At 31.7% G+C, this 72,089-nt stretch overlaps 1 protein-coding gene across 2 annotated transcripts; it reads right to left on the reverse strand.

Moving 5' to 3' along the window:
- Window positions 1-3,175: 3,175 nt before the first annotated feature.
- LOC118189307 (bestrophin-4-like) lies at window positions 3,176-44,024 on the reverse strand. Of its 2 annotated transcripts, none has more exons than XM_085825523.1 (10): window positions 43,867-44,024; window positions 30,399-30,945; window positions 28,904-29,038; window positions 24,696-24,862; window positions 19,186-19,340; window positions 18,497-18,574; window positions 16,390-16,542; window positions 11,038-11,118; window positions 7,081-7,232; window positions 3,176-6,848 (listed from the first exon to the last, which is right to left on the reverse strand). In XM_085825523.1, the coding sequence occupies exons 2-10, from the start codon at window positions 30,575-30,577 to the stop codon at window positions 6,098-6,100; spliced, it is 1,851 nt and encodes a 616-aa protein (XP_085681649.1). In that variant the 5' UTR covers window positions 30,578-30,945; window positions 43,867-44,024; the 3' UTR covers window positions 3,176-6,097. The 2 variants fall into 2 exon arrangements, with proteins under 2 accessions (XP_085681649.1, XP_085681650.1); XM_085825524.1 differs by lacking the exon at window positions 43,867-44,024 and adding an exon at window positions 33,049-33,180.
- Between the last annotated feature and the right edge of the window lie 28,065 nt (window positions 44,025-72,089).

Here is a 72,089-nt window from a genome sequence, read left to right on the forward strand (position 1 = left end):
GCACACACTGTTGCTGTAGTGTCAGAAATGCAAATAAATAAGTAAAAAAAACATAAAATACCATAAATATATAAAAATCCTTAAAATTCCTTGTTAACCTTTGACTTCATTTTATTTTCCCTTAAATTTCTTAACATCTGATGAAATTTTTTAATTTTTTTATGAGGAGATGGGGAAGGAGTGTCCACATTTGAGTCGAGTGTCCCTCCCAGTCACGCAATCAAGCCATCTCTCAATATACCCATTATTCAAATAAGAAGAGAAACATGCTACTATAAAATTTATAACAATCCTCCTCTATTATGTGAAGATTTAGCTTCAATGGCTATCAAATGCTGTTTAAAATTATAGTTACTTTAAATGCTCAAACATTTGCTGCCATCTATCAGTGCAATCAGTAACTTCTGAAATTAATAGTATCATAATGTGGCGCCACCTAGACATAGAATATAGACGTTCTTTGACCTAGAGGCTTATATATTTATATGAAGCTCATTGTATGTTTAAAACTAGACAAAAGAAAAAAAAAGCTTAATAGCAAAATTTTAATAAACTTCATTGATTTCCTCTCCAATGGCCGAGTAGTTAATACCACTGAACGTTAAGAGTTTGATCCCAAGCGAAAGGGTAGGCTCCATGGTTAGTTTTCCCATGTGCAACATGAATACAAGCCTGTTCCCCTTAGAAAGTTTCCACAAAGTATTGCTCCACCTGTGTGCTTGCTCTATTCAAATAACACAGCCTAACGTAGACGACGTGATTATACACAAGTCCCTTTTCTTCATTAGCAAAAATACAAGTTTTACTCTATAAACCAATCTCTAGTTTTGCTGTCCTTAAATGAGTAAAATTTTGCCTTCGAAATCAACAATTTTATTCAATAGCTATGCCTTAACGATGCAAAATTTTCAAAAACTGTAATTCTTGTTAGAAGTTTCTAAACAGTTGTTTCTCATTTCTTAAATTATTTGTGTAAGTTTTATAATATCTACAAAGATGTGTCTAAATTCGTATTACAAGTATGAAAGTTCATCAAGGCAAAGCAACAGGTCATCATTTCAAGGAATGCTATCGTACTTTGAAAAGTACAATAGCATTCCTTGAAAAAAAAAAAAAAAGAGTGAAGACCAATACATGTATTGCATATATACCTCTTTTTAACATATTCCTGCAAATTCTCTTGACATTTCACCTATGGACTATTGTGCTTTTTGTCTCTTGAAAAGAGTTCTTTCTAAACAATGAACTAAAAATTACTTTAAAAAAAATTGGATCAAATATTTAAAAAATACTTTTTACATTTTAAACATTTATTAGACAGCCACAAAATGATTCTGAAATTACATAACTGCCTTCTGTATAATTAATAAATAACTATTATTTAAATTTTAATAATTTTATATTAAATATTCTTAACATTCACATCAAAATTATTAATAGACCAGGGCACTGTACTTTATTCCTATTCATAGTGGATGACCAGAATGAGAAACAGACTCATCTCTGACAAAGATGAGTGTGTCATTCAGTAGCTGCAGAATACTATTTTAACAGCACAGTTTCATCAATGCTGTACAACTAGGTTTCACACTTAGCTTATTTAATATGATTTAATCGAAATTTAAATACTCTTTATTTTCCATATTGTTTAATATTTTAATAAGATATTTTGCAGTGACTGTTATGAAAATTGAAAATGAGGTTAAAATAATTAGATAACTTTAAATTACAGTGCGATAAGCAGAATTCTAGAAGCAGAAAATAAAATTGTTTAGAAATCTGCAGAGCTATTTCTCTTATATATACATATTTTTAGAGTAATTCAAGATCATTTACTACCACATATCAGTTTCAAATCCTTTCTTCTTCCCCTCTTTAGAACTGACGAGTATGTTATTAATATAATCTATATTACATGCTCTTCTGTATGTTTACTTTAATTACTTACTTACATTGTTTTAATCTGTTTAGTATTAGAAATACATATAATTTGTAAAGATTTTGTGCATATCAAAGCAGACAGACTTTCCTAAGTGTTCTACAAAGAGGTTAAATTTACAGTAAAAGCTTTAAACTGTTTTACTCAAGAACCACTGAACAAAAAATTTTCAATATGGATCAATTACAGACATGTTATAGAATGTAAAACAATGAATAAAAATATTTAGTGCCCCCATTCTATCAACACCCAAGACAAGATTTGTCCTCCTGTGTCATACAAGGGAGGAAATTAATCATACATTTTGATAATTGGCAGTCTATCTATTGTAATGTGCCTGTGTTCTAAAATGCAATGAAAAATCTTTAGTATTTTTCAAATACATTCATTTGTAGGTCACTTTCAAATATTTTCAGTCACAGGTAATAAAAAACTACTTTTTCAGCTCATTTTTGGATTTTCCATACATATGCACAAATCATGCTGTAATCTTTTGCATAAATATGTTCTTTTAAATAAATGAAGTCAAAAAATACTGCTTTATAAATAAAGCAAATTTGGGATATTATATTATTATTAAACATAGCACCACTTTTCTAACCTGGAATTCCTCATGTACTTGGAAAACACTAAAGATTGTAATTCATCTAAAACAAACTGCTTTCTACCTTGCAGACTGCTGAAAAGAATGTTACTTTTGCTTAATCTCTCTATTGAAATATTAGGTTACAATTTGGCAGTAAAGCATAACAAGCTATTTGTGTCATATTGTGCATACTTCCTTAAAATATATTTATAATTGAATTTTAACATATATCATCTATATATTAGAATTAAATTATAGAAAGTAATTTCCTCTTTTAAATGTTAAACTGTTAAAACAATTTTAAACCATGTTAAACTTTTATATTTTATTTTCCTATAAAGTTTTTTCTATAAAAAAATCATATGTAAAACCTCTATCATTTGATTCAATTCTCTGTTATTAAAGAAACATTAAATAAATATTTCATGTTTCATGACATAAGCCTAATACTTAATTAAGGAACACTTCTGTGAACATTGCATGAATAGGATCATAGAATACTCGATGGGCTAAATGCAGCACAAAATTCTTAGAGAACATGATCTATTAAAAGTTATAGTGCTTTGTCATGAAATATGAATGAATCATCATGGTAACATACTTTGAATTCATAATTATATGTATATAATTGAGAGCAATGTAAAAAAGAATTAGAATCACAAAACATTTATTATTACAGAAAGCAAGAATTTGCACATATTTCAAAGCACAGGAAAATGCACTAATATACATACATTTAAAAATAGCATAAGAATGTGCTTTGACTAATAGATACTCAACAATAAAAATGACAGGAAAAATTTCTACACCACCGAAAATGCATATAATCCATTCAGTAAATTCATCACAGTATCATTTAACCAATTATTATAACAGGGTGTGGAGAAATATGTAAAATGAATGCATGAGACCCAATAATTCAATACTAACAGCAGCTAAATTTTGTACCGTTTTACACAATGCTCCCAAAGACTCTGCATTATAAAACTATACTTATAGAAGAATAAATACTGAGTACTGATAGCAGTTCAACTAAAATTTAGTTAGCTTTTAGAATTATATACAAAATCTCTTTATATATATTCAGTTATTTTTCCTAAAGATAGCATTTTGATTAAAAAGGTATTAATAAAAGAATACTAAAGACTTTTCAATAAAAAATGAAAAGAAATACCATATAAAATATCTAAAATATAAATAATCTCATGAATGTTATATATCACATAAGTGCTTTTGAAACATTAAGAAACAATGATGCATAATTATGTATATAAGTTTAATATATTATCCAAGTACTTTAAGGAGTACTTGACATAAGAACACATATATGAAACAGCATAAGTTTGGAAAAAGTACACAATCCAACAAAAACCTTTGTCCGGTTTTTGATAAGTACGTTTGAAGCTTAAAAATGCATAATAATACTTAAGTAAATAAAAAATATATGCCACACCCTGCATAGAATAAGCATGAAATACTAAACTTTTCATCACAAAATACTCACTAGAATTACATTAATACCTATGGATTATCACAGACCAATACACTCATATGTATTATCATAAAATGTATGGAAAGTTAAAAAAAAAGCTTACTATCATAACATATAATACTGTCATATAACTGAATAATGCTTTTATATCTCAAAATTGTTCCACCTCTGGATTCCCAACAATACTGCTCAGTAATTACTGAGTGAATGGACGCAATATAAGTAGGAAATCTCAGTACTAATTCAAAAATGTTCAAGATGGGGGGAAAAATTATCCTGCCATAAGAAGAAATATTTACAACATTAAATAGCTACATAAATGAAAAATTCATAATATGTACATAAAATATATTACTTCAGCTGCAAAGATTTTTTTATAGGAACAGCTAGGAATCAAGAGGCCCCCCCCCCAAATGATAATAAATCACAAAATTTATTTTAAAATTCAATTTAATATGTGGTCTTAGTTCTAATCCTTTTATGTCCCACACATAAAAAAAAAAAAAAAAAAAAAAAAAAAAAAAAAAAAAAGTTCTTCTTCATACATTAACCCTGGTCCCTCTAATCACATTTTCATTATTTCTCAAATAAAAGAAAGCTTAATTTAAAGACTACAGAGATTGTATTTTTGTTGCTCAGATAAATCTATTTAAAGCACATTCGATGGAATAGAAAATTTCTGGAGCAAAATATAAAAATAGCAGATAAATCTTTCAATTATCTTTTCAAAAAGTTTTAAAATCTTCCTAAAAATTTCCCACCTCATACGGTCTTGGACAAGTCACTGAATTCCTCTATTTTCAGGGTATAGAAATATATATTTAAAAATGCAGATAAAAGTACTAGTTACAGCATATTACACTGAGAATAACATTGATGAATACTACTGGACTGTACAAAACTAAGATGTTTTACACAGGAATCAGAACTCTAATAAGAGTTAGTAAATTGGGGAGAAAATACCAGTGCTAGGCAAATCATACCTTGGTACAAGGTAGTAAATTAAAATGGCCAATAAATGGTACAATAAAAGGGAACTGTACCTAAATAATACAAAAACACAGAATCAAAATTTCTTTCTCTTTCATTTTTTAAATAAAGACTACTTTTGTACTAATGTTTTAGACTAATAAAGAAAAAAAAATAAAGGCAGTAAATTTTTTAATTTAATTTTTATAATTATTAATAAGGTCACTATATACTAACTGGATGACAAATAAGTGGCAGATTTGCTTTGTAAAAAAGCAGAGAAATTTTAAAAAATATATAAGTCAGTAAAAATTGTAGAGCATATCTAAAGCACGTATGTTTTAACATTAACAATGCTTAATGCTGGTATGCAAAGGTATAGCACTCAACAGTAAAGATATTAATGCACAATAGTAAGTGAGAAAGGGGGTATATCTGAAAAATTGGCAAATTGCATTCTACATTTATAGCTAAAACTTCAAATCAATGTATTACTTTATTTTTCTCCCACGAATATATATATATATATATAATCTATATTAGTTTATAAAATTTTTAATAATAAATTATTACTTTTTCATATTCCTTTTTTTAACTAGTACAGTGCAAAGCGGATTTCCATAACAGAAAAAAAAAAGCCATTATTATATATATATAATCAATTTGCCAATATCAGAAGAGAAACAGGATATACATGTAATCTATTCACTAACCTGAAACTTAACTAGTCTATTATAAGAAGTATGAATATAAGTATTTCAAATAAAAATCTATTAATCTAAAAAACATTAATATCCAATACCTACTGAAAGTTTGATATAACTACATAAACATTGTTTATGTAACAATGGTTTTACTTCTAAGAAAAATAAAAAAAAGTGCATTGAATTTTTAACACATAACATAAATGCATATATAAGTTACATAATTCCTAATAACAGAAAAACTGAACTGTTAAAAAAAAGAGAGCAATTCAAATTTTAATGCAGAAAATCAGAAGTAAAGAATATGCATAATGTTTGAACTCAGATAAAAAGGGGGAAAAAAAGAAATTAAATTTACACCAGCAATAAAGCATGTGAGCACCGATAGTAACTATGCCACTCTGAATTTACTTTGGATGTTTTAACAGCTCAGCATAACTGCTAACTGTGCTTTGATTGCTATCAATGTATGGTGCCAGACTTTCTTGAGATGAATTTGGTTCAAAAGGAGAACGTTCTGTTTCATTTGGGGAAACAGATACCGGTGGGTCTGCAGCTGGCTCTGATAAATCAACAGTGACCTCTTTCAAAGCACTGTTAGCATTATTAACAATATCATGACGGCGATTATATTCTATGATTGTTGCTGGCGTGGCATGACCTGAATCAATTGGGCTGGAATCTGGAGGGATGTCCAATATTATATGTCGCAAATCATCACGTTGCTCCATGTGGATGGGTGTTCCAGCACGAGTTGGGATAAGAGGCTCTCCAATTTCTCGATGGTTATCCAAGGTTTGATCATGCAAGCTGTCGGCAATAGAGCTAGTGATTGATCTGCGATTAGGTGTTTTGAGAGTAAAACCAGAAAAAATGCTGCCTTCTTTCTTTGGTGTACCTGCCACATTTTCTGTGCTGGATCCGATTATCATATTAAGAAGTTTGGTGCCAGGAAAATTCTCTAGAAATCTTAAACCCGACTGAGAAGTGCTATCACTATTATCACCATTCAAATTCACTTTGCTGCCAGCAACTGATCGAAATGCCGGTGACAACTCATTGGTGGGACTTTGTGGTGGGCTGTTGTAATTATTATCATCATTATCTTCTTCCATTATAGTTTCCATAGGCAAAAACTCTGATTCCTCAGGATCAATACTGAAATATTCACAAATATGATGTAGATATGTAATCACATAATATTTTTTTAAGTTATAAATATAATATAACTCATTAGAATTAATATATAACCTTAAATAATTATTAAAAATTTTACTGTTACCAAAAGCTTAAAAAAAGGATCCCTAAATTATTAAAAATTCATCTCAAGGCTTAAATTTTAACTTGCTGGATTATAACATAAATAAATCATAAATAGCCACAAACTTACTCTAAATTGACAGCAGATCCAAGATGTGGCTGAGTCCGTAACATAAACGATGATTTTGTATAGGGAAGTTGAGGTTCAATTTCATCCCAATACATATCTTTAACCAAACGAGGATGCTTTTGATGCATTTCATCAACAATCATAAAAGAAACCTACACAAAAGAACAAAGAAAATGTTTATATTTCCAGGAAAATTCTACAAAAATACTGTAAATTAAAAATAAGCAACAATAAAAGATTAAAAAAAAAACCTACTAATATTCAATGAAAAGCTCAGAGATCTCTTAAACAGAGAAGTAAATTGAATTTTGGATTTCATTTTTTACAAAGTAAAACTCATAATGAAGAAAACATACAATAATGGAAAATACTATTAAATAAAAAATAATTAATGAGAAAGATTACAGGATCATAAATTTGGTCTGGAGAAAATTATGGCCAGATTTTGTCACAGGCAGATATTTTGAGGGATTATATTATGCCTCTAAATAAAATTTTGGAAATCAAAAATAAATCATGGAGGAGTCACTAGAGGATCATAAAAATGAATACAATAGAAAAAAAAATGTAATACCTTCAGAATTAAAAAAAAAAAAAAAAAAAAAGAGGGGGGGAAAGAAAAGAAAAGAAAAAAGGGGAGATGTAGTGAATAAAGTGGTTTCAGAGGAAGAGGCATAAAGAAATGATGAGCCTAGTTCTTTAATCTGTGATAGTTTGTGTAAAATGGGGTATACTGAAAACTTTTAACAAAATGATATCATCCTGATAAAATAGCAGCAAATTACTGCAAAGCATTTTCAATGACAATGCCATGTCTTACTTCCAGATTGTTTTAAACCCAGACAACAAATCACATGGTACAAATTTTGAATAAAACAGAGGCTCAGTGTGCATACCTCAAGCAGAGTTGAATGAAACTAAAAGATAAACCACAGATGTATAAAAAAATTGTTGAAGGGAGCTTCTCATTCAAGCATTGCTTCTCTACCATTTTCCATTTATACTGTCCGCTATTCCTCAGACAGATATGGTAAAATTTAACTTTCCTCTTTTTTTTTTTTTTTTTAATCTCTTAAATGCCATGCTTATATTTGTTTTTGTTTTAATGATTTCCGTTAAGGGTTATAAATTTCTGCAAAAAGTACCATTATACATTTTAAGTAAATGTTCATTAGTGATCCAGAAATGGATTAATTAATCTGGCATCAATTATTGTGAGAAAATAGATCTGGTGTATGAACATTTCAGATAACTTTAGGGACAGGACAAAATATTGGGACATTTGTCACTGGGCATTAGGATTTGAAAAAAGGATTACTTGCTACCAGATTGGAACAAACTTCTGTAATCTCTTAGCCAGCATGCAGAAATATTTTACTGAAAGTTTAATTATGTTACATTTTTCACAGAAAATGGACGAAAAGGAAGAGAGAGTGTGTGTATACGTATGCATGCATTTTCCTTGCATTATGGGGAAACAGTGGCATGCAGAGCCACCAAATTTTGAACACACATAATCCTCCTCAACATGCACACCTCAAAAACCTGAATTTTAAATATCTTTACTTATTTCATATTTGGGGCGAATTCAGTGAACTTCTGAATAAAAACTCAGCAATTTCATTGTGTTATGTTGTCACTAGATAAAGTGTAAGATACCGGGTTTTAACAAAAGTTTCCCACCACCGTAAATATTGTCTGCGCAAACAGTTCCCATTGGCGTGTATAATCCTATTTTGTCAAATGATGTTTGGCATTTGAAAGAAAGAGACTTGCTTTAGAACACTGTGTTTTGAAATTAGTAAAAAAATATAGTTATATCATTAAGTACAACGTGTCTGAAATGGAACTATCATGCTACCAGATTAGAACCATTATTTACTTCTGGTTCTGTTGCTAAAGTAAGTCAGCTAAAGAATGTCACCAAATCATGTGTACAATTTTAGGTCTAATTTTGTATCATGTGATGCTATGAAGGTATGGTACCATTAAGTACAAGGTGTCTGAAATGGAACTATCATACTACTAGATTAGAACCATCCTTTATTTCCAGTTCTTTTCCAAAGTCAGCTAAAGAACGACATCAAATCATGTGTATAGCTTTAGGTACTAATTTTGTATCATATGACACTGTGAAGGTTTAGTACCGAAAGTTCAGAAACAAGGATTATGACATTGAAGAAGCAAAGTGCTCTGGCATGCCTGCAAGAACCTGTGGAATAAGATCAGTATGCAAAGGAGTTCTACATTAGTGCCATGCTCATTTGTTGGACAATGAATCACATAAACTTAACATACAAGTTCAATCACTGGGTGCTGCATGAACTGACTCAAGCAGAAAAGGATAGATGTGTTTGGGTCTGCACTAATCTGCTTGAATATCAACACAAGAACAAAATTCTGGACCGGATGATTCCCTTGGGCTGGAAAGTGGATTTACTTCAACAACAAAAGTCAAAATAGGGTTCGTTTGTGCCAGGTGAGCCCGTCGGCAGCATCGCAAAGCGCAATTTGACTAGCTAAAAGATCATGCTTTGTATCTGGTGGAAGTGCAGTGGTATCATCCACAAAAAGTATCTGGAAAAAGGTAAAACCCTCGACAGTAGGGTGTACAGTGAGATGAAAGTAAGTGTTGACGCTGCTATCAAAGAAAAATGAACTGCGTTCCCATGCGAATAGGTAATGTTCCATCAAGATAATGCATGTGTCTGCATTCACCAGCTGGACTTTGTACAGACTTGAATGGGATCTTTTGTCAGACACCCACCATACAGCCCTGACATCGCTCCTTCAAACTTCTACCTTTTTTCACCTCTGCAGCTACATCTTGCTGGTGCTTTCTTCCATTCTGCATGAGACGTACGAAATGAGGTTAATTTGTTTTGACTCACCACCACAAGTTTCTGGGCTGAAGGTTTTGAAAAACTACCAAAACATTGACAGAGAATCATTTGGATGATGGTTACTACTTGCAATAAAGGTACTACTTTCATGTATTTTTTTTCTAAATTTATTAAAAACAGTTTTTAGTGGGAAACTTTCGTTACAACCAGATATTTACATTTCAAATTTAATCAGAAAATTCAGCAATATGAAAGATGTGTGCTTAGAAAACTTGGCAAAGCACAATATATTTCTCTTTTGAACTTAATCACACTGTAGGAAGATGGTTGCACTTTCAGCCACCAAAATTTGAACCAGCTCACGTGCACCTTAAAGGCTGAATTTTGAAATTTTCATTTCATATTTTGCGTAAATTTGAGGAACTTTTGATTATAAACTCAGCGGAAAATCTTTATATTGCCACTTGGCAAAAGAATAAGATATTGATTTTTCAAATTGAATCAGAAAACTCAGTGATTTAAAAGAAATGTTCTGCCACTCAGCAAAATGCAATATATTTAGTTTTTTAATTTAATAAAAAACTCAGATATTTAAAATAGCTAGATAATATTTAGTTCCCCCCCCCAAATAAAATTATTGTTACTAATTAAGAAACTAGGATTTAAAAGCAATAGATGAAGATTCATTTAAATTATTAATAATTACTGGCTGAACCTGAGAAATTACATTAGCTGAATTTATTCAAATCATTCACTATAGTTTTCTTTTTTATAATAACTATTTTAGGCAGCTGGCCATGTAAGAGACTAGAAAATATTAAATATATCTTTCTGGAATCAAAATAAATATTAATTTTCAAATAGAATAATGATATAGTCCTGCTTATATAAGGCATGTAGTATTTTGGGAAAAAAGTATTCTCTGCATTTAAAAAGTTAAATACAGAAGTCAGCATACACTTTTTTTATATTTCTTTAATAAACATAATACTAAAGCTAAAAAATCATGCATTGTTAAAAATATATATTATGAAATCTTTTAAAATGCAATAGAGTTTAAATGGTTCATTAGAGGAACAACAAGTACATTATTTCATACCCTTTGATTACTTACTTGCAAATTTCTATCAAGACACCAATTTAATTCGAAATCATCATCATCTTCCCCAAATGGATTAATCAATTGCTCAGCCACCTGTAGGGTAATCAAACAAATTACTTTTATATACAGAAGAAGATTAAATTTTAATTTAAGCAAACAAAAATTATCATTAAAAGAAAAAAAAAAAAGAAAAAAAAAGGAACACAGACTAATACTAATTTTAATATGTATTAATGAATTTCTTAATGAATTAGACTATTTTAAAAATTCTACCTGACTTGCCTTTTTACTAATAATTAGCTCTTAAAAATTGGAGTAAAAATGTTAACTTGATAAAAAAGATGAAAGATTATGGATATTCTAAATCATTAAAAAAGAAACATAACAATGAAAACATAATATCACTAAATTCAAATTCTCTGCAATCAAACTGTGTAATTTAACACAAAAAATGTTTAAGTATAAAAATGTCACAGAACCGAAATTTGAAGACAACATTATTTGACAAAATATAAAACATTTTTCTAAGATATAGTGTTCACATCTCGTCAAAATAGTCAAACCTCATACATTATATTTACTTCTATGATTTAGTCATAAATACCTGAAAAACAATTTATAAATATATGTTTTAACCTGAAAATTTCCTTTGGCTCATGAAATTTTTGCATAAATTCTATTAATTATTTACATTTAGATATATATATCTGTTCTAATTATGTATTTTAAGAATTTCTAGGCTAATAAAAGTTTTTAAATGAAAAAAAAAAAAAAAAAACCCTCTAGTCTAGCAATTTAAAAATGTTTTTGATTTCTTTTCTGAATCAATAATACTTCAATTATGAAAGATACACATTACCAACATTATATAAAATACTCTCTGGACCACTCCTGAGACTGATCAATATTTCAAGCAAACAGCATGTTTTATATTTAGCATTGAATATAAAATTTTTGCATTTCATGGATACCACAGTCAATATAATGTATGCATTAAATACAAAATTTAAAAAACAGTTCAGTGCAAGGAAATAATAAAGAAGAAAATGTATCAACACTCAAATATTTTATTCTTGTCATATATAAAGCAGTAAAATTTCATGACCACTTTAAATAAAAATTAAATAATCAATGACACTGACAGCAATGAAGTTTTATTCACAAAATACAAATAACATAATCACCCAATTAAAAATTTAATACGATCAATATATTGAATTCCTGTATCTAACACAACCCAAAGTAGTAACATACATTTATTATTCAAATCTTTAACCTCAAATTTCTTATCATCCTTTTTTAAAATCACAGTAAAGAAGAATATAAATCTAGCATCACTGTTGATCAATAATTTTTGGTTGCTTCTCTTATTATTCGAAGCAAAGGCTCAAATACTGAGAAAGTCCTATGATTAAATAGTAAGTATCATTCTGTATGACACCTTGTACTAAATAGTTGTTTATAATATTATGTATAAATATGTACTTGCTGTATATAATATTAAAATTTTAAATGCTGAGCATTGAAATTTAATGAAAAATGCAACTGCAACTAACAAATGCCAATAAAAAGCTTCTTGTAACTTTAAAACTGAAATTATCTTAATACAGTACAAAGTCCAAAATCCAGACATCCATTATCCAGAATGATCTAAAATCCAGACCTCAAAGGCACAAATATTTTTTTTTTATATATGCTTTACACATGCGCATTTTATTTTCCCTTCCATAATAAAACATGTGGAAATTTTCACTTAAAAATTCCGATTCTTAATTTCACTTAGGCACTAAATAAAATACATCGTTATGGAAAAACAATCATGTAAGCATAAATTTGTGAGATTAATAATTTGGCTCCATAGCTGAGTATCTGCTTGGCATACATCTCAAACCGAAATATTCACTTATTTTATATCCCTGACGCCGACCTGGCGAGTCATTATTTATTACATTTTGCTTTCATCATCACATATTTATCAATACATGACAGCTTCAGTAATAACTCATACAGTGATGTCTAAACTTTTTTTTATATTAGTAATTGAATAACAAGAGTATGGTCACTTTTTATGCTAATATTATGCTTGGCAATGATTATAGATTTTTAAATGCTCTAAGAAATGTTGACGAGGAAAAATTCAATGAAAATTTCTTTTCATATGCTAAAAATAGATTTTTGTTAATGAAACTCATAGGCCAAAAGGTTACATTTAGTGCTATTTTAATTAAGAATAACTGATATATTATTCATCATAAACCCAGAAGCGGCGGCAGAATATGTCAGTATCAGACGGCAGGATTTAGGGAAGACGAAATTTTTGGAATTTGCAGAAAATTAGCGGCAAAATTAAGGGATGAGAAGTTTTTTATGATATAGGGAAAGCACTGGGATCCAAAGTTTAGGTGCGGTGAAAATTTAGAACTTAGGAAGGTGCTTTGTAGCAGAATTTAGGACCCACAGAGACTGCGCCAGGCGGTATCTAACGTCGGCCCTAGATAAAGCCTTAAATATATGTGGGAGTTTATTTATTCAGGACTCAGACTAGTTTTAAGCATGTGCAAGAAATAAACGTAGGTATAGTAAATAACTATATACGTATAGTAAATAACAATTCAGGCTTAATTCAATACGCAATAGGAGCAAGACAAGACTTAGCGAAACAACTTGGCTTTCATCACCAATCTTGTGATACACAGCCAATAATGTATAACGGACGCTATTAAGCTAGGCTAAAATCACCTTTACTGTTTCTAAGGCAGTTAATGTAGCAGACTACACTGCTCCCTAATCTTCTAATTTGATCCAGCTTATTATTTTTGCAGACTGTTTTTCCAAGTCTGGAGCTGCAAAAGATCTACAAAGCAAAACCATGTATCGATGTACATTAACCCATAACAGGGAAGGTCAAATATTGAGACGTAACCGGGCACGTGTGGTCACAGAGAACGCGTCTCGTTATGATTTAAATAAGAAGATTTATTCCAAATATTAAAATTTTATTTTACCCATATGTTCTATAAACATTTATCTTCAAACAGAAATATATATATATATATATATATATATATTACAAAGAAATCAATCAACACAAGGAACGTCTTTTATGCAACATGAACTTTTTTTTACGAAAAACCACTTGCAAGTGTAAATTATGCAAAACAAACCAGAATATCTATTATTTTTATGACTAATAATTATTTTCCATTAATTTACCATATGATAGATATATTCAGATGAGAAATATAAATATTGTACGTAACATAAAAAAAAATTGACAATGCCTTAACTATCTATTTGTAATATCATTGTGTTCTTGCAAAAAATATCAATTTACTCAGCATATTTTTGTGCACATTCGTGACATAATTTTTGTGTACATACCAAACAAACTGGCGTTTTACAACTTACGAAAAATATGAAGGTTTCAGTTCTTTCTTTTTTTCTAATATTTCATTTGTGAAAAGGAGTTCCCAAACACTTTTAGGATCCGTATTTTCACCCAATTTTCAATATGCTTTTAATCCTGGAAGATGAACTATATTATACACAGGAGTTCTCACATTTTGTTGAGGTTAAATAGATGGCCACTTGAAACGGTTTCTCCCATAATAATATTTTGTAGATGAAATGGCTTCAGTCTCTGGTTTAGTGATTCATTGTTAGATTCAGAAAGTTCTGATATCATGGAATGTGACTTTTCATTTGCAAAATCTTCTTGGCATTCATCTCCGTCGCTAAATTCACTTCCTACTTCATCAAGAATTCTTTGCAGCTCCTTCTGCATAATGCGAATCAGAAGAATATATGCTATTTCTCGGACCGAGTCTCAGAGCCGTGTTTCCACCTGGGACAGAAATCGTAACACTGAGAGGGAGGTGCCTCTCTCAGACAAAGGACTAGAATTTCACAATGAAGCAGGTGCAAAAAATGTTATACCGCACCTCTCCAGTTATGGATTACACAAAAAATGGGTAAAGTGCAGAATCGCCCTTTTATTTGTTTGGTGCTTTTTACAAGAGTAAGAAGAATTGGATTTTGTCAATTTTGTTTGTCTTAAATAAAACTAGGTCAATGTGTACATGGATAAAGTCAAGGGAGTGCGCTGATGTGTACGTGGATACCGAGTATGCGCAATTCTTAAAAACGTGCTAAGCAGTGGGTGATTCAGCACATTCCCCCCAAAATTGGAATTGCTGCAAAAAATGAATAAAGGCATATTCGTCTCAAAATTATGCGAGGAGTATGGCATTGGAAAGTCAACTGTATACGACATAAGAAAAAGGAACTTTTTGAGTTTCTTGTGGAAGCAACTTAAACAACTTACATTGAAAGAAATTTTAATAAAGTAAACAAATAAATATTAAGCTATTTTTTGTAAATTTGATACCCTTTAGATCATAATTGTTCTTTATTTCATAAATTACGATTTCATATTTTTAATTGTATAATTTCTACATGCCATCTTACCAGATTTAAATTTATGATCTAATACCCGGAAAAATCCCAAATCCGTAATCACCGAAGACCCGATGAGTCCAGATTTCGGACTTTCTACTGTATTCCCATAATAAATTAATGATATATTAGTAGAAACTATTATCAAAACATTTGTCAGAATTTGTAAATATTTGAAATTTTTAAAAAATTCTCTTCCTAATTTCTCCTATTTGAAAAACATTACTCAATTAATGGTTTAATGATGAAATAATAAAAAAACATTAATCATTATCAAAATTAATTTAACACGTTGACTGCCACGCGCATTTGGCGTGGTTTGCCCATGAAACCAACTTAAAATTTTTATTATGCTATGTATATATGTTTTTTATTATGCTATGTATATATGTTTTTATTATGCGATGTATTATGTTGAAATAGTATCTACAGAAGATAATATGCGTTATATAATCGTGCTTATGGCATTTTTCGTGGTGGTAGTTACCGGTGACCCCCAAGGCGCTTTGTGATTTATAATTTAAATTTTTACGATTTATTATTTTTCAAACCATTATAGTAACAATGGTGCCATTTAATAATTTATCAGTATCAATATTTACTCTAATTATGTATTTTACTATTGGTCATGTCGCCGGTCACCCACGGCACTGTAGCCAAGTTGAGTGCCGTTCACCTGTGACCCCCATGGCAGTCAACATGTTAAAACAAAACCAAATAAATTACAGAATTTGGAATATTTAAAGCTACATTTTATATGTAGTAAATCACGTCAGAATAGTTTATCATGAAGTATAACACGAGGGAAAGAAATATGTCCATTCATCCTTTAAAAATCTAAAATCTTAAGAAACAATATATTTCAACAAACAAACAAAAAATATTATATATAAAGAGAAGTAACATTACCTTCAGCCAACCCATGTAGAAAAAGAACTGCAAGATAGTAAAGATTGGAATATATAAATCCACCTCATGCCCAGGATATCCTTTTAGTGGATCTAAGTACTGCCTCCCCATAACTGTTGCTAAGAAATACGTGTAAATTGCCAGAGTTACAACCTACAAAAATTTCAATTAGCATTTTAATCCACTGGTTTTATACATAAAATTTATACCTATATTAACTATATACTCATGCAAGGTTCTTTTAAAGAATATTATACTTTTACCCCCCCCCCCCCCCGAAAATAAAGAGAGAAAGAAAGAAAGAAATCAAACTGCAATTTTCTCTTTCAAATGATTTATTCAAAGCGGTAAATAATTTCATCTTCCAACACTTGTTAATTAACAGCTGTTTTAAATTTTTTTTAAAAAAATCCTTACATAAGAAGTAGCACAGAATCACAAATAAGGTAATCTTTTGATTCACAAGAATATGTAACAGAAATTTCTTCATTCAAATTTAATTCAAAATTTTGATGATAATACAAGTTTTGAGAAATAATTTTTGTTTTAATTCTCACTAAAATTAAAATTTTCCTTTCTTTCTCAACAAGCAGACTAATTCTGAAATTTTATAAAGAAACTTAAATAGTTTGCACTTTCTGAAACTTCCACATAAAATTATGGGGTAGCTACAGACACTTAAAAATGATGCCTCACTTTAAATTATTCTTAAAATTTCAATATTGTTTTCCATTTTTATTCTTTTTTATACTTAAAAGCTCTAGAACAAGGTTTCTTAAACTGTGGGTTGCCAAAAATTTTAGCAGTTTCGATATTTCTTTAACTTATTTTAATAATTTTACAATTACCAAATATTTTTACACAATGTATCTGAAAATAGATAAGACAATACAGACAAAGAAAAAACGAAAACGTTTCGACGTATTTCTTTTATAATATAAACATACATTTTCCTTGCTTTGCATGTTACACTGTCATTTCCTCTGTTACTTATTTAAAATTGTAACACTGCTCTATGTCTTAAAATTTTTAAATTAGAAATTAAAGTGAATGACTTAAAACTGCAATAGTATATTACCGTACAGGTGAAAAAATTGACAGTTTCACTCACCCGTGAATCGGATTTGCATATTATTTATAGGGTCCCACAAAATTTTTGTAAATATTATGGGGTTCTGGGGGTTCCAAAAAAATCTCAGTGATAAAAAGGGGTCACAAATGAAAAAGGTTTAAGAAACCCAGCTCTAGAACATTAAACTGCACCTCTCTTTCTTTAAGAATGCCAGTCCGAAAAGGTCAGAAGATAAGTTATATTTTGTACAGCAGTGTAGTGTTGTTGTTATACATAAGGATACAAAAGAACATTTAAAACTAAGGCAGCTTCTGTAACTTTCTATTGCTTAAAATTACTATATATTCCTATTCCCTTTTCTTAAATCATGAGTGAAACAAACTCAAAAAAGTTCTTTGCATAAACTGGCCAGCTTTAACAAAAAATTAGCAGAGTTTGTGCTGCATTAAAAGTTACATTACACATTCTTCTAAATAAATTGCACTTAAGTTGTATGGGTACTGTCATTTATTTCAATAAAAATTGTTTACATACTGGAGATACAATATATGAAATAATTACATCAGCTACAAAAGAAAAATCCCTTATTAAATTTTTCAATTATAAAATTAAAAGAAAATGAATTGTTCTTTTTTTAACTTAAACTGCAAGATGAAATATGGGATACGTAATAAAAAATAAGATGCTATATAACAGATATTTCACACGGTTTTTAATTTACAGAGAGCAAGCTGTACTTTAGCCCATAATTCAGAACATATTTATTTGACATGCATTTCTCATTTAACACACCATTAGAAACAATTTTGATATTGAATATAAAATGCTGTTTAACTGTTGGTTTTAGAAACATGCAATTTTATGATGTAGCTTTATAATATACTATATTTAGTATAAATTTAAAATACATCAAGAAGAAAAGATGCATTTTGTAGTTGATGACAAAGGGTATCTTGGAAGATAACCTTGTCATATCTACGCATTAACATCCTGAACAGTTTTAGAAATAAGTATGAAATGTAAATATATAATTACCTGAGTATACACTAGAGGTATGCTAACCCAATCATAACTGAATAACATCCCACAATTTCCACGGAAAACATGCATTTCCTTCATGGAAAAAATTACTTTGTTAGTTAAATAAATAGCCAATAGCTACATACTTACAGATTTTTAAAAAGAAAAGAATGTAAATTTTAACATAAAAAGCAAAGTACATAAAAAATTATCCATTTTTAAAAGTAAATCAATTACATTGAGTTATAGAAACAGTTAGTTCACAGACAGAATATTTTAAAGTAATAAACAACTTAAATAATTAATTCGAGAACTTTAACTCAGCTAACATATTTTTAAAATGATACTAAACAAAGTGGCAATCATTCAGATAGGTATAAATTCAAATCCATTGTGAGAATATTTTACAGAACAATATAATTTCCCCAAAGAAATACTTACATTTCCAAAAAAATATTTCAGAGCTTGAGGCAGATTTCTAAATATCATGATAAAATTAAGTTTTATAATAAAAAAAATAAATTTTTTTCAGTACTTTAAAAAAAAAAAAAAAAAAAAAAAAAAATTTCTCATTCACGGCCTATCAAACTTCAACTTTTTTTTTTTTAAATATATCCTTCTGATTATAGTTTTTATCCATCTTTAAAAGTTATACAATTTAGAAATTAGAAATACTACATAATATTCAGAAAACTCTTTCTTACATCTAACAGTGCTTGTAACAAAACATCATCCTTAATGCGGCCTTCTTTTCTTGCTCTTGCAGCAAGAGCAGAAAACCACTGAGCTGGAACCCACCATTTCCCATGTGTCACTTGTATTTCATCATATACTCTTCTTTCTTCTTTTGTCATTAGTCCTAAAATATTCAAAAGAAAAATAAGAAACACATCATTTTTAAACCTACATAAAGAGAGGAAACTAGAATACATTTGGTCAATGGCAAAACATATATGTAAAGGAGATTTTCAGACAGTTATAGATTATGTCATTATTATAAATAGGATGAGGCACAGTGGCTAGTGCATCAGAAAGCAGCACTAAAGGTCTGGGATTTGATTTCCGGGCTCAGCAAGGCTATGCCATTATTACGAATAAGCACGTGAGGCCAAATGGTGCAGTAGCTAGTGCGTTGGTCAGCAGCACTACAGGTCTGGGGTTCGAAGCTGGGCTGGGCAAGCCTGACTTAGCATTTAAAATTTTGAATGGGTCGATAAAATGAGAGTACCAAGTTTTCTTGGAGACTGAACACTGGGGGTCCTATGACAAGCTGGCCACTTGCCCAGGGTATATATGCTCCTGCACTCAGGGGCCCACAGTCAAGAAAGCAGCTATCAGGGCACTGCAGGCCATGGCTGACTAAGGACTGTTCCACCACTGAATTCAGTTTAGTTTATTAATAAGCACAGCCAATTAAAACAGATGTTACACCTGCAGTAACTTATCACTATTATAATAATTTCAGTATTGTCCATCATATGAAATGACTATCAATATGAAAGTTGTTGGTGATCCTGCCATAGATGTAGCAATTATTGCTGCAGAATTCTGAAGGAACAGACACCTCTTCACTTAACAATCCCACATTACTCTATTTACTTATATAATAAACAAATAAAAATTGCAAATTTGCATATAAAAAAACTTGATGTATACACCATGACTTCTTTGTATGGAATATTAAATTATACGTATTTTTTCTGCATTTCATTTAAATTTATTTCCTCAAATTTCATTACAGATGTATTTCTCATTCAATTAATTCAATTTTCACTTTGCAACAAGGCAAAAATACATAAAAACCTCAAAATATCTTTATTAACCTTCCAGCATGCGTGCCTGGCAATTTTTTACAATATATGTTATTTTACAGTTTTTGGTATAAAAATGACAGAAATGGGTGAATATTGATAAATTTATCAAGAAATAAAATATTAACCTTATTATTGCAAAACACAAATGATGTCACATTAAAATGAAAGTAAATTTTTAAATACTTATATCAGTTATGTGGAAAGGCAATGAATGATGTATTTCATTAAAAATTTATTCTTTAAAAACTATATTTTAATATCCAAGCTAGTTTTAATATTCATCTGTCCTGTATTGTTGATTTATCACCGAATCGAAGACAACTTGTCAGAAATAAAAATCTCTTGTAGCTCATCACAGCTCTTGTTGTTCCAGTGCCATCACTTAAAAGCAATTCTTTTTTATTTGCATGCTGTCCTTTTTTTATTCCTATCATATATAACAATTCGCATCATGCCATCATTTCCACTTTTGAGGTAACAATTCAGTCTCTGTCTGAGTATTTGCCTTTTAGCAAACTTATATATTTATCTGTTCATTCTAAAATTTCATCAAGCATATTTATATCAATTATTTTCAAAAATGATCCTATTTCATTCTCTATATCCTTGGCATAGCATTTTAGGCCAGGTAACACTTTCACACTATTTATTTTATTCAACTTTGAGCAGTTTGGATACTTCATACTTCTGTTTTCGTCAATTTGAAGATTTATCCTTACTCACATCATCATCATTCATTTTTTCTACATCATTATCATCATCATCTGAAATTTATTGTTCAAATTCATTGCTGATATTAATTTATCACTATATTTTCCTCACTCAAATCATTATTGTTCTCACATCCAAAGGTTTCCTTGTCTTCTTTTTCTTCATCAGATAATTCTTGAAGAATGCGAGTAAAATCAGCTGGTTGCACATATTCTTTTTGCCATGAAAACTGATATAAGAAATATATGGTCGAATTTATACAAATTAAAATAATACACGTCAATTAATAAAACAAAATTACAAAATATTTCAAGAGAAAAATATGTTTCGAATTTTCACTCAGGACCATGCGCATGCCGTAACTTTTACACAGAAGCTGCCATGTAGCACTAAAGCCCAGTAAAAAAATGGCCATATATGTTCTTATTGGCACATTCCGTGATGTGGGGAAGAATTGAAAGGAGGAATAGAAATGACTTTCAGACGTCTCCGCTGAGATATGCAAAAAATACGCAGTAAAAACCGAATTTGTCGTAAACTTTGTGTATGACACACATGCTAGAAGGTTAAAAACTGAAAAATATAAAATATCAAATACAGTTAAAACAATTAGAAAAAATTTTACAATTATAATTAGAGTTAAACCTAATTTATATAAATTACCTTCTCTTTAAGCATCTTTTCTAACAATAAGAAACTTGTTTAAATATGCAAACCAGTGTTCCCACTAGTTTCTGCGTCATTCCCTAACTTTCAATGTTTCTACAATATACCTATGAGGTTTTACTTGATCTAGTAAAAGTTAGTATTCAAAACCCCTAACACACATGAAGTAAATTATCACCATGTCTGAAAGTAACTACAAAATCAGATAAAGATTTACATAAACTTCTCTATTTAAACTGAGCTTAGACTATAAAATAATGTTCTTATGCTAACGAAATCAGCTACAGCTTATGGTGATGTAATTAAACAGGAACGGTCTAATTCAAATTAAAAATATGGACTAGTCGTCCAAGACTACAAAATTTAATTTTAATCTAAGCTGGCTCAGAGACTCATTGTAACAAATTCAAATGTTGGCAGCAGTAATAGAAAACCAAATAATTAGAAATTATGAGACCTGGCAAGAACTAATGCAGCATGCAAGTGGAGGCCAGAAACATGCTCTGTAAAAACAAAAAAACCTCAGTTTAAAGACTATCTATCTAACATTCTGGTGAAGAAATGGAATAGAGAAGTTATAATAAAGGCTGAAATTATAAACGGCTGGATAATTTACATAATAATGACTGTACACATCCATGAAAAATTATTTTCTTTCTCATTATGCATTAATTTTTCCCCTTGATAAGTTTCCTTTTCATTTTAGAATTTTTGGATTCAATTAAAGATTTCTGCTAGTCTAAAAAACTACATGTATTTAGAATGTATATGTTCTAATTTTATTTCTTTAGTAACATGAATATTGAGAATAAATATGAAAAGATATATATGCTCAATACCAGTTACAGAGCCGGAGCAGCAGAACTTTCAGAATTTAGTGACGCACCTACCAACACTGGGAGCAGAATTTAGGGAGGCACCAGGCAGCAGAACTTAAAGACTAATAGAGACTGCACGTTGCGGAAAATGCTTAGTGCCAGCTCTGTGTGTGATGCACTGAGATACACAAGATGAATCTTTTAAATTGTTAGTTTTCAATTTCTTTATTAACAGAAAAATTCCCTTTTATAGATGCCTGTCCAAAAGAAAGATTAGAAGCACTTTTGATATGTTCCATGCTTGTATCAAGTGAAAAGAAGAGAAAATAAATGGAAGATAAACATGTTAAGAAAAGGAAAGATAGAAGTTAAATTCTTCTAGGATTAGAAGTTAAATACAGTACAAAGTCCGTAATTCGGACGTTCATAATCCGGAATGATCTATAATCCGGACCTCAAAGCCACAAACTTACACATGCGCGTTTAATGCGTGCATCTGCTACGCATGCGTGTAAAGCGTTTGCCCATGCGTGCTGAAGAAAGTGACAGAGAGGTTATTGAAAACGAAAAAAATTTCAATTGACAAGTTAGTCTGTATTCTCGACACAGCAATTACAGGACTTGAACAGTGGAACTTTGTAACTGAACAATAAATTATGTCTGTTTATAGAATTAAAGAGAAAGTATTAACACAAAAAAATGTAACAACTTAAACAACTTATATTGAAAGAAATGTTTAATAAAGTAAACAAATAAATATTAAGCTTTTTTTTTGTAAATTTTGATACCCTTTAGATCATAATTGCTCTTTATTTCATAAATTATGGTTTCATATTTTCAATTGTATAATTTCTGCATTTCATCTTACCAATTTTAAATTGATGATCTATAATCCGTAAAAACCTTTAATCCGAGATTGCCGAAGTCCCGATGAGTCCGGATTACAGATTTTGTACTGTAATCACAAAAGAACTTTACAACAAGTTTGCCTGAAACCGGTCAAAAGCAAGTCTTAAGCAGCAGCGGTAGCCATATCTCAACTACCAACCAGTATTTTGTCCTTGCACGCAGATCTAATGCTACGAAGGAACGGCAGATTGCATGCCATCCGTTAAAGGCAGAACACAAGAGGAAATGAGTGCAACTTTCCACTGAAGAATTAAATGAAGTGCACAAATGAATCCATCACGTCTGCTCTGGAGTTGGAGCAGCAGCCAAACCCTCAACCCGTACACAGCCAAACTCAATACTTCCTGAGAGGCTTTTGTACCAAGGTCTACCACCAAACAGAAAAAAAAAAAAACTGCCTGTGCAAACTTGGCACAGAACAGCCCCGAGTCAAACCGGTACAACCCGATTTCATGATTGACCAGAACAATTTCGAACTTCCATGCTTGAGTGAGAATCAAGATACAATGTGATGCATATTCTCATCAACAACATTATGTTTTCATTGTTCTTCTAAAAAGTAAGAAATTCATCACAAATGTCCTGTAAAATACATCCATTACTTGCTAATTCCATGAACACCTTTTTCAGTAATCTCCTAGAATCGTAGGTCTATAAATGATGCCGTCAAACCCTTCTAAACCTTCCAAAGTGGAATATACCCCTACCAATCCTAAAACAGTAAAAAAGTCTGAAAAATTAGTTTCAAACAAGAATCTAACATACATTCTGAGAATTCTGAAACAATTCTTAACTTAACAAAACTCTTACCATGAAAAATGTAAAGAAGACATTTAAAGGGGAAAAAAGTCAAAGATTTCACATTTTACATTATTTATATAATTTATATTATATTATATTAAAATTCAATTCATCAGTAATATCACAAAATATTTAAAAGAGAATATCTTTAGAATTTTCGATACACAGTCTCGTATGCTTGAGATAAAAATGTTTTTTTTTCATACAGTGTTGCCATTGCTTGCTTTGAAATCCTTGAGTTTGTTAATAAAAAATTATTTAATGTTTGACAAAATATGAAATAGATAATAAAAGAAAAAGAAGTGCAAAAACCATACATTTATTCATGCAGATTTTTATTATCAATAAAAGAGAATGAAAATTAAAGACTCAAAACAGTCTTTAACTATGCAAAAATATTTGCAAAGTAAGTGTAATTAAGAGATATAAAAAATAATGCTGATCAACTAATAATTAAATATACATTTTCAACTATGAAATATGTGTTAAACTTACCCGATTCCTGGACATGGTCCAAGGTAGGAAATCTTTTCTTAACAGATGTACTAACAGCTTGGAATGTTAAAACACTTAGAAGATTCAAGTAACGAGCAAGAGTTCTGCGGATAATTTTACCTCTTTCATCAGAACCATGAACATATGCAGCAATCAGCATACAAGGTCTGAAAACAAAATGAGATAACTTGTAGTAATGAGAAGAGAAAATATAACACTGTAACATTCATAAAAATTTCATTCCTTAAAAATGCAAAAGTAAAAAACTTTAAATTGGAATTAAAATATCTACCTTTTTTTAATGTACATTTCAATTTACTATCTCATCAACAATCCAGTATTTATGCTTAATAATCCATGAAACACAAATTCTGATTTAAATATTTATAAAATAAAACTCTCAGGTGTTCTGATGAATGTTTAGACATCAAACTCAAACTGTCTATAACAAATCATCAACAATTAAAGGTGACATTTGCAATAAAGAGCTGTATGAAAAATGGAAGGACATGACATGTTAAATAGGTTAACCATGCCAATTTGTTAAGTGTTTCTTAGGAAAATAAATGTCTAAACAGACTTTTGTTTGTCAAATATAAGATAATAGAACTCCATGGCATTGTACACAGCAGCAAAACCTCTCTTTCGACTCCAAACAAATTTCACTCTTTGAGAATAGATTTGTTCATATCTGCACACATTTACAAAGTCAGAACATGTCACATGTGTTTGTCTTTCTCATAACATAATGGGATTGTGGAGTTTGCCTGGCATATAGAATATGCCAGCTGTGCAGAAATAAGTAGTTTTGTCCAACAATACAGCATACAAAAATTCACATTCTATGAAGTTGTATTTCTTAATTGGCCTAATTTCATGAAAATGCAGTGTGAAAAATTGCATGCAAAGTGTTAGAATACAGATTGGAAGTTGGTTTAAAGATAGCAAAATTTCGTTAACAGCAGCCATTTCCTTTATTTATTGTTGGCAAGCACGCAAAACAAAGGTTATGTGTGATGGCAAATTTCTGCAATTTAAGTGAAAATAGATGGCTGTATATGTGAGGAGAATAACAGTAATAATAATAATAATAATAATAATAATAATAATAATAATTTACTAATTAAGTTTCTTGATTTTTATTTTATTGACTAACTGTTCTCTTATGGAATTCTTAGAATGGCACCACTTTCAAAATAGCTCTTTCTTGCCTTTGGTACAACAGCTTGGTGAAAAAAGATGCATTTCTTGACATGTGTACAACTTGGGCAGGCATATATTTTGCTCAAATATAGAATGCGACATCTTGTGATTTCAGATAGTACCTGAAAGTGATGGTCACCACATTTTGCTGTCACCAAAATTGTAGGATCAAATATGTAGCTACATGTACAATTTATTAATAAAATGCCTTCTATTAGTGATATTTAGAACTAACTTAGGTTTTTGCTAATCATCTTTTCTACATACAGACAGCTCTACTCTTTTCTGATAAATGGTTATGGTTGTATACAGCTCTGAATAGAGGAGCTTTAACAATGAACACTCTATATGTTTAGAAGTCATAATTATTTGAATTTTTAATGAATATTTCTAGCCTTTTCCAGCAAATTTGTCCATTACTGTTAGACTTCAACTTGACATTTTAATATATATTTCTACTTTCTTCTAATATCATTATTTCCATTACTGTAATAGGACTGGCATTAACAAAATTCAATTACTACTTCTCAATTTAATAAACTTGTGGGGAAGGAGAAGGAAAAAAACACTTTTAAAAATAATCTGTTTCTTATTTTGAAAACTTTAAGAAAACTTCATATTTAAGCAAAATATATGACAGAAATCATCTACTGACCAAAACAAAACAAATAGGAAGAAATAACCACTCTTACAGGATAGTAGTTAGTGACTTTGACCGCCATACAGAAGTGCACAAGTTCAAATCTTGGAGAAGGCATTGTTGTTCATAAATGTATAGTGTCTCTGCGACATAGGCACACTCTAAATATATGGCAAGCTGAAAGTCCTCTCTCATGTGGCTCGGTGGTAGGGAAGAGGAGCGGGAGACCACTGCATCCCAGATGTGCTCGACTGAATTCAGATCAACTGACCTTGATGGTCATGAAAGCACGTGAAGGTCTGTGGAATGTTCATCCAACTATTCCGATACAATTCGTAAGCAATGGCACAGTGCATTGGCTTCTTGAAAGATAATCTCTGTAGTGGGCTGTCAAAAACAAATATACAGGATCTCTGTCAAGGATACCCCGATAATGTTCGATGTCACATTTCCCAGGGGTTCTATTTCAGACCATGTAAACACTTTCTGGACAAGAATACCATCTCTACCCAGCTTGAAGAGTCCACTGCCGGCAGGAAGGATCTATCGTTTCATGTGGTTTATGCCATGTACTCTGCCATTGGCATGTACCAAAGTGAAACTTATCATTCCAGGCAACATTTTTCTAAATCTCGACGGTCCATTGGCAATGTTCCCATGCCCATACTAATTGCTGCACCACCATATTTTGTGCAGTCAGCAGACGAACACTCGTAGGACAATTACCCCATTGAAAGGAGATGATTTTGTATGGTGTGGCAGTTTACACTTTGCTGTGCACTAGCGTTAACTTGACGGGTGATCTGTTGCACTGTGGCCCATCTATTCACTGTTACGATGCAGGCCAGCCAACGATTACATCTGTCTCCACATGCTATTGTCTGCAGCAGTTGACCCTGGTAGGGATGGTTTTACCAGAATGGTACACCCTTGAAACAATGCTATGCGTAAATCTCAGTGTCTGCACTACTTCTGAAATGGAGTGACCCATTTGTCAGGCCCAAACAATTTGGTGACGATTAAATGCACTTAGATCCGTACTACTCTTGCCCATTTTGCTTTTGACTATTACTGTTACCATAAACAGCAAAAATACCTCTCGACAAATCCAAAAGACTTGTCATTTTGAAACGTGTTGTCAGCAGCCTTGAACAGTAATACAACATACATATTTCAAGCAATTATTTGGATATTTAAAATGGCCAATGGTCTTTTGATATTATTTGAATTATTAAAACAGTTCAAAGTACTGACAACACTTTTCAAATCAATGAGTCTCAGAAGAAATGGTGAAGTGGTTATTAAAACTTCAAAAGGAAATTACTCCTGTGATGCTAATGATTTTGCTTTTACTTTTGAGTTACTAAAATGTTATACAAAAGCTGCAGAGCCTTTTGTGAAATGTTCATTAAAAGTGCATTCATTTATGAAGAATATATGCATTTAGTGTATTAATTCTAGCAAACTCTTTGTAAGATTATTATTGCATTTAATATCTTGAAAAGGCCTGCAACAATCTTTTATCTTTTGTCCACGTATTTTCATGTCTAATACTTAATTGATTATGTTAAATAAAATTTTCTCGCATATCCTCCCCGACCCCAATATATCTCTGAAAAAACTCCATTTTCTCGTTACACCTCTGCAATCTCCATTCACCTCACTTCTTACAATCATTTACAAAGCTCAACCAATCAGCAGTCTCTTTACACCCATGTTACCCTGTATTCATTTAAATATTATACTTGTTCTGCTATAAATTTGAATTCCATGGACAATTTCACGATGTCTCCTTCCACGGTCATGTCATTTTTTCAATGGACATTTTGTCTTTGGTTTCTGTTTCAGCTTAGCAGAGCATTTTGTAATCATCTGGGGTGCATTTCTCTATCATCTGATATTTGCAATGATGCTCTACATTACCAGATGGACAATTTACGCTGCCCTATTCTCTCATGAATTACGCTCATGTTTATTGCTATATTCTCAACTTTGCAATGCTAGTTACAGGATAGAGCTTCAGGCATCTAGGTTAATTTGAACTACAAACTAAAACAGTCTCTTTTCTTTTCCTGATGTTTATCTGCATAACTCTTACAACTTTAAAATATTGAAAGGGTCTAAAACTTCATCCTTCAAAATTTTCTAATTTATAATAGCACATTGGACAAATCAAGTTTACAAGTGCTGTGTAAATATAATTATTTGAAAACACATGAATGAAATCAGAAGTTTGTCAAATATAAGAACATAAAATTATTTAAAAAATTATACAAATAGAAATAAAGATTAAAAATTTATTTAAGATATGCACTGATGATGTTTGGATTTAATGTTATATATAAAATATAAACAGAAATCATACTTGTCGGGCCATGGGATGGCCAAGTACTGCTGCCACCATCTTCCAACAACAATGGAAACATAAAACCCCAATACAAATGACAGTGGGATGAGATTAGTGAATGCTTCACAGTATATGGTTAATTTTTCAAATACACTAGAAGAAATACAAGTTATAAAAATAAACTGATAACAAATCAGCAAATAATCATATGATCTAAATGTTTAAACATAAAGGTACATATTTTACAGATTTCTTTCAGTACTTTTACAATTACCGTTAATTACCAAAATTAGAATCTAAAAAGGACTTGTTTAAATAATAGATTTAAATATATCAAATGTATTTAATGTATTTATTTATAAATATATCAAATGTATTAAATTTAAATATATCAAATGCAAATGAAAGAGGCCATTCTGTGAGCAGCTTCTTTATAAGGCATACTTAAGGATCTGATTAAAGTTAAAATTATTTTAATATAATGTGATCAGACTCCATTATCAATCCAAAACAAAATAGCTTTAAGGATCCAAAATTGAAAGGAATTATTTTGCTTTAGATATAATACAATTATTTCAAACTATTAACATATGATGTGTAGTTGGGGTTTTTCAGTTACCAACATATGACAATGACACTTACAAAGATGATAATCCACACCACCAAATAGTTTGCATACAGAGAGAATAAAGAACTATTTTTTTTTTCCAAAACAAAGGTGTAGAATGCATTGAAAATGGAATTTTTCATGATATCTGTATGTACCTACACACGTATCTCACATAATTGAAAAATTATTAACCATAAAACATTGGAATTTTGTAAATGGGACTGCTAGAACATCTAGTTGTGCACTTCCCTTTGTTATTGAAATAACAGTTCCAAAACTATATATATAACCCCCTTACTCGGCCTTTATTTTTGCAATCATTGGTTGTAGTCATATACCTTTAATCACAGAAGTATTTTAAGTGACAAAAATATTCATGCTTTGCCAATGTGAAATTTTAAAAATATATATACAGTCAAAAGTCTTTAATTTGGATGTCCATAATCTGGAATGATCTATAATCCGGACCTCAAAGCTACAAACTTTCTGCACATGCACACAATACCTTTACGCATGTGCATATGCGTAATGAGAATGCACTAGCGAAGCATAGCGCTCCGGTTTTACATAATTTCTGAGTAAGCTATTTGTACGAATTGAAATAATTCTTGCATTTAAACTTGCATTCTAAATTGAGATTTAACTTGAAATTAATGTAGATAATTACAGAGAGAATTAGATTTTTGTAGCGTAGTTTAAGTGAGATGAGATCACTCGGGGTCACGTGATATGAACCGGTGAATCAGGATGTTCTACCATGAAAGCATAGTAAATTTTTAAATGCCTTTTTACAAATTTAATGTCTTTATTTATTGGCTTTTTTACAAAATTTGAAACAACATTAAAATGTTTATTCAAAATAATATTATTAAGTACAGACAAAAAAAGCACAAATATACTTACGTTCTTTGGTTCTCTGTGAAAACATATCTATAGAGAGCACTTAAACTGTAGTACAGCCCACAGAAGATCATCATCTCACGGTATAGCAGCTTATAGATGCTACCACGCCATCTCACCAACAGCTTAGCAAACCCACACAGGCGAGCCTTGCTGACATTTAGTGAATATGTCACAGTCATTTTTCAAATTTTTAATTGAAACTTTTTAAAGATATAAAGAAAAATGAAACGATAATTATGAGCACTGGTGACCTATCACTGGAATTTTCTGCACATAAGTTGACAAAGAACAGTTTGCAAAGTTAGACTGGATAATAACAATACCAGTTCTACTCAATGCAAAAATATCTTTCACTTTTGTACAGTATTTAAGTATCAAGCTGATTCATAATGTAGAGAGCAACCATGTTAAGCCATTTGAGAGTAGATGGCAACATGATATTCCCATTAAATGGTAGAATGGGATAAGAATTATTCATGGATTCCATTGGCCTTGAGCTGAACTTTATCCACTTTTGTAGATGTGTTTCACCAATGTGATGCCTGCTCTGAAAAGACAAACGTATACATTCAAGATCACAAATTACTCAATATGTCTTTATTTCCCAGCTTTATGCAATATATATATATATATATATATAATATTTAAAAAATAAATAAATGAATGAAAAACTTTAGTATTTTTATAAATTCTCAAACATCTGCTAACTTATTTTTAATAAATAAATGCATTAATACAACTTTATATTAGAGAAATGCTTACTTTATGAAATATTAAATAAACCTTGTTGTTTTGGCAAAAAATTATATAAACCTCCGATTCTCCAATAATCATTAATCTCTTGTAAATTTCAATTATCAGTTAACACAATTTAAGTATTTTGAAGTTCTCCACACAGCCATTAGAATTAAGCCAGTTGCATGCATAGGCTTGTTGCAGTTGACCTTTGTGTTGAATAACATATGATTTATGTTATTGCGAGCGGCTTTTGGTTGCCTTCTAGTACATCCATCTCTTGCTTTTCTGTAGGAGGAAACAATTGAAAGGCCTTTACCTGGAACAATGTTTCTAGTCGTCAGTACTCATTTCTTTTCCCCTCTAAACTAGTATGTCTTTTTCAGCAAAGATACCAATAATGAGCGGATTAATCTCAAAACGTCCACTGAAGCACCGGCTTTATTGAATTCATGACAATTTGTTCAGACTGAAATATGTTTTCAAAATTGATTTTCTTAAAGCAGATAGCCCTCGAAGGCTTTGCCATAAATTAAATAAACCGAACAAATCAAACCAAATTCCTGCCAAAATGTGAGAAATGTATTTTTATTTCTTAAAAATAATTACACAAAGCATAAGGCCCGAGGAGCATCTAAACAGTGGTCTGTGTGCATAGAAATGAAACTTAAAAAGATATATATATATTGATAAAATATTTAAAATGATATGCTAAAAATAATATTTTCTTGTTATTTTTATGTAAATAACTTTACTTTTTCAGAATCCAATCTCATATTTTGGCAACCCATGCCAGACTTATCGAACTGGTTTACCGAAGAAAAAGCACAAGAAAAACATCAGCAGCTCAAAGAACTGATTTTGAATCTGCAAAAGAAACAACTGGCAAACTCTGCTGCAAATGCTAAAAGACCAAATCAGTTAGAAATTGTTTCTGCATCTCCTGTTACAGTACAACAGACTGATAACAGATGATAAAATAAGATCTTCATAGCATTATTATTGATTATTACCTCCGTACATTGTATCAGAAGTGTATACTGCTGTATGTAAAGTATTTAAGTATTAGAGAAAAGCTTACTTTATGAAATATTAAATAAAACTTGTTGTTTTGCCAAAAAATTGTATCAACCTCTGAATTCTCCAATAATCATTGATCTCTTGGGAATTTCAATTATCAGTTCATACAGTTTAAGTAATAATTACAAACATATGATGATTCAGAACATATCACAGTTAATCAGATGTACTACTGCAGTAAAGTTTTACATAAAATTTTACAAAATGACCAACTTTTTTTTTAATAATTTAAGATGACATATTTGGAAAGTTTGTTTGAAAGCCAGATCAAAAACATTTCACCAGTTACTTATTTATAAATGCTGAACAAAACAAAATAAATACATAAAACATACACAAACTACTACTAATAACAACTATGTAGGCCTAAATAAGTGTATCATATAGCTATTGAATTAAAAAGATGTGTTGAACTTTGATTATAGGTAGATAGCTATTATTACATTAAAATATGAAAGCTGTCTATTAAATTCAAATATAAAATTATTCTTAGGAAAACATAGCAGCCTTCACATAGGCTTTTTTCACATTCTTCTGAATATTAATAAAGAATTAAGCCACATTTTCTTTATATGAATAAAGAATTAAGTCAAAAATATCAAATTTCATAACAGAGGGGGGGGGGGAAGGAAAGAAAAGCATTAGAAATTCTTAACAAGGTCTGTCCGGAATTCCGCTATTTAAACTATTGTTCTTTCAGAAAACATTTTTTTCTGGCCAAAAATTTTACTAGAATTTGATGAACTTTTTATCTTTAAAACAATAACACATAACTTCAAAACAATAGTATAAAGTTCAAGTGATTTTTGCACAAAACAATAATAAAGAGCTATACCTTACGTATGCCGTAAAGTAGCACAGAAGTATAAATCATAGATTCAGTGCGAAATATAAGAACCTGTATCAATAAACGAGCACAGCACTCAGGATAAGGAAGATCAAGAGTGACGCAATCTTTTTCAAGATGAGGACGTTTTCTTTCCTCTAATTTCCGGAGACGCGCGATGATGATAATAAAAGAGTTTAGTTCTCATAAACGTCAACAGATGGCGCAAGACACGCACTAACATAAATACTTCGCTGAAATTTCTTACCAGAATCATATGATTGATACAAATTTTCCCACCTAATCTATGAATATTAAAATGCTATCGGGACTTGTATATAGTATAATATGGAATACTCTTTACAGAACATTCAATGTATAAAGGATAATACAATAGACGCTTCTAAATTGTGATCGCGTTTCTCCATGACTGTTTTGATAACATTAAGAGATGAGAAAAATGTTTCTCAAACTATCAGTGGACTTTAATTTAAGGTAAAAAGAAAACTAAAAACATATAGATACGCATATTCGCAGTATTTTAATTAGGAAGAAAAGTCATTAATAGTCTTCTGGGTACTATTCGGTTTCGAGGGCCGTAAAAAATCGCCAAACTCTTGTTAATGCCAATGCTGCCAAAAATAATTGCGGCAACCCTAATAATTGCGTCAAGAAAGGAAGTATTATAGTAAATAACTATTTAAGATTGATGTTTTAATTTAGATGAAAGGTTAATTTCATGTAATACTTAATTTATTATTATAATTTATATGAAAAAGGCTAAACAGGACTGAATGAAAGCATATGAGTAAATAACTATTTCAAATCATTATTATAATTTATATAAAAATTGCTAAACATAACTGAATTTTTTGTCAATTTTCTTTTACTTTTTAAGTAAACATAGGTCGATATGTACATAGATAAAGTCAAGGGTGTGCGCAGTGCCATTTTTGTGCAATTCTGGGAATTTTTTTTAAAGTGAAAATAGGTCGATGTGCACATGGATACCGAGTATGTGCAATTCTTAAAAACGCGTCAAGCAGTGGGCGATTCTGCACTTTACCCAAAATTCTATTGCCGACTTTTCGTCATGGCAATTCCCATATTGTTAAATCCATAGGATATCAAAAAAGGATTTAAAATCAAAAAATGATTTAAAAATTAAACTAGTATTTCAATGGCGTCTTAAGAAATACAGAACTATATAAACTTACGCAATCTGAAATCAGCGCGTACGTTAGATTTGGCGCGTTTGCTAGATTTGGCGCTTTTGCGCATACATTTTCGCTGCAATTTTTTTACGGCCCTCGAAACCGAATAGTACTGTATTCGGTAATCATTACCCAAAACTTCATCTATGAACTGTTCATGATGTTTATGGAAATTTTTTCAGAAAACGACAGGTCATCATTGCTGCAGCCTTCTTCTGTCATTAATGCTCAACAATTATCCATCCAAGCGTTAAATTCTTGACAATTCATGTTAGTTGGGAGATGCTTTTATTTATTCAACTTATTTTATTTCATCATTTAATTAAAAGGATGGTATGCTTTTAAAACGCTTCTTTATTATATAATTTCTGAGACGTGGTCCTAAAATTTAAATGTTGCCTGAAACAAAATTAAAACTCTTACGAAACATGTCTCTATCATCTGAATTTTTTTTTATACTGGACCTTATTCAGCGATTTTATCTTTTATATGGAGACATTACTTCAGTTAAAAAAATTACACCAGCTGTTTAGTAGAGGGTGAAAAGAAATTTTTAAAAAAAGTTTTAAAAATTATTTTATAATATGATTTTATTAATCGAAATATCTTAAATAACAGATGTATTTTCTAGTCTTCGTCCGTAAACGAGACTTCTGAATTCGACAACAATATCCGAATGATAACATTAACCGCGATCAGGTTAATGTTTCTAATTAGATATATCATGAATTAAATGCATTTTTATTTAAAGGAAACTGATTAAAACGTGAAAAATTATTCTTATGAAATGCATCTATTGCGTTTAAATAGCTTAGTTTGTTATCAATAAAAGACAAATTAAAATTAAATTTGAAAGATCTTAAATTTTGCCGAATGGCAACACAGATGCGAATGAAAAGGGAAAAAAACGCAAAACTATGTTAGCAGAATAATAGCCCTTTGGGCTAAAATAAATAAATAAGAATTATGCATTATTTTAAACAATTATCACCAGAATTCTCATTCTATCAACAGTTCAGGGCCCACCAGCGGCCGAGCGGTAAAGTCGCTGAACACTGGTAGTTCGGTCCAAGTTTCGAATCCCGCGAACGGGCTGGCTGCATGGGCGTTTTCGTGGTTTTCCCCATGTGTAACGTGTATACGAGCCAGTTTTCCTTAGAAAGTCCTCCACGAAGGCATCCCTCCCCTTAGGCAGATAGCCCTCGAGGCTTTGCCATAATCACATGCACACTATCAACAGTTCATATACAGACTGTCAAAGCTGTGAAATTTCTAAATCATTACTTTATACAAGATTTTTTTTAACTATTACAAACTCTGAGATTTCTTCCAAGAAATCTGACTTACATCTGTTAATTGCTCGAACTATTCGCGCAATTCGGTTATTTTATTTTATGATTATAGGGGCAATTTCAGAGAAACGGCACATATTATTTATTATCAAAATATACACTTTATTGTTGCAATTAAGCTCAGTTTAATTATAAATTATACAGATTCGAAAGAAATTTGATTATTCTCAGGTGGAGGTCAGTTTGTTTCGTCTTAGCTTCTGTTTATTCTCTGATTATAGTTGAATTTTTTAGCTCTTTTTAGCATTTTTCTTTATATTTCAGTTTACTGAATATGTTGTCAGATAACTGTCCATCGACAGATAGCTTCGGGAAAAAATTAAGCTTTCTGATAAATTATTAAAGTAATTCCATCAGAATTCTGCAGACTTTACTATTTGTTTTTCCAAGTATGAAACACGCTGTTATGGAAACTCGATTCTTTTACAAATCATTTCTAAGTGAATAGCGCGATTTTAACAAATATTATGCACAGAATGCATAGTTATTTGATTACTAAATGCATTTTTCATATAATTTCCCAAACATGCTCTCTAATTTTTTGGAGCTGAAGTAGAAAATTCGTGTCTACTGCGTTGACAAAAATTCGCAAATATTTACAGCATTTGGGATGTTTTCGGGAGCTGACCTCAAGCAGGACGAAACACAATAACTCGGGACTGTACCACGCAGTTAGGAATATTTAGTCACCTTACCGACATCTTTCCAAGAATCATGTAAAGATTCCTACTAATATTATTCCGAATCTTTCTGAAAAGCAAGTTTTAGAAACAACTTCTCAGTTTACAGCATTTAAAAATTATTTTAACATTACAGAAACTCGCCAAAAAGTTACCACTTTGCTTATGTTTTGGTAGAAAATGCATTATTATAAAATGAACCATTTTGGATATCTTGCTAGAGTACACTATTCACAGGGCCGCCGAACTCAAAGGGAATTTAAGGAATGTCCAATTTAAGGAAGCAAAATTCTTTTAAATTAGAATGGCACTGGCCAGCAGAATTCCGAGCTGCAGAGATTGCATTGAGGAGTAAAAAGGACTATTTCACGTTATTTTAAAGTTAGGCCATATTATTCTTTCGTTTTCAGGACAAGAGTTTGCTCTTCCAAATCAGCTCTTAATCAAGAATTACCCCCAAAACAACTGAAATTGACATACAGTGGCTCACAAAAATGATCGGGCACTTTGATTTTTTGTATTCTTTAATGAACATAAAAACTGAATTTTGAATTGAAAATTGAAATGTTGTACAACCTTTACATTTGTTCACTTCATTTAATCTTTTGGGCATTAACTAAGGTAGTGTTTTTTTTTTTTTTTTTTTTTTTAAATTTTTGGACTTATTTTACGCCACTTCTCTTAAATCACCGCTTTTAGTTGCTGCCGCGAAGATACGCTCTGTTTTTGAATTTTCGATTCTAGTTCCTTTTTTATTTACTGCAGATTAGAGATTTATTTTATGCCTGGTAATTCGCCTTATGTCATGCCGAGGCAGACAGACTTTCATGTGCATGTTTTCATTTACTTTTTGTTACAGCTATACTGCCATGCTTTGCCTGATATGCTGATCAACGCCTACCATGATTTTATGCCTTTCTACTGCAGCACTACGATATGCTTATCACAGAAGATTTTATCACTGATTATGGCATTTATACTCTCATAGCATATTGCACAGGTAATCGTATGCTCTGCATTTTTTAATAATCACCTCCGGGTGTTGAAGCTTTTGCAACATCATCTCTTCTTTTACCGCAATTAGCCTCAGGCACAGTTTTACCTACAGGTCAAGACTCTATGTAGTCGATGCCTGTCTTAATCTAAGTTCAAAGTTCAAAGATTCTAGTTCCTCCCAAATATGTTCAATAAGATTAAGATCTGGCGATTGGGGTGATGCCTTAACTACTAATTACTTATTTACCTACTACATTTATATAACAAACAGAATTTGACTCTTTGCGCAGTATGCTTTGGATCATTGTCCTGGTAAAATTTAAATCTATTTCGTACATTATGCTTTTGTGCTGACGATGCCATATTTCCCTTCAAAATGTCAAGGTATTTATTACTGATTCATTATACCATCTACAAACTCTATATTACCAACACCGGAATGTGCCACAAATCCCCAATACCATAACTCCTCCTCCGTAATGTTTAACATTTGGTACTAGGTTTTGCTTCCGAAACTCCTCTTTCGGTTTTCTCCACACCAACATTCTTCCATCTGACCCGAAAAATATGTTAAATTTGCTTTTATCAGCAAAAATCACTCTTTTGCAGCAGTCGAGTGTCCTTTGTTTCATCGATTTTGCGAAAGCGAGGCGGTTTTCGGGTTTTTTACTGACATAAAATTGTCTGCGTGCTACTCACCCATGATATGCTGCAGATCGCATTACTCTTTTTACAGCTTCTGGATTTACACATATTCGATATAATTCACGAAGTTCCGCAACAAGTTTAGGAGCACTCAGTCTTGTATTCTTTTCAATATTCATTAAAATAAAGCGTTTCATTCCATGAGATAACTTAATGGTCTTCCAGGTCTTCTTCTTTTTTTTTTTTTTAAATATTATTTTGTATCTTACAACGCTTAATAATACTAAAACCTGTAGAATCACTTAAATTAAGTAAATAGGCAATTTGTCTAATAGGTTTCCCTTTCTTTTGATGCAAATCAATAACTAATCTGCGGCTTTCTAACGATGTTTCCTCTCGTGACTGAGCCATGCAAGAAAACTTTAAAATCCGACTAATCCAAACTAATTCCATAAAATTTCGTTTTTTTTTTTTAAATTTATTTATTGCAAATGATTTTAATTAGAAATTATGAAAATGTCCGATTAAATTTGCGGTATCTTTTTCTTCCATTTCAGTGTAAAACGGTATTTTTTAAATTTACCATTTCGTTTTTTCCAAATTTATTCAGTACAAAGAGTAAGAGAACATGTATTTAAAGGGAAAATATTCTTTATTAGTTTACTGCAAAACTTTTCTCTTATTACTTAAAAAAAGTAAAAATATTGTTGTGCCCGATTATTTTTGTGAGACTTTGTTTAGCTTGTATTATTGATCAAGCAATATTTGTTCCTATTTCACAGAAGTTTAACTTTCGTGACAATTTTAGTCCTAAAAATAAATTTAAGATTTTACTATACTTAAAGATCCCATTCCAGATATGAACTTCGGAGTTATACTATATAGTTGTTGAATAATCCCACAAACGATTTTTGTATCGCCGTTAGAGAGCGCTTCTCTCCTTAAATTTTTTTTTATTTCAGTTTACGATGTAGAAAAAAAAGAACCACCTGTGAATTCTGGATTTGTTTTGTAAATAAAATGATTATTTTTATAAAATGTTGAAGTATAGGCTTGTTGTATTAGTGCTAAGTATGACCAGCTCTATCTCATGAAGTCAAAATACATATATGTTTTTACTACAGTGTTTCTTGTCAAATTGGCTTAATTTACATCAGCCAAACAACGAGAGCTTTGAAGTTTCGCCCTAAGAAGCATGAAATGTGTGTTATAAGGAAAAAAAAAATATATAAATTTGCATTTCCCCCACCACCCCCACAGACGCACATGTTTGGTCCAAAAATTCATATTTTCCGTTTCTCTGCAATCAAATTATTAAAAAAAAAACTTCCGTTGGCGAGATAATATGCCCTAGAAGTGTTTCATAAAAATCTTTTAGTTCTCCTTAATGTCTCAGTTCTAATCCGTGTTTACTTCCAGCTTTTAAGGGAATTATTTTGCAGTTATTTTCATCTTTTGGTAACAGATGGCGCCAGGGGCATCGTTTTTCTCTTCCTTGGTTGGAACATTATCAAATTTTTGGTCTTTGATTATGGCGTAAGCGAACCGCCCAGACGGGAAAGTTGTTAGTGACTGCCATACCGAAGTGCCCGGGTTGAAATCCCGGAGAAGACATGAATATAAATTGTATGTCCCTTCAAAGGAGGCAACGTTGGCCAAAAGTGAAGCTGCTAGAGAGTGAGATTCGTTGAAAAGATAATAGACTATAAAGAATTATAAAAGTTTATTCATCAATGGAAAGGCACAGGGGACATAAGGATCAGAGCCGTAAGCTTTTGTTAGCACTGGTGGCTATTACGCACTGTTATGCGTTATGCATCCCCCCCCTTTTTTTTTTTTTTTTTTTTTGTTTGTTATTTGTGATGCATTTTTAAACATAAATTTCTATTAAAACATGTTTTAAAATTGTTCCTATTGTATGCTAAACATTTATAAATATGCATGCAAGTTAAGAATTAAAATAAACGTAATTTTATCAAAACTGAGCATTTCGAACAGACTATGTAAATGCTTAACTTTTTAATTAAGCTTGATTATAAGACAAATGCTTTAATCAAGTTTGTTAAATTTATAGCAATAAAAATAAATTTATTAAATTTATGCCACTTGTAGTTTTTGTAATTAATATATTTTCGGTTTGTTAGAAGGCTTTCGGTTTTTTTAACAAATTGCTCTAGTATTAGCAGCAAAACTTAACGGAGGTAACAGCGGAGGAAGTAAAGAACTCTTTTCCTGTAAAACACTCATAAATATAATTAGAAATTCCTCAGTGTTAAACATCCCATTTCGCAGTTCTTCCTATATATGGTGCGTTATATTTTTCATTTGTAGAACATGCTTTGTATTTCATTTTTATCATGGGTAGAGATGACCTCATTTTTCAGTACAAAACTTCATAACTTATTATCGAAAAACTTATTTTAGACCGCGTCTTACGAACAAGATATTCCATGCTTTTTAATTTTCAGGTAGTGGAAATTGCCAATTCAATTTCTAATGTTTCACATATTCATCGTAATTCTCGAACCGAAATTGTTTACCGTAAATCTATTTTGTTTGCTTGCTTGCTCCTCTATGCAAAATCATGTCACTTTGCCAACTAAATAATATCTCCTTTCTAATATTACATATATCCTGCTCCCAAAATTTGCTTTTCAGAATACTTGCTTTCTATGAAACTAATTATTTGAAACTGGTTTCCATTGAGAGAGGATTTTCTGTCTGAGACAGTGATGAAGCTTTTCAAAAATGTTCCTCTTTCTTGACAAACGTTCTTCAGCTATTAAAAATAATCCTAACAATCTTGCCGTCATATCATTTCATCTCTCATTCAGTTACAAAATTGCTCGGATTCTCCACAAAATGAATTTTCAGGTAATGTTTGCAATCTGTCAATAAATTTGTTGTTCAATTCTTAAAAATTTCATCCCTGATTTTAAATCTTGTGGAATATTAGCTTAACGTGGTTTGTCATGTTTAGGAATACGTCTTCTTTAGGATGATGGTAAAAATTTTATAGGTTATAAATCAAATTTTTTTTCAAAAAATTTATAAAAATTATTTAAAAATACAAATTTTAAAAGTAAATCATAAAAAAGATGTGTACACCACATGACTTCCTTGTACAGAATATTAAATTATACGTATTTTTTCCTGCATTTCATTTAAACTTATCGAATTGAATTAATCTACTTCGTCGATAACGCATAAATCACAGTAAAATAAATGCCTTTTTTAAAATTCACGATATTTATTTACCATGGCCAGCAATAAAAATTATTTATCTTAGATTTTGAAATCGTAGTAAATCAAATTTGTGTGAAAAAAATTCGGGCAAAATCAGAATTAAATGTGCATCCGTTTCTTTCAAAAGTGTTTATATATATATATACATATTTACTAAAGAAATATTGATTATATTATCTCCTAAGATTAATTTTAGAAGAATTATCTTAAAAGAGTGAATCCATAGTTAGTAAGTAGTAGAATAACTCGATTTCGCACTAAGTAAATTTAAGATCATACAACATATATCTATATATATATATAAGGAAGGAACATACATATGTATAAAAGATCGCTGAACATAGGCATCACTCTATTCCAGAATTTTCGACGCCTTGACGATGTACTATATATAAATTTATAATGTACGCAAAACATACGGGTTGGGCTCTAGTGTAGAATTGAGTGCCCTTTCGATGAGCGATAAAATTTTTTTTTTTTTTTTCTTTTTTTAAATTTTGGCGATGAAACCTCACTTCTGGTTACCATGATAGTTTTAACTTTGTTTTAGTTTCCTGATTTTATTTAAATGAAAATAGATTGATATGTACATGGACAAATTAAAGGCAGTGCGCAATGCCTAGTTTGTGCAATTCTAGGATTTTTTTTTTTTTTTTGGGTGAAAACAGATCGATGTATACATGGACAAAGAGTTTGTGCAATTCTTTGACTTCTTATTTTGGTTTTGTGTAGCGGTCATCTTGAAATTGTGCCTTCCTGGCCCCGATCTTGGCGTCAAAAAAGAAAAAACAAGGGGCACCCAATTGTAAACTTTTACCGTTCGGTTCTGAGAGCAGCTTAGTTGGGCGCTTTATAAAAATCGGTGCCATAGGAGACTGCTTGTGTCGCTCTATAGTTGAAGCTGCTTCTGAATACAAGGCATCGTTCATTCTATTTACATCTCATTTATGAATTCTTCAGTAAGAGACATTCAATAATGTACATGATTTCAGATATGAATTTTTCAAAATAGGGACATTAAATAATGAGGTTTAGATGCTGTCCCGGCAAAAATTTTGTTCCCTTTTAGAAAACCGAATAACTGTCATTTTCCGTGCTTCATGGTTTCTTATGCAACCTTGACGTTAACGGAAGTCTCAACAAACTGCTATCAGGAAGTGCTGTCTCTGTCTTGCGTCATACCAGTTCGCAAGCAAGAGAACAAAAATAATCTTAAAGTATTTTGGAATTCATATTAAACTCGGCAGGAAGAAAGGATTATTGTGATTAATAATGCGGCTACAATCCGTTAAATAAAATGATCATATAAATAAATTATGCACATTTTGCTAGAATATTACCATTTTTGATTTAATTTTCAGATTCCAGAATGTAATTAATGCATAATTCATATCATGGCAAATTCGAAACCTTAAATGTTGCTTATATTAAGTAAGGGATATTATTTTGAATTCACGATCATGGCTGTTTATAATAATTGAATTTCTAAGCTAATCTGAATTTTTATACTTGAAATTCTATATTTAGTTTTTAATCATCAACTAGTTACTTCAAGCTCCTCATTAATGAAAAAGAATTCTTTTTATGATAATTAAATACAGTTTCCATATCTAAAACGTTTTATTTATGCATAAAAATTTATAATAATAATGTAAGAAGTAATTCGCTAAATCTCACCTCAGATAATGTATAATCCCAATTTAAAAAAAAATATATATTTAGAATATTGTAAACAGTAAATTATGTAATCAAATAATAATAAATATGCGAAAATAAGTCTCGCAAATATAATAAATCATTTCTTGAAAAAGGATCGAAATTCTTTAATATCACCCAACAATGAATTTCCCAAATATGGTAGTTTTGAGGAAAACCTTTTAGAGTACCACTTAAATTCTTTTTCAAACCCAATTCTGACTTTTAATTAATTAAAAGATTGTAAGCGTCATGAAAGTAAAATACATATTACAATTTTTAATTTATTTATTACAAATGCAAAATGGATTTTTTATTTAACGAATGATTAGACAAATATGATTTTCTTCAAGAATATTTTTGAATAATCTGACAAAAATGAAGATTTCGCATGACATTTTTAAAATTAAATAATAGTTAAATTTTTTTTCGAAGTTCCAGTTCTCACACGATTCTTATTCTTCCTGTTATTCTATTAAGTGTTTCGATGTAGGAACTGAAGTTCGAAATTATTAAGTCAGAAAGACTGAAACAAATACACTTTAAAAATGATATAACATCCATACCGTCTATATTGATAATTATTCTAAAAATAAAATATTAATAGTTATTTAATTCCGTTATAATCTCACTTTCGAGGCTTAAAATTAAAATTAACGCATGAAGCTTATAAACACTACACATATTGCAATTTACCTGATATTTAAGACCGAAACATTTAAATTAATAATCATCACAAGTTCTTTAACATCTAAATTTCTATACATATAATTTACTAAATAACATTTAATTTTATACATAATATATTTTAATGTTTATAGTGAAACTATTTCAGATTTTTACCTTCTTAGAACGGCTAGACGAAATATTATTCACATATAGTTTTAAACAACACAGTTTATAAATATTTTTCTAAAATAATTTCATAAAAGTAACAGTAACAACATTGGCTACTTGCCATGTAAAACTAATAAATGATCGCATTATTAACCAACTTACTAGCAACAGTGCAAAATTCTCAGATGCCAATTTATGTTAAATGTCAGGAAAGAGAAAGATTCAAGAATAATGCTTTTCAGAGAACGCTTATGCACAGATGTCTTTACCTCAACAGTCACTCGGAGAATGAAGCTTCGCGATCTCCGAGCGAGATGGAGAAATCGTCTGCGAAAGGGGCAGAGCATGCGCAGTGAAATATCTGCAGTAGGCAGAGAGCTTGTCGCCATGCTCAGTCTACTGCTCTAGACTGGAAATATTTTTTATTTACTTCTTAGCATTTTACAGGAGCGTTGCTAGGGTTAGAAAATAATACCTTCCTAAGAGGTGATGATCAGGTGCATGCATGATTCTTTTTTGCTTTTCGTTCTCTCGACTTTTTTGTTAGTCATGTTTTCCAGCGCTGAATTGCGTAAGGATGATGAGCATTTGGGCTGAATTCTCAAAAGGCTGTGGTACATTCTGAAGCTGAAACAAGGTGATTAGCCTGCTACTTTTTCAAAATAAAATATAGAAAAATATGTTTTAAATTTTATAAAGCGTAAAATATATAAATATATGTATAGCGGAAAATCACGCAAAATGTACAAATCTTATCTTTCCGGAGAGTAAAATTATTTCGTTGCAATTTCACATTTGTTGAAACTTCTAAAAAATTAATATCAAATAGAATGACAAAATTAGGTATTAAATACCATCGTAAATAAACTACAGGAAAATTAATATTCTCATTGTTTCATACATTAATTATAACTTAAAAAGTAAATATCATGTTTAATTTGATGGATGAGCCTTTAAATTGAAACTTCTAAAAATTTTAAATCATAGCGTTATTATTTAAAAGTTAAAAATGTTAATTTATTTTTAACACAGCATTTCCTATTAAGATAGCATCAATCTGGCAAGTGGATTATGCTTCAAGAAGTATGAATGTAATATTCTAAAAAATAATGAATAAAAAAATTTTAAATTTTAAAATCTAAAATCTTTCAGATTTTACATTACGCCCAAAGTGGTATTTCTTTAACGTTTTGTAGCTTATCTTTATTTATTAAGTATCATGTTCTTCGCATTTTAAACATAAAATTCGATTCAACAGCAATATCGCAAAATAATTTTAAAATGAGCCTATCTTTAGAATTTGTGATGCACAGTTTCGCGCGCTAATTTTTTTTCCCCCGTACAGTGTTGCCATTGCTGGCTTTTAAATTTTTGAGTTTGTTAATCAAAAATTCGTTAAAGCTTTGCAAAATATGAAATAAATAATAAAGCAAATTCCATATTTAAAATTTGGACTTCCAGATGCCCATATTGGTGTGGATTCGTACGCTATTCAAAATTTGATGGCTGTAGGTACCGTTGTTTTATCACAATGAAAAAAACATACCTACATTTATGCAGCTTCTTCACTATTTAATTTCTTTAAATATAATACAGGGCTCTAATATTTGGTGGCAACAACTTGGAAAGTGAACTGACATTTATAGTGAACCAACGCAAAATGCCAAAACGAAATTAATAGTCCTTTTGGGCAAACTGCCCCTTTGGACTAAAACATCCCACTAAAGAGGAGGTAAAAAGAGTTTTCATCAATTAGATATATATTGCGTGAGAAATAACTTTTAATAATTACAATAATGCCTTAAATGTTCGTAAAAATTAGCAGTTGGATGTATTATCATTTAAATGTACTTAAAATTGTATCAGTTAGATAATTACCTTCTTAATAATCTCAGTTAGAGAAATTATACAATTGTAATTTTAATAATTAAACAATTAAACAATTATATTATTAATAATTTCAGTTAAGGAATTCAAGAAACACATCCAAGGAATAAAAGTTCTTAACACCATTATTCATAGGTACACGCTTAAAATTAAAACGAAAGTCAAAAGTCTTGGGAACATAAAATGCTTAAATATTCATAAACCAATATATAAATTTTATTACTATACATCCCGGCTCCAAAACAAATATGCATTGAAAGCAACGTTGTGAAACTGGTTATTTGGAATGAGGTAAATTCTATGATTTTTCACTCTCATGCAATGCCATTGATAATAAATCGAAATGATAATAAATGATCAAGTAAAGTAAGCATATTTCGTAAGTGCACATCTGTATCGCCACCAAGGGAGTGCCTTCTAGAATGCACCAATGGTCTTCCAGTAACATTTCCGTCATTTCACATGACCTTTGCAAAGCTTTAAGCAAGATGCTTAAAAATGTTTTGCCACGCAATTTCTTGTACAAATCAATTGAAGCATCGTGGATTTCTTGTGAAAATTTTCAGTGCGAATTTAGATCCAACATAAGCGTCATTATATATGTAAATAGTACAAGTTTCAGCATTTGTTTATTGCAGTTTTTATGAAATAGTTATTCTATAATAATAGCCAATGTACCAGTAAAGTGAAGTTTCCTAATTTGCCTTCCTACACATACAGGGTGTTAAATTTCACAATAATAACTGTTCACTGTTAAATGTATTGCCTGCATAAGAAATAATCTTTGGACAGAATGAATTTATCTTATTCAAAACGAATCACAACGAATGTATTTAATTTATTAACCGCCTAGCCGATATAATGGTTAGTGACCGAAATGCCGTCGCATGAACCTCCGACCTAAGGAAGGTTCTACACCAATCAGAGTTATGTCCATGCGATGGAAAAGAATCTACCATCCACCGCCAGCGGCATTCATTGAATCAATGATAGTAATATTACAATGCTAAATTGGCAATGTCATCTTTACAATATTTTTTACATAATAATTCGTATGAAAAATAAATATACAATCAATTAATCAAATCATTACAATATCATGGACTGGATCTATGCTGTGGAGAGTGAACTTATGTTATATATTAACCAGTCTCTAAACCTGTGTTGACTTCAATACGTCATAACTTCACGTTCTTATCAGTTACACACCTAATGATGTGTGTCCGTACTATTGTTTCAGTTATCCACAGAGTAAGACAGTCACACCAGTTAAGGCAGCTGATAGTTCCATAGCCCAAAGTTTATGACGTTGTGTAGACTATTCTATGTTCATATAAACTGGATTCTAAGTTAACTTTTGGTAAATTCGACGTACTCTTTTGTTAAGTTCATTGTTCACGTAAATATTTGTCCACTTCGATACATCATAACTTCGTATCCTTAGCAGTTTGCACAACTCATTATGTGTGTCCATAGCAATTTGCATACTGTGTCGCAGTTATCCACAAAGCAATAAAGAAATTGCAGTTGGGAAGTTCATAGTAATATGTACACTATTTTACTATTATCCACAGAAGCAAATGTTTTGTAAATAATAACTTGGCTCCCAGATGATCAGAAAAAAAGAAAAAAAGAAGGAAAGAAAACTAATTCTTAAATTTTTTCAATACAATTGTAAATTTTGCGAAACGACAGATTTGTTACATAATTCCAGTCTATACAAATTGACTGGTATTCCAACAATATAAAGCACATATTCTAAGAAATGCTATTATTTATTCCATTACATGTATCTAATTGTTTATAAAAAGGCTACAATAATACACAATTTCTTCAAGTAGTTAAAAACGTCTACTGAAAAACAAGAACTAATTCCCAACTGTAATAGACATAAAATACATAATTATTCAGTACATATTATTTACCAATCAATCATACCATAAAAATACACATGCTTCCAATGCTGCAACGAATTTTCCATTACAGTTAGAACATTTACCAATGAATCATACTACAAATGTACATGTTAAAAAAAATTGCAACTAATTTTTCCTTACAGTTAACCCATTAACTGCCAAATTTTTATTTCATCAATTTTTATTTTATTTCTGTTAGTTTTCATCTAAATAATAAGAAAAACATGTTTTTCTCATAAATGCGTCAAATTTTTTTTCAGAAATTTTAAATTTAAGTCTGATCCCCAAATGGGGATCATGGCTGATACTATCTACTTTTAATGCCAAGTCTACGTGTAATCCAACATTACATTTTCCACATTGTTTTCTTGCATTTGTTTTGCACACTGCACATTTTCTTTGTTTACCATTTTCGGTGCGTTCAATATAATGATTACCAGATGTTCTGATAACAGTAGGAACACGATTAATTGATCCTTTAGTGAAAGAATTCCTTCCACCCTTTTTTGCATCTGAGAGTTCTGAAGATAAAGCAAGATATCATAGCAACCATCCTCCTAAAATCTAGCAATGGAATTTTATCACTTGAAATACAATACAGTGCGTGGGCGTTAACCAGTGTTACGTTGATGGCATTAGTAAGCAAAGGAAAACACCATTTTCCCCCCTTATTCTGATTATGTACTTTTGAACATTCCAATCCAACTTGTCTACTCCACCCATGTATTTGTTATATTCTGATATCAGTTTGTGTTGTGGTACTTGAATATCTTTCTTCTCTGTTCTACTCCATGGCTTCACCTCTGATATTGGTTTGCTAGTTTCATGATTAGACAGAAGCCTTTCACAACTCTTGTCATTCCACGTGACAGCTAAAATTTCATTACGGGAATCAAATCTGTAGTCATATGCCCCGCGTTCTTTTTTCCTTATCTCTCTGTCTGTTGCAATAGGGAATTTATTCATTCTTTTGAATCGAACAGTTCCTGTTGCTCTAACATCAATGTCCTGCAAATGTTTCATCAGAGAAAATCCTGTGAAAAAATTGTCGAAGTAAACTTTGTGAGCATTTGGTGTCTGAAGAATAGATACCATATGAAGGGCAACAAATGTCCCAAGCCCACTGATGCTTTCATCATCTCCTAATTTCTTTGATTTGCCTTCATACACTTGAGTCTCATAACAATATCCAGTCTGTGAACAACAGATAGTCCATTGTTTGAACCCAAACCGCTCTGGCTTACTACGTATAAATTGTTTGAGGTAATGATATCCATAATAACGAACCATTTGTTCGTCAATGCTCAAACTTTCAGAAAACACCCCCAATTGTTGAAATTTGTCATTCAGCTTGTCAATCAATGGGAGAATCTTGAAGAGGTTATCACGTTCACCTAGTGGAATCCTTTCTAAATCAGAGTTGTCACTGATATGTAGGTACCGTTTAATTTCCAGATACCTATTCCGACTCATGCATGCTCTAACACACAGAATGGTCATGTCTTCATCTTCACACCAATATAATTGTTCTTGCGAAAATGAATGATAGCCAGTGAAAAGAAGCATTCCAATAAATTTTTAGGCAGTTATTAGAAAGCTGAAATTGACGATTGTTTTTCTGTCTGTCGTATATTACAGACTGCTAGACAATATAGGTGACAGTTTCATTATCAAAAAGTATTTCAAAACACTCTACCGGGGATTTTCCCCTGAGGTTTCTAATGACATCATTTCGCCTTGTCTCTATAACGTCAGTATTTTCATATAGTTTCGAGTACTTAGGGTGCTTCTTTTTCCAATTGGAAGTCAATACTTCTTTTCTCTTTTTAGCAGGTGGAAGCCGGTATCTTTTGTTACTTCATTTGCTGAAGATTCAGTTACATTTACTAAAACATTGTCCTCAAATCCTGCTACACGGTGAATTTCAACACACCCGGGAACATCAAGTGGTTCTTCATCATCAATTACGTTGTCATCCATATCCTCATTATCTGAAATCTCATCAACCCACTCTGGTGGAATTTCAACAATATCTATGGGGCTATTATCGTCGTCATCGTCAGATGCAAAAAAATCATCAGAATTTACAATTTCTTCAATTTCTTTTAAAGAAAGATATCTTTTCGCGACATTTCCTGGAAAAAAAGAAAAACAATTTTTTGACAATTTTAGTCAGTATCAGCCATGATCCCCAAATGGGGATCGATATATCTGGGTTCATTGTACCCATCCAAATTACAGTATGAGCATAAATAATATATAAATACATTAATTACTTACCAATGATCAAGGAAAATTCAGTACAACAAAAATAATTGTTCCTAAGTATCTTTTTTGTGCTTTGAAAATAACTGTATTATTTTTCTCGTGAAAAGTAACGAGAGAGCAAGAAAAATAAACTCGTGAGCTCAACTAACTGAGTCCACGTGTTTGTTTAAGATTTCTACCCTTAGTTTCAATCTTCAGGAAAGCATGACCACCCGTAAGGGACCACCCAGGTACAGCATGACGTCACAATGTATACAAATGTAGGCGATCCCCATATGGGGATCATGGCAGGGAATGGGTTAAAATAATAAATTGCCGCCCAGTCGGTATAGTGGTCAGGGAACCTGACTGCAATGCCGAAGGGCCTGGGTTCGAATCCCGGAGAAGGCATGGTTGTAACTGTCAGTCCCTTCATAGGAAAGGCGATGGTGGCCCACCTACTAGGTGCCTCCATAATAAAGAGACCACCACATCCGGCATTGTATAGATTAATGGACTGGGTTACATTTGTAATTGTTCACAATCTGCCATTGGAAAAAATAATAATAATAAATTTTTACTATACAATTCTAAATAGCGCAATTATGCAATTCCAATCTATACAAATTGACAGGTATTCCCACAATATAAGAGCAGATATTCAAATATAGCTAATCATGCTTGTAAAATAGCTATAATAGTGCCCAATTTCTTGAAATAATTAAAAACATCTACAGAAAAACAGGAACCAATTCCCAATTGTAACAAACATGAAATACAAAAATTATTGTGCATATTAAATACCAATCAATTATACCATATAAATGCACACGTTTCAAATGCTGCAACTAATTTTTCATTGCAGTTAGTAGAGTTAACAATCCATCATACTATATAAATGCACATGTTTCAAATACTGCAACCAATCTTTCATTATAGTTAGTATATTACAATTTTCCAGTTAATAAAATGAATCAGCTCTAAGTTGAATTGGCTGTAATAGTTCACAATGCAAAACAGTTAAGAACATCTACTGAAAACAGGAACTTATACCCAGTTGTGATGGACATGATATACAGAAGTTATTCTGTACAAGGCCGTTATAATTCCAGTTCCTATAAAAAGCTACAAAACATCCTCAGATGTGTTATTCCTATATGCAAATACAAAACACTAAATTCTCTATAAAATATAGAAAAGACATTTACCAATTCTATCAAAACTCAGTAGACCTAAATATTTCATACATTTAATCATATCTCTAATAACAAGGAAGCGTTATAACCGACAAAATAGTTAGATACAGTTCTAAATTCCTGTTCTTGTTTAAAATGCACATATTCCAAGAACTGTAATGAACTTTTTTATCATAGTCAGAATATTCCAGTTCACCAGCAAACAATAATGGTTAGTGACCGAAACGCCATCGCATGAACCTCCGACCTAAGGTTCTACAACAATCAGAGTTATGCCCATGGGACGGAAAAGAATCTACCATCCACTGCCGGCGACATTCACTGAATCATTGATAGTAATATTACAATGCTAAATTGACTATGTCATCTATACAATAATGGTTACATAATAATGGTTAGTGAACCTGACTGCTGTAGCGATGGGCTCGTGTTCGAATCCCGGAGAAGGCATTGTTCTAACGGTCCGTCCCTTCAGAGAAGGCAACGGTGGCTACTTTTTAGGTGCTTCCATTATGAATTGGCCACCACTTCTGGCCCTTGTAGTGGCTCAAAGCTAATCGCTATTAAATAAAGCGCCAGGTCATTAAAAATATTTAATTTATTTATATATAACATTGTTAATTGTAGGTATAATCAGATCATTCAAAATATATATTTTGAATTTTAAGCTTTCAAAATAAAGGAATGCGAGCACTGAGATAAGAAAATACTAGATTCATCGTAACACTTCCAGTTATTCTCAACTCAATAAAAGAATTTGGATTCCCTTAATACACAGGTGTTAGTAAATGCATAATATTCGAAGCTAATTGTAGCTAGATCACAATCTATAAAGTTCCTCGATACAAAGAGCAATAATATACCACGAATATTAATCCGAATATCAAAAGTGCGTTGTAAGTTTCGCGAAAGTGAAATGTTGACGTTTAAATAAACTTATAAAATGAAAGCACTACGAGATTGTCTAGTAAAATGATAGCAGCATTTATACGCCATACATTTGTAGAGATATTAGGTATTTTTGGAAGTAGGCAAGATGAAAAATGAGCGAACGCCTTCGCCGGGAATTGAACCACGGACCTCTGGAATACCGGCCTAGCGCGCAGAACCACTACACCACGAAGGCACGCTAGGAAGGTGGGAGAAATACCTTATACATTTATAACTGCGAACAAATGCAAAATAAAACGTAAACAACAACACGCGCTCATATGCACAATTTCAAGGATTCAGCGTCACAAGTGCATTGAAAACTCATTGGTCCATTTTTGAAGGACTCTCCCTCAGTAGCGATACTAATGTGCACTTGTGAATTATGCGTACCGTAACATGATGATAAATTTGGACAAAAACTAGCCTAAGTACTAGCTATACATGGGTTTTTAAATCTGAGGGCATAAAATATATTGCAAATTAATTAAGGTGCTATGCATCTTCATGCGAACAGCAAATTTACCAAATTCCGTTTTCAATAATGTTGCTGATGTTTATGTTCTGAAGCCACAGAAAAGTAATTCACGTACCGCAGCACACAACCCACGAGTTGGCCATCATTGATACTTGCCATGATTTAATTATTACAAACATATTTATTTTTTTCATCGTTCATGTATCATTTAAAGCTTATTAAAATAAATTATTACCATTTTATTTTCCATATAGTAAATAGATATTTTGTATTTAAGAAAAGATAACGTTAAGTTACTAGTAATCACATAAAAACGTCTGGGAATCTGTAAATGCAGAGAATCTATAACAAATCTTTTGCTTGCGAAAAAATTCGCCCTCACGTGCAACAAAAATCACAACATAATTAGATAGCCTTAGGTTAATTAATTACGTGCTTTAGAATCCACTAACAATAAAGTTGCATACTCATTTATTTGCATATACAAATAAAATTGTGAGCTAATTAATATTTTAGGTCTCGTGAAAAATAATAAAAGGTCAAGTATTTTCACAGTTGTTAATGTCTCAAACAAACACTAAAAGAAATGAAAGCACGTCAAAACACCGAATAACTATTTATTCAGACGGTACAAAGGACGTCAGTCAGATTACGCCGCGTAATAGATAGAGTTAATATAAAGGTGGGATTTAAATATTATTGAAACATTTGGCATTTGCATGACGCAACAAACTCGGAGAACAATTGATAAATTTATACTGCGGATATTTTGACTAAAAAAATATTGCTTAATATACTGTTGCAACAACTGAATCAGATGAAATTTAGCAATAGTTGTAAAGTGTAATACCATCTGTAATTTTTTTAATGGTTTAAAGGTGGTGGACTCATCATTCCTACTCACTGAAGTTAAATATCAGAGTTTATGAATTATTTCTAATAAAATATTTTACTCTACTATAAGATATTTAAAGTAAATCAATATAATATTAGAATGGGAATTTTTTGCTTTGCTTTGATTTGAAATATGAAAAGGCATAATGTGTTTTGAGACATATCATTTACTTCTATATACAGCAATCTACTCGAATGCACAAGTATGATTTGTAAATTTTTTATTTGGTTTATTAAGTAGTAATTGTCAATTTATTTACTATTTTCATTTATTCATTTATAATCTCCAACGTGTAATACACGTTTCAAGACTTAATCTCTTACGTAACAGAACTTCTACACGAATAAATTAATAATGCATTCAACTGAAAAATTTACATTTTTGGTCAGTCAGTGTAATGTTGAGACGTAGGCGGCCTTCTTATTTAAACTGAGGAACCATAATGTAAGGTTCTTATTTTAAACTAAGCAGTTATTATGATTTGGATCCTTAAAACTACTTCTTTCCATATACCTTACTAGAATGCAAATTAGTTGCTTGTGTATTTAGGATGAGGTTTTTTATCTGATTGAGAGTCTGGTACGCGCACTAAATTGTTAGTTTCTGCCAGCTCTAGTTAAATGAAACTATCTTGAGTTGTTTTTTTTTCCTCCGCCGATACTTTAATCTGAACCTGAATGTAAAACAGCAGTTATTTATTGATCCAGCTTTATAGCTTAGCATTAAACTGTGTAGTCCTAGACTGCGGATAAAGTTGTTTAATTTAATTGACCGCTCCTGTTTTAATTTGCGTTTCCGCAAGCTGTGGTTGTTCGTAACACAAAGTCGCGCTCTTATGTTTAAAATTCTGTTTAACCCTTTGATTGCTATAGGCGCATATACGCGTCCAGCAAAATCCATCGGTGTGGCCTATGGGCGCATACGTGCGTCCTGCGAAAGCCATCGCTGTAGACTTAAGGATGCAAACGCGCGCTCAGCGAAGGCTTTGGCTGTTTACTGCTGTCTCATGTATGTTCGGAAATTATTTCTATCGTATATGTCCAACACTCGCACAAACCTCCTACCTCGTTCGTTGCTTAGCAACGAGAATAATGAAATCTCGCCTGTTTGGTCAATCATTCTTCGGCCACACGAAGCTCACGCGAACAGCTTTACAGCAACTACAGCAGTTTTCAACTTTACAGCAGTTATCAGTCAAAGGGATGAATAAAAAAGTTGCTTTAAAACCTTCGTGAGTCGTAAACTATCTCAGACACTGCGATAACTTGTTATACGTCTCTTAGGGTGATGGGGCTAAACTAGCAGTACTAGACCAAATATAAACATATGAGTGGATGCTGAATTAATTATAAACTATGTTACGAGATCGAACAACATTTAGCCAGCCCTGTTCAATACTTCAAGCTCCACTGGCAGTCCGATGGGCAGTCCAGAAAGTCCAATGGAAAGCTTTAGGTTCATCCCAGACATCATGCGAGTGTCGATGAAACCAGTCATTACTTTCGATGATATTCGGTAATGGCCTTTTTTGAGCAATTAGAAACACGTTTTCTAATACATCCTGTTGCAAAATGAGAGAAAGTCACCATAGCAGCCACTGCGTTTCGAGACACTGAGCTCGTACAAAGGCATCGGTAAAGTTTTATTAGGTGAACCAGGCAGAGAAAGTTATAAGTTTGAAGTGTTTAAAACCACCCTTGTGTAAGCATTTCTCATGGTGAAAGCTAGGGGAAAACTAGAAGCGAAATGGTTTGTTATATAGTATCAAACTAAGGCTGAAGAGTTAACTAACTTTATATTGAAAGGAAGCTACAAGTCGTGAATTTATTTTACGGGAAACAAAACCTAAGCGGAGTTTATCCAGATAATATTAGCTAGGTTATTACCTCAGATTCAAGATTTTTTTGAGTCACAAAACCCGGGTGCGTTAGAACAATTACTCGAGTAAGCGATGAAGTTCGAAAGTAGGCGAGTGTCAATAAATACATATATAGTGGGATACGAACAGAGGGTCGAGCGGATATTTTCGTAAGTTTGTAAAGGAAAGAAGCCCAAAGTGTAATGGCTGTTGACGGTTTGAAAACTGGAAAAATTTTCTACCGCTGATGGCGATCACCAAAATAAATTGTAAAAAGGAGAAATGGGGGTGCATATGAAAACTTTAAACTAGGGAGAAATGCAGAGTGTACAATCACCTCAGAAAGAAAAACATTACTCTCATAGTCAATTAAGTACTCAACACTCTAATAGTGTTGATTAAACCCTCTCAGTGATTTATATTCTGCTAAATAGCATCCAGATGCTAAATAGTATGCCTTATTTTATAACGGAGGCACAAAGTAGTTTTTTGGCAGAAATGTTTTTAACAAACCGTATAGAGTATTTGGAGTGGCAGGAATAAAAGTGATAGTGTCCCAAAGGAAGTAGTGTGAAGGAGTTGGAAAAGTAATCTTTAATGTGCAGGTGAAAAATTATCACCAGAAAATGTTGTTTGTTTTATGTGGTGAGAAATTTACAGACTAATGCAATTCTAAGAATGGATTTTCTGAAAAATTAATTTTCAGGAAGCAGTCGGAGATGAACAAACTGGTGGGAAGAGATGTTCAGCGGCTGGATTTGGATTTGAAGGATTTGAAAAGTTGGAGCAGTGGTGAGAAATTCTTCAAAAACTAATTTTGTGAGGCACCGGGATTGACTCGGGTAATCAAACATACGATAGAAACTAGAAATCAACCCCCTCCCGAGCAAAACACTACCGCTATGATAAAGTCAAGTAAGAACCTATACATATTGCAAAAATGCTGAAAAATAAAATCATAATCCCATAAGTAGCTTCTGTGCCGAAAGAAATCCTGTAGTACTGTGCCGAAAGAAAAATACCCCTTACCAATAACTGAAGAATTAAGTAGGAAGATGAAAACCAGAAAATACATAATGACGCTGGACCTCATCTCTCGGCATTTTCAAATGTGTTAACCCAGAGAGAATGTGCAAAAAATAAAAATCAGGAATTCAGGGCCTTTCTTAGAACGCCATTCGGGCTATGCGAAACAGTTTGCCACGTTTTAGTATAACACTAAGACTTGAATCGGAAAGTCTACATTTACTTAGACGACGTAATAATCACTAGCAACACAACTGATGAAGACATTCGAAATTTAGACGAAGTTCCTTCGCTTCTAAAAGAAGCAAGTTTAAAGGTGAATGTGGAAAATGTAAATTCGCAGCCAAAGAACTTTGTTAGCTTGTCTGTAAGTATCTCAGGTGGGAAATGAAACAGAAGATTCTAGAATTGTAGTGATGAAAAATTATCCACGACTTAACAAAGAAACTGGCCTCAATTTTGGACTAGTGTTCGTATTATAAGACTTTCATCAAAGATTTTGCTTAAGAGCAGAACCCTTATTAAATTTAAAAAGTAAAAATGTTAGATTCACATTTTCAGCAGAAAAGCGAGTTTGAAAGACTTAGAGAAAAATTAAACCAAGCTCCCGTCCTGAAATTTCCTGAAGCGGATAGTAAATTAGAAATCTCCTGAGATGCATCAGGTTTCGCAATAGGAGTCGTGCTTATGCAAAGCGGACAGCCAGTTGCATATTTTAGCAAAGCACTTAGCCTAACTCAAAGAAATTACACCGCTGTCGATAGATAAACTTTAGCAGTCCTGTTGGCGGTACAGAAATTTTGAGTTTATTTGGGAAAGCGCCGGATATTGTTTAAGGGGACCATATTGTCATTTTTCTTTGGTATTTCATGAAAAATTTGTCGCTCAAACTCATAAGATGGGCTTTAGAATAAAATTTAATAATTAAACATGCTCTCGAGACAGAAAATGCTCTAACACGAATGCTACATGATAGGGAGAAGGAAACGAAGGTGCAATGTTAACTTCAAAATTTTTTGATTCAGAAGAAACAATAATCTTAGAACTACAAACAGACCCCTAACATAAAAATATTTATGCGTTTTTGAAGATCTCGACCACTTTGAACACCGCTATGAGATGAGTATTAGAAGCAGAGCTGCAAATCACGAAATTATTGACAACCTCTTCTTCCACTCCAAAGTAACAAACAATAATAATGAAATAAGATTGGTTATCCCAACGAATTATTAAGCAAGATACAATGAAGATTTTACAGGAATTGCAGGATGCGACATTTTCAGGCCATCTCGGAATAAGGAGAACAGCCCGGAAGGTAAGGAAAGCTGTTTATCGTCGATAGCTTCAGAAATTGGAAACTCGGTATGTCAAGTCCTAAAACATGTGTTAGTCAGTTAATGGTATTAATTATAACCCGACTGGATACCTAAATACTGTTATGAACTTTGAATAATGAAACAGAAAATGTCTGAAGAAGCGAAACTTTGTGGGAAAAGTAAGATTAGATTAGCAAGTTTGTTTAACTTTGAGTAAAAGAATAAGTCAGATTGGCAATGGTTTTGGCACTAATTTCTGTTGCCAAATTTGGCGAGAAATCGCCAAAATTTGGCAACATTTTTATCTTGTCCCTGTGTAATTCGTACCGTAGGGTATCCCTAGCTGTAACTGTAAATGAATCCAGATTTTTTATGTAATTTTAACCGTATATGCCTTCCAGTTATTTCGAGAAATGGAAGGTGCTAGAGATTTCTTGGCGGCCAGGATAAAATTATATAAGCCTAGAGAGAACATCAGTTTTCAGTTTTAGTTCAAAGTTGACTTCGGATATTGAGGGTACGGCGAGATTCGTCATTTAGATTCGCTTTGCATTGCGCTGTGTTTAACGTTGTTAATAGTTTGAAATGCATCTACTGATTGTATACTGTGACATTCTGTGTACATAGCAGTCTAACAGAAGGCCACTTCGGAATAATGAAGACCTTGCATACAGTTCGAGAGCGTTTCTACTGGAGTAATGCAAAGGCTAAAGTACAACAGTATCGCCAATCTTGCGATGCCTGTGTGAGCCTGAAAGCACCGAAGAAACGCAGCCGAGGGAAGCTCCAATGTTACAATGAAGGAGCGCCAATTGAAAGCATTGCCTTCGATATCCTGGGACATCTGACACGACCTGCTAATGGCAACAATTATATCCTTGTTGTCATTCCATACTCCACAAAATGGCTTGAAGCATATCTTATGCTAGATAAAGTGGCTGTAACGGTAGTAAAGGTAATGATACAGAAATGGATTTCGGAATCTGGAATGCATTTTCAGTTTATTCCGACTAAGAAGGACATTTTAGTTTGGCTCTAATTAAAAAACTCTGTAAACTACTCGGCATAGACAAAATCCAAATGACACCTTTTCATCCGTAGCCAGGCGGCATGTAAAGATGGCATGTAATGACGGCATTTTCATTTAAACAAAAAAGTAGTTTTAAAAACATTCGTAAGATTTTTGTAGTACTATCCCAGACATAGCGATAACACGCTACATGTCTGTTTAGGTTATAGGACTATAGTAGCAGTACACTAGACCAAATAATAACCTTATAATATGAATCATCTGCCTCAATGAGGCATCGTAAAAAATGATTAAATTTAACATAATTATTTAATACTCTTTAAATATGCTAATAAGGAATTGTCTTATTTCCCTGTTCGTGTTCACACGTTGTAAGTGGTTAGCACGTTGGTTAACTACCCGATTCGAATGTCTGTTACCCGATGCGACGCGATTCGAATCCACGCTAGGACTTAGTTAATTTTTTCGTATTTCGAAGAAACAACACGGTCTCTGCAATGATGTCGAAACTAAAATATAATCCACGGTAACTCATCATAATCTGGATTTGGTGAATTGGATCTCGTATCTCTCCCCATTGATCCTTTAAATAGTGGATAATGTAAGGAATTATCGAACTCACCCGTATGTGTTCTTGTGGCTAGTGCATACAAGTAGCAGTTAAAAAAAATACGATTCGAATCCCGGCGATGAAATAGCTGAAGGTTCACTTTTCTCCTTTGGGAAAGTCTAACAATTTGTCTTAGCGAAAAAGAGATAGTTTCGGATAAACAGAAAATTCTGTCCTTTGTTATCTGAATAAAGTGTAATAAAGATTAGCATTTTAAGAATGGATATTTTAATATGTGACTATATAAGAAATGACTAAATAACAGAAATGCTGCAGCTTACAATTAACTGAAATACACAGTTTTAAAGTGACTTAATTTTCTGATTCAAAATAAAACACTTTAGTTCTCAGAATGGCAGTGCAATATCCTTGATTCAAGGGATGACGAACTTGTGGCACGCTAACACTTTTGGGGTGACACAATGAAACAAACTTGCAGTGTAACGAACTTCTGCTTTATGTTCTATGTGTCAGCTTTCTCTAGATTTCTTAAATCCACAAGTCACCTTATTGTAGCAATGAAAAAATGTGATTCACAAATTTAACCGTACTTGTGAATCACCACAGAACTTTGTTTGGTTGTCTGTAAGCATCCAATAAGCCAGCCATCTGGAGCGAACAAAGCATGAATAAATTTACTCCATCCACTAGAAAAATTATGGCTTGGAGTAAGGTGATGAAAGGACCGCAGTTTGACAGGGAGAAAATCTGAAATCAAACGCATACTTAAACCAGTATTAATCATAATGGAAACGTCTGTTAAAAGCTTTTAGAGCTAATCGCGAAGGAGTGTTAGTAGTCCCTAAATATGTTCAATAGGTCACTGACATATTAGTCAAAAATTCGTCGTCTGGTTGCTTGAGGTCAAAATAAAACGTCGTCAACGAGGCAATAGAGATCTCAATTAAGACAAGAACATCAAGTATTAAATTTAACTACCTTATTTTGCAAACGAGAATTCGGCTCTATGTATTCTGAAATCATTTGAATTATATCTCTGTAATTAGTAATCGAATTTTAAAGCATGAAAATGGCTTTCATTAGAATGGTGAATCCTCATTTTTATCGAATTACATAATTGTCGAATTTTAATTTAAACATCTTTTATGGTTGCAAAGTATATGCCGCATTTCACCTCTTAGCTTTTTAGATCTAGGTTCTGAAAATTTTAAAAATATTCCCATATTTTTCCTTCCTCTTCTGTAGATAGTTTCTCCCGCTGACGGGTAGTTTATTGGTAAACTGTACTCCCTTAATTATTTTAAATTTTATTCGGTTTATTCAATATGTATTTGCATTTTTATATTATCAAGTCATCCACTTCATTCTTCCTTGGATTTATTTTTCGAAACATAATTTCTGCAGATTCTTCGTTAAGCTACTTAGACATGTTAGATTGTCCTACACTTAAATAACACCTTCACCTTACTTCTTTTATTTACGTTTCAGCTCATAGTAGCCACTGGTATGGTTGATCTTTCAAAATCCGGGTTTTTGTTCTTCCCACTTTTTCTTCGTTCCTCCGATATCCCTATTGGAAATTACGATCAAGTACTACGATCAAGACCGTGTGATATGCCCCTAGGGCTTTACAAGATAACTGACCGGATGCGTCGACATATCGGATTCCTTTCAGATATCGGCTCAATATCCGTCACATATTATTGTGTTAGTACTATTATTCATGTTTCTTTGAATGTAGGTTTCTTCTAAAGAAATAATACTGTGATAATTATCTACCCTTTATCCACGAGTACTTTTCATCTGTTAGGCTGTTAATGAAACAGCTTCCTTTGAAAATAAAATTATTCCCATAATTTTCCTTCTCGATTTTCGGATGATAAAATTAGTTAAAAAAAGTGGCAGGGCGATACGATAGGACATACATGATGTTAGCTTGATCCTAAATAATTGCATTTACCTCTATTTATTTTTAGTACCACATGAAGCAGCTCAATTAATTTTGAAAGATAGATGTACTCAGTCTACAGTTTCAGAAAAAAAAAAAAAAAAAAAAAAAAACTAAATCATTGATCCCATAAGTGTAATATAAAAGACTTTAAAAATAAATTTTTTTAAGTTCAATTTAATATTCCTGGGAAAAGTCAGTGAATATTTTATTCCATTTATTTCTGTAGCCATAGTTATTTGAATACTTCAAGAAAAATATATATGTCTTCCCAAACTTAATGACTGAAATGGGAAGATATTTTTAATTCATTTTGCTTAGCAACTACTAAGAGAGCTAACTGACTGTTCTGCTAAAAGTCCTTCATTGTGTAGATTTTTGGCTCAAGCTTTCGTGTCTTGTGAAAAGACGGATTTTCGAAGAATCTTCGTTGGCAGACTCAATTGTTTCCCTCACGTAGTATACAACGTACACTACAAGAAGTATTCGCCCAAAAGGGGAGGCTAGTAGCTCTTTGTAATTTTGTTGTTGAACTGTATGTAGCGTGTGAGAAGAAAGCGATGCTTAATAATAAAGCTAAAAAGACAGAATAAAGGAACTTGATTATTAGTAAATGCAAAAGCAAGCTGGTAGACTGAGAGCTCAGTGAGAGAGTAAAAAAACCTTAACAAACCCTTTTGGGGGATCTTTAACATTTGAAACCTTTCAGATTTTTTTTAGAGGCGTAAGAAAATGTCCGGTCAAACAATTATTATTTAATTGAAGTGAATAAAAATAGTAAAAATTGTGTATAACATTGTAATTTGTCAAAGATTACTGAGAAAGAATATTTCATTTTTGCAATTGATAAAAGGTTTCATTTGCAAAAATAACGTCATTGCAAGCATATTTTTATTGATTGATCTCCATAATTCTTCAAACTTTGTGTCTGGATAAAGAAATACTATGCAGATATTCAAATCCACCACCAGAACATATTCAGTGCCTGTGATTCCAAATATTAAAAAACTCTTTATGTTTACATATTGAAATGTAAACACGTCGTTTCTCCCTGTTTCTTTTTTTAGTACGTACAAAATGAAAAATATATCCTTACTCATCCAATTTTTGTGCATGCGCATTTTTGAAAAAAATCACAGACTTTTAATTAAACATTTTTGGGTACTATGGGATTATCCCGTCGACCTGTAAAGGCTGGCGATAATGCGCAAATCCTTTGGCGCTGTCATAATGAAAAGTAATTTAAAAAATAAACATTCTAAAAAATTAAATTTATCAAATAATAACGATAATAAAATAATAATAACCAAAAAATGTAAGTGTAAAAAAAGTGTAATAAAAAGAATCAAAACAAAGTAAAAAACCTGCCTTTTTTATAATTACACATTGAATTATTTTTTAATCTAACCATATATATACTATAATTATAAATCATTTCAGTGGCCAAAAATCCCTGATAGCTTTTAAAGCGCAAACAAAGTCATTATCCTTCTGCACTCTCCGCCACATAAATTCGTTTAAATAGAAATCTAAGTGTTTTCGGGTAGTTCTGTTGCTTCTCCATTTTGCCAAACCCCACAAACGTTCTATATTTTGTTTATGTGTACCAGTTTCAGGATCCACTCAATTATATCGGCGATTCACTTTAAATTGTTGGAATCCCCCTGCTTCCAATTCATCAATTTTGTAACTTTTCCACGAGTCTGAAAAAACTGAAATTCCTTCTGCAATGTTGTTCCTAATTTCAGCCATTAGAGTTACTGCATTTCGATTGAAAACCCTTACGATGAACACTTGTTGGTTTCTCTGCGGAGTCCCCCAGATATCAATTGTTCTGAAAGAATACAACAGACTTGGTTTTCAGGCTCTCATTTATCTTTAGAATTTTGTTCGGAGCTCCTATTTGTTTCGAATCACGTTGTAGAAGGCTCTGAGTGCACATTCCCTCATATAATTGTTCCAATCAACAATTGTCTTTCCTGTTAAATTTAGCTGTTTTTGATGTTAATTCTTACAACCAGCAGTAAATAGACCGAAGGGCAGTCAGAAACGGGAGTTTTAAGCCCTTCAATCTCATACGTTTTCGAATTCGTTTATCGCACCCCTTTACACTGCATCGCCATTGCTTATCAATTTTGATATACAATGCTATATCGTGGCCATTAACGCACATTTTCTTAGAAGAAATGATTCTATATTCTTGATAATATGCCACTGCACTCTTTTCGGTGCTAGGAAACATGCTAAAGAAAACTAACTCGAGTAGTCAAGAATTATAAAGTTATTTGCGGTTATTATTATTATTATTATTATTATTATTATTATTATTATTATTATTATTATTATTATTATTATTATTATTATTATTATTATTATTATTATTATTATTATTATTATTATTATTATTATTATTATTATTATTATTATTATTATTATTATTATTATTATTATTATTATTATTATTATTACTATTATTATTATTATTATTATTATTATTATTATTATTATTATTGAACCTTAATAAACAAAGGTTCAAACTGAACTTTTGGGCTAATAATAACACAAAATATATTTATACTACAATAACACGACACATTAATACAGTCCAATATTAATACAGTAATAAATAAAAAGCATAATAATGCAACAATATATAAAATAATAATAATAAGAAGAATACTATAAGTCTAAACAGTAAATAAAGTTTCTCAAGACAGCAAAAGCCTCAGGCCTCTTGATAAGGTCAGAGAAGACAGTAGGCTAGAACTTGTAGCGATGAACTCATTTGAAACATAGTTATAGCATTCGTATGTAACCTACAGTGCAATAAGATATGCTCTACAGCTTCTACAGCATCACAGCAAGCACAAAAACCACTGTTTTCTAATACCTTATAGAGATATAACGTAAGAAAACACAATAAATATCTCGAATTACTTTGCTATTGAGCACCGGATGAATAAGATATTCAAGGAATATGCCAAGCTAGGAAAAATGTTACTAGTGTGAAATGATCGTGTAATTTTGAAATTACTCCAAAATGCAAACTTAAATTAGCGTAAATTTTGAATAAGTTTCTTTTGCAAAAACAAACTTTCAAAGATTCAAGCTGCAGTAACAATTTTATACGGAAAGTAATGGACGTAGCAATGCTGAAATGGGTGTCGCATCATCTATCGAGAAATACAGAAGTAAAAAAAATAAGTTACTAACATTTTGGAAATGTTAGGAAGAGCTGAATTGGAATTTATGTCATTAACTAAAGAAAATGCATTTTTATGAATGTAAAAAAATTTAAGGAAACTTAGTTCATCAACTGAAGAAACGTGTTCTCAGACCCAAAGTTAAACTTGTGGTTAAATGCCCATCTGTGCTTAACAATCAAATTTTTTTTAATTTTTCCTTTTCTATAGGGCTCGTTTTCCTTGATGCGAAACTTGATCGCTTTTTTATTTTGATCCATATAGCTCAAACTACACTGAAAAGATATAATATATTTTTTTTTCCTTTGAGAACATACAGACTCCCCGTGTACCACATATGTACAACACGGGGCTTACAGAAGTAAGTTAACTAGAACATTAAAGGTTACATGTATAAATAAACATTAAAAATTACATGCATAAATAAAGCGAACAAAAGCAGAGAACAGCAGTCTAGACTTCACGGAAACAGAGAAGTTCATTGGCCAAGTCACTCCGAACATTTTCAAATCGTTCTGTAAGCATAATCTAGGGCCATCAAATGTAGGGCACGAGAAAATCAAATGTTCCACATCCTGAGGAACTCTTTTTGAACATTCACATAATTTGTTTGATCGTAGATTAAAACGAAACAGATAACTTGCAAATTTACCGTGACCAGATAAAAACTGAGACACTTTAAAATTTAACGAGAGGAAAGACTCGGAATTCAGTCTATGGTAAATAGAAGGAAGGAACTTTTTGGTGACTTCAGCATTACAAGATGAAATTTATTCCTAAAAATATCTAATAAACTAAGAATAAATTTTAAGAGAATTTAGAATAAAATAGAATGGCCGACGGTTAATTCTAACGGGAGGTTTATTTTACGTAGCATGTAAAATCTAAATGTAATTAGTTTTTTTTTTTTTTTCGAGATATGAGTAACATTTTTCTGAAGATAGCATTAAAATTTAGAAGCAGCTTTCATGTTGATTCCAGAAATCGTTGTGCTGATATTTGATGGTAATTGAGCCCGACATGTCGACGGCTCAGTTATCTTGTAAAACTTAAGAGGCACCTTATATGAATGAGTCTTGACCGCAATTCCCAATAGGGATATCGGAGAAACGAAGAAGAAATGGATTTTGAAAAATTGAATACATTAGTAGTAAACAAGATTACCATGAGCTGGAAGGTAGATAAGAGAAGTAAGGTGAAACGTAATTTTCGTAAGTGTGAAAACACCTGTGACGTCTGAGAAGCTTCACGAAGAATCTGCACAAAATACGTTTCAATTAATATAATGCAAGGGAAAATAAAATGGATGAATCGCTAATACAAAAATGCAAATATAAATTGAATATACTGAATAAAAATAAAAATAATAAAGGAATGCACTTTGCAAGAAAGTAACCCTCAGCGGGAAAAACTATGTGTAATAGAAGAAAGGGAAAATTATGTGAATATTTTCATAGGTTTTAGAACTTAAAGCTAAAACGTTAGAGGGGGAGGATACGCACATATATGTCATTTCTTCTCTTCTAAAATGTCTATTTGTCCCAGATAGATGTCTTTTAATTCTCTTAAAATTTCAAGATAGTATCCCTTCCAGTTATCTTGAAAATTCTTTATATTTTTCTAAATGAAGATTTTACTCTTGTGAGGGTTCAGCCGCCGTAAAAGAATTCATCCGAAGCAGAAATACCCTGAGTTGGTTCTTTTGCAGATCTTATTTTAAGCAAACAGTTGGTGGATATTGAATTTTTATTTCTAAACATCCCAAAAAGAAGTCTTATTGACGTCTCTGAGCTAAAACTCTCAATACTCTAGATCAGGGGTGGGCAAAAACAGGCCTGTGAGATATGGCCGTTGTAATTACTAAATCGGGCCCGGTTTGAGATCCTGAATAATGACATTTCTCTCTTTATCATTCGATTTTGGCAAGCCAGCGGCCAATCAATAGATTAGCTGAACACTGGTAGTTCGGGCCGAGGTTCGAATCGCGCGAACGGGCTGCTGCATGGGCGTTTTCGTGGCTTTCTCTATGTGTAACGTGTATACGAGCCTGTTTCCTTAAAACATCCTTCACGAAGACATCTCCCCATTTAGGCAGATAGACCTCGAGGCTTTGCGTTATCACATAAATCAAATAAAACCATTCGATTTTGTACATAAACTACGGAAATCAGCAGCACGTTTGCACATTTATTGTTACAATGTTTTTATGTGCAATTATACTCAAGACATTTATACGCATCCACATTTAGCCCCATAACTATGCTAGCGAACAAACTAAGCTGAGTACATTACATAAGTTAAAATAGCGGTCTGAGTGCCGTACCCAAAACATTTTTAAGCGGCCCACGAATGCATTTCTCTTAAATTAATTATCATTAATATAATATTGTTTATTATGGCTCAAATATGATGAAAGCTTTACGAGTTTGTTGATTTTGAGTCCAATTTTACTCTGTTATCCTTCTCATTAAAAACGGACATGAAAAACAGCTGAAAAAATCTGCAAATAGAGCTAATTAATTTGCACTCGGATATAAATCTTATTCAAAGATATGAAGATACAGATTTGGTTAACCTTTTTTCGCACTTGTCAGAAGATAAATAATACCTTCAGTTACGAATTTTTGCAATTAAGAATAATCACTCTTTTTCGAATGCATTTACATGTAAGCAGTTTTTTTCCCGCAGTTGAAAATTAATCTATTAAAAGATAAATATACAAATAAAGAGCTAGGTTGCACGATGAGCATCTGTAATTCGTGATAAAGATAGTTTTTCGTAATTTTTCAGGAAGGCTACAAATTTTATCGAAATGGAAATACCTGAGGTGTTATAACTGAAAGTTGCTATAAGAAGTAAAAACGTTTGTAATTATTGACACATTTAACACATTAGAATTATTTAGTAATTATAATAAGTAAATGCCAGACTAAAAACTTTAATATTTAGCTATCAGTACTCTTGAGTTACAATGTGTAAACAACGGAAATTTCTTTCAGATCTCAGCCTTTACACTTCAGAGAGAAAACAAATACATTAAAGTTTAGATTAAAAATTTTCTTTGCTAAAAAATTCCTTTTCACTTTGTTTAAAAAGAAAAAAAAATTATAAAAAAGGAAAAGAAAAAAAAAATCAGCCCATTATCTTCCTTTAGGTCGTATATTCGGCCCACACATTTGAATTTGAGTTTACTGTATTAGAAAACATATGCATCCGACGAAGAATATAATCCTATTATTTCTAGCAGATTTAGTTTAGAAATTAAATAACAAAGTATGAATATTGATGAGACAGCTTAGGGAAAGAACATTTCATCACTAAAATTTTATTTGAAAATGAAACAATATACTTGCCAATCATTTGATGACTAACAGGAATAGAACCCGTTTTGACGTATTTGTAACTTTCTCTTTAATTGTAATTCTAATTTATAAAACAGTTTGTACAGCTAAGGGTGTTTCCTTTCCCTCCCACCGCTTCCTGCCAAACAATAGAAGCCCTGAGCGTATGATGCACTAAGAAAGATTTCTTTGACCCGCGGTTAAAAGTGTTTGCCCACCTTTTCTCTAGATCAAAAGGTGTGCTTTACTTCTCTTAGGAAATATTGTGTAAACGGTAGCAAAAACTCTTTCAAGAATCTTTACATGTGCCATCATTTTCCAAGTCAGTAACTCCAAAGCAATAAACGCATTTCAGTCAGCAAACATACGGCTTCATCAAATACCTCGTTTGCCAAATATTTGCAATGTCATATAGCTTAAAGAATTAGTCCTCAAAGACAATTACTCAGCGAAGAAAGCTATTATGTAACACCAAAATTGCGCAATGAGAAAATAATAGCTTTGGATTTTTACTTTCAGTCAAGAGTACTGGTTATCGGAAAGAAAAATAGCCAATTCGTCATTTATTATGATGGATAAATTCTAGCAGTTTAAGCAAATAGTTCTTCTAGAGGTGGAAAAAATTCAAAATTTTCTCAGATATATATTCTAAAATTTTTGCGAATATTTCGAGTATCTCAGATCCTTTATATCGGAATAATAAGACGAAGAATAAAAAAAAAAAAAATAAAAGCTTTTAATTAAAACAATTTTAAGCACACACTAATTTTAAAGTATAATTTTTAAAGATGCATTTAAATTTGTTCCAAAATACAAATAAAATTAACAAAGGAAGGTATAATTCAACTTTTCGAATCTTAAGACTCATTTTTCTTGATATAACTTACAAACAGCACAGTAGCCACCTCTTAATATGATCACGTTTGTCCACGGCTATTCTGATAACGTTAACGGAGTGATAACATTAAACGACGAGGAAAAATATCCTTCAAAACAGTAATGGAATTTAACTAATCGAATATAAATGTAACCTGAGATATATAAATAAGCACTTTCATAGCATTTAATTAAAAAAAATTGTTCTGGAATTTTTCTGCAAATTATTTAACCAATGCTGCTGCATCTCTAAACTTAATACTCGGAGAGTATCTCTCATTAAAAGAGAACTTGCGTACGTAAAATTTAAAATTAGGCAAAACGCAATTTTAGTTTGACGTACATGTTTTCGGAGATATTTTTTCTTCTCCAAAAGAAAAAAAATTTGCAGGATTTTTTTTTTCCTTGAAGTTAAAGGAGAACATGCTCCTGATCGACCTCAAAATTAAAACAGTTTTCTAAAATATACTTCAAATTAAAGCTGTTTTCTTGCATAATTTTGACTGATTGACTAAAACAAAGACCTAGCTGTTTGGCCACTTAGTCCTTACTTGGCGATACTTCTCTGTCACTTGGCAGTTTTTATAATCAATTTTGAACTTTTTTGGCGAATTTACTTCAGTTTAAAAAATTATTCTATAATATTTTAATCATATAAACCGAACTGTTGATTACAATAAGTGATGAATTTTTCATATTTTCGTACACAAACGGGAGGGAATTCGCAGTTCAATAACACGCAACTGAGAATATTAACCGCGATTACTCTATTTGAATAACAGTTCAATATTTTTACACTTTTCAAGAATATTTTTTAACTCAAAGCAAATGTAGAAGAAGAAATATTATTTTTAGGTCTAATGTGTTAAATACCGCTGTAAATTCAAAGATATCTTTTTAAATAACCACCCCAATGCTCTATATAATAAGAAGCAGGAAGAAACTGACAGTTCTTATAAATAATAATAACATGTATATTGCACACAAAAAAAAGTAAGAAAAAAGGGACAGTTCTATACCTAGAACTACTACCGGACCGATTGACGAAATTCAAATTGCGTTTTTTATCTCTCGAAAGCGCGACTTAGAACATGTGTAGATTTATATATAGCATTGTTCTGACATAGGTATTTTTAAATCAAAATCAGACTTTTCCTGAAGTGACATGCCAGTTTTTTTTCCATATTTCGATTCTACGACTCATAGTATGCCTAAGTATTAAATTTTGTGAAATTTGGTGCGAAATTTACGGAGAAATTCAAAAATTTATCTTGCCGCATTTTTAAGAATAATTTACTTACCGAAATTTTCAATTTACGGCAACCTATTTTCCTTTCCCTTTCCAAATTGGGCATTAGAGGGAAAAAGTCTTCGTTCCTATTTTCAAATAATTTTAACAAAGTGCGTAAACCACATTTGACGTTATTATCGCTTTTAACAAATGTGCCAAATTTCAAAATGCGCCAGTATGTAAATTCATGCATATCTCAGAAAATTTTGAATAAAAAATCACTAATTGTTTGCAGGTGTGCCTAGCAATATATCTTCCTTAACCCTTTGCGACACACCTAAACATTTCCTTCTGTACGCACAGAAAAATTGAATGAAAAAGTATTTATAGGTTACTATAGGTTACTCTGAACCTTCTTTATTTATAGTAGATGGCAGCTCAACAGAAACCAGTTCATATATTTTAGCCATGTTTAGTTTTTTAAGACCCTCATTTTTCAAAGAAATCTTCCAGATTTTTTAGGGTATAAAAGGAATTGTTTGAAAAAAAATTTCTATGTTATTTTTTTGGCTGTATGCTAATCTCCTTATTCTATATTAGTTTTGAATTCTTCCTTGAAATCTTGCCTAAAATCAAACGGCGAACTCTAGGTGTGCCCAGACCGGGCTCACAGATAATCTAGGACAACTGTATTCCTTGTTTCTGCGAATCTCATCGGTCACCGACAACAATGCACGTTTCAGCACTCTTTTCGAAGCTCTATTCATTCAGTGTGCCACTTTGGGCACACCCACAGAATTAAAACGATAAGTGCTATCTTCACAAAATTTTACTTGTGTACTCCTCTAGGCCTAATTAGACTGCCTACCTTTTTTTTTTAATCAAAATTCCGACTTTAAAAGGTAGCGTGCCGGAAAGGGTTAAGACGATGTTAAAAAGTTTATAGGTTATAATATAAAAATATTTTCGAATAATTCATTAAAAAATATTAAAAAATACAATTTTTAAAACTAAATCTTTAAAAATAAGCGAATTATATTTGTATTCCTAAATTTCGAATTCTGGAAGAATTCTTTATTCTATACTTTCTTTATTCTATACTTTATTCTATTCTATACTTTAAAATTATGCAAATGAACAGAGTATTATTTGGATGTAATTGTTCACATTTTTTTAGTGCAACGATCAACTATCATTTAAAGAAATAAGCAGAAACAAACAAAAACCGTGTCGAGATGTTAAATAGCTCACTGTATGCAGACGATTTGTGTTATGGAGGGAAAAGTGGTAGAGTCGGCTGTCAGTCTTTCATCAGAGGCGATATCAATCTTGAAAGATGCGAGTTTCAATTTGAAAAAGCTAAACACTAATTCTAAAGAGCTGTATTACTTGTGGCGTTGCGTGAAGAACGCAAGTTTGAGAGAGATAGTAAGTTGAAAGTGTTAGGCTTGGTGTGGAACATAGAAGAGGATGGTTTGAGAGTAGACGTTACATCATTGTTGAGTAGTTTAGAATCATTGAGAAATAGTAAAAGATCGGTGTTAAGCACAGCAGTTAAGGTGTTTAACCCAGTCGGATTTATTTCTCCATTTGTGGTGCGAATTAAGAGACTGATGCAGGAAATATGGGAGAGAGGTTTGGAGTGGGATTCAGAGTTGTCAAAGGAGTTACGGTGCAAATGGATAAAGTGGTTCGCTGAAATTGTGGAATTATTAATTATTGTGGACCAATGTTGAAAATAGAGAGGTACTACTTTCCAGAAGTTCTAAGTAAAGGTCATTCGGTTGAAATTCGTATTTTCAGTGATGCGTCAGTAGTGGCATATGGAGCGGTGGCATATTTTAGATATAAGAATGAGAGAGGAGAGGTAGTATGTACGTCGTTTATAAAGTCGAAGAGTAGGATAGCTCCGTTAAAAAAGTTTTCTCTCCCTAGGTTGGATTGATGGGGACTGTAGTTGCAGCTAAATTAGGGAAATATTTATTGAAAATGTTTCAGGATTTGGTAGGTAGGTCAGTTTTGTGGACGGACTCAGAAATTTGCTTGTGGTGGATAAAGGGGTCAGGACGTGAGTGGAAGCAGTTCGAGTTAAATAGAGTTTCAGAAATACATAACTGTACTTCGCCTGATAAGTGGAAATATCGTCCAGGGTCGGAAAACCCAGCAGATAAATTAACTCGTGGTGAAACAGCAAATGCATTGGTGAAGGACAATAACTGGTGGATGGTCAAACATGGTTGAAACATTCTGAAGATCAATGGCCTGAACAGAAGTTTAAAGTAGAAACTGATACTCAAAATTTGGAACGTTTAAGCACTTATGTTCAGGTGACGGTTCCAGAAGGAGAAACTGTGTTAAACATTACCAAATTCAGCAGTCTGGATAAATTGTTGAGAGTTACAGCTTGGGTAAAGCGATTTGTGACCAAGCTAAGAA

The sequence above is a fragment of the Stegodyphus dumicola genome, chromosome 10 (genome assembly GCF_044657685.1).
Source record: "Stegodyphus dumicola isolate Sdum_Otavi_A_Nest chromosome 10, ASM4465768v1".
Classification (NCBI taxonomy): domain Eukaryota; kingdom Metazoa; phylum Arthropoda; class Arachnida; order Araneae; family Eresidae; genus Stegodyphus; species Stegodyphus dumicola.

Bases quoted from the DNA above. Each gene is read 5' to 3' on its own strand.
- LOC118189307 (XM_085825523.1), bottom strand. From the start codon at position 30,577: ATGACTGTGACATATTCACTAAATGTCAGCAAGGCTCGCCTGTGTGGG. The intron at 11,119-16,389 runs GTAATGTTACTT...ATTACCCTACAG, and splicing joins TCTACATGGGTTGGCTGAAG to GTGGCTGAGCAATTGATTAA. The intron at 7,233-11,037 runs GTAAGTAATCAA...TCTTTTGTGTAG, and splicing joins GTCTTGATAGAAATTTGCAA to GTTTCTTTTATGATTGTTGA.